Genomic DNA, 72089 nt, shown 5'->3' with positions numbered 1-72089 from the left:
AACCACACTTCTGGATTCTCTCAATTCTTGTAGCAAAAATAGTTTAGAGATGCAAAAATATTTTTCTTAAAGGCATTTTAGCCTTTTTACTGAATAATTCAACAAAGTGCAATGGAACTCATACCGTCAACTCCTACGTTTCTCCTGTTTGGGGGAAACTTACATAGTTGACCTTTGAATAACACAGGGGTTAGGGGCCCCAACCCCATGTGAAGTTGAAAATAACTTTTGAGTCCCCCAAAACCTTACTAACAGCCTACTGTTGCCTGGAAGCCTTATGTGTAACAAAAAGTCAATTAACACATATTTTATATGTTATATATATTATATACTGTTTTTTTGTTTTTTTTTTGAGACAGAGTTTTGCTCTTGTTGCCCAGGCTGGAGTGCAATGGTGTGATCTTGGATCACTGCAACTTCTACCTCCTAGATTCAAGCAATTCTCCTGCCTCAGCCTCCCAAGTAGCTGGGATTAGAGGCATGCGCCACCAAGCCCAGCTAATCTTGTATTTTTAGTAGAGACAGGGTTTCTCCATGTTGGTCAGGCTGGTCTCGAACTCCCGACCTCAGGTGATCCGCCTGCCTCGGCCTCCCAAAGTGCTGGGATTATAGGTGTGAGCCACCGTGCCCCGCCTGTGTACCGTATTCTTACAACAAAGCAAGCTAGAGAAAAAAAAATGCTTTAAAGAAAATTATAAGGAAAAGAAAATATATTTACTCTTCTTCTTCTTCTTTTTTTTTTTTTTTTTTGAGACAGGGCCTTTTTCTGTCACCCAGGCTGGAGTGCAGTGGCGCAATCTCAGCTCACTGCAACCTTTCCCTCCCAGGTTCAAGCTATTCTTGTGCCTCAGCCTCCTATGTAGCTGGGATTACAGGCGACAGCCACCAAAGCCTAATTTTTGTATTTTTTAGTAGAGACAGGGTTTCTCCATGTTGCCCAGGCTGGTCTCGAACTCCTGGGTTCAAAGCGATCCACTTGCCTTGGCCTCCCAAAGTGCTGGGATTATAGGCGTGAGCCACTGCACCCAGCCTATTTACTCTTCATTAAGTGGTAGTGGATCATCATAAAGGTCTTCATCCTTATCGTCTTCACATTAAGGAGGTGGAGGAGGAGGAAGAAGAGGGATTAGTCTTGCTGTCTCAGGGATGGCAGAGGTGAAAGAAAATCTGAGTATAAGTGGACTCACAAAATTCACACCCATGTTGTTCAAGGGTCAACTGTCTCTAAAATAAAGTGTCTGTACCTAGTGGATACGCAAGACAATCTTTTGGAGCACAGTAAGAAAACATTTAAACTTAGATTTATTTTGATTTAAAATATGACAAAAGTTGGCCAGGCACGGTGGCTCATGCCTGTAATCCCAGCACTTTGGGAAGCCAAGGTGGGTGAATCACCTGAGGTTGGGAGTTTGAGACCAGCCTGGGCAACATGGTGAAACCCATGTCTACTAAAAATACAAAAAATTAGCTGGGCGTGGTGGCAGGCACCTGTAATCTCAGCTACTTAGGAGGCTGAGGCAGGAGAATTGCTTGAACCCAGGAAGCAGGGGTTGCAGTGAGCCGAGATCATGCCATTGCACTCCAGCCTGGGCCACAAAAGCAAAACTCTGTCTCAAAAAAATAAATAAATAAATGAAATAAATATGACAGAAGTTAAGCTTTACTAATAGTTAATCAATGGATTGGCACTGGTCTCCTCTCTCAGCCCAATGTCAGAAGGTTGAGTGTTCTGGATGATGAAGAAAGAAGCCTGAGGGCATCCCATGATTTGGCTGGAATAATAGCATCACTCTAATTTGATTGTTTTTAGTGTAGTGGGACACAGTGCATTTATGTATGGCAGGTTACATAGATTTATAGCTTTCATAATTTAGTTTTAATAAAGCTAAACTTGACAAAAATAGGTCAGTGACATGAAAATATTTTTTTCTAATGGAATCAGAGAGTAAAGCTAAGAACAAAGTGCCAGCATAAGTAAAACCACAAGAATATGGCACAGCAGACACCGCCTTTATTTGTCACATGAGGTAAAAATAAGGACAATCTAGTTCAGTCACATGGTCTCAACTAAAAATATTAGTGAGGGCAGAGTTATGGTTATTTTATTTTTATCTTATCCTTTTGAAAGTTCTATTTTTGTAAATATTTTTAACATACATAATATGTTAAAATGGCTTTATATGTACATAACTTTATAAAGAGATAAACATTTCATGAACAAGTGTTCTGAAACTTTTTTATTACTGGTGGCATGTGCAGTCAAAACAGTTCAGAGACCACTGTGAAAGAGAAGCAAACTAAATAAAGCAAAAGAATATTCAACTGGCTGGGTGCAGTGGCTCACACCTGTGATCGCAGCACTTCGGGAGAGCACGGTGGGAAGATTGCGGTGCAGAGTCTTGGGGTGGTGGTTTGGCAAAGAAGATCAAGTTCAAGACCAGCCTGGGCAACACAGGGAGACCCCGTCTCTACAAAAAACTTAAAAATTAGCTGGGCATGATGGTACGTGCCTGTAGTCCAAGCTACTTGGGAGGTGGAGGTAGGAGGATCACTTGAGGCTGGGAGGTCAGAGGCTGCAGTGAGCTGTGATCATGCCACTGCACTCTAGCCTAGGCAACCAAGCAAGACCCTATCTCAAAAAAAAAATTAATTATTTCTCCAAATTCACAAAGCAAATGAGTGAGAGCCAGATATAAGTTCTGGCTTGCTAGAGTCCTAACCACAGCCAGCTCCTACCTCTCAGGGGCTCTTTGATCTCCAAACTCCCACCTTCTTAAAATATTTTTTCTAATATTACACAGTGTGTGAATTAAACCCAAGATGTAGTAAAATAATGCTGTGGAAAGAATGAAAGTTCTGGGGTCAGCTGTAGGAATGTTGTCCAGGCCCTGCAATTTATCAGCCCTGTAACTCCAGGGGTTTCATTTACTCCTCTGTCAAATGCAGGTGAATGACCTCATAGAGTTGCTGTGAGGATTAAATGAATTAATAAATACAAAGTTTCCATCCTCCCCAGCCCTTGTGGCTATTATATTTTAATTCTAATTCATGAAATTTAACTCTAGAAAGTGAGTTTGGCCCAAATACTTCCATGAGTCAGGAGTCCTGTGGAAATGAATCATTTCCTCCATCCCCAACATACTCACATAGACACCACCACCTCCACATCAACCTGAGACCTGAGACACTTTCACTTCAGTTCTCCCCAGCCTATGACATCTGCACTGCAGTGCTCCCAGCACTCAACACTGAGCCCCTCTAGGATGCTTCACTCTGCCAAAGAGAATGTTCAGTTTCTTTTTTTTTTCTAGATGTAGTCTCGCTCTGTCGCCCAGGCTAGAGCACAGTGGTGGGATCTACAGTGGTGGGATCTCGGCTCACTGCAACCTCTGCCTCCCAGGTTCAAGTGATTCTCCTGCCTCAGCCTCCCGAGTAACTGGGATTACAGACACCCGCCACCACACCTAGCTAATTTTTGTATTTTTAGTAGAGAAGGAGTTTCACCATGTTGGCCAGGCTGGTCTTGAACTCCTGATCTCGTGATCCGCCTGCCTCGGTCCCCCAGAGTGCTGGGATTACAGGCGTGAGCCACTATGCCCAGCCTCAAGAATGTCCAGTTTCTATAACTCTCTTGGCAATACTAATGTACCATGTCACTAGGAGGCTAGATATGGAAGCCATGTTCCCTAGGGAGTCATATCAGAGTCTTGGGGTGGTGGTTTGGCAAAAAAGATCAATATAAAGGTGTAATTTTATTTTTATTTTTATTTATTTTTTTCATTTGTTTCTTTTTCTCTCTTTCTTTTTTTTGAGACAGAGTCTTGCTCTGTTGCCAGGCTTGAGTGCAGTGGCACGATCTGGGCTCACTGCAACCTCCAACTCCCTGGTTCAAGCGAGTCTCCTGCCGAGTAGCTAGGATTACAGGTACGTACCACCACACCCAACTAATTTTTGTATTTTCAGTAGAGACGGGGTTTCACCATGTTGGCCAGAATGGTCTCGATTTCTTGACCTCGTGATCTGCCCACCTTGGCCTCCCAAGTGTGCTGGGATTACAGGCGTGAGCCACTGCGCCCAGCCTCATTTGTTGTATTTTTTTTTAACTCAGAATCTAAAAGGGTATAATTTTATACTTAGAAAAAAGGCTTGCATAATACAAACTACAAAAAGTAAAACTCAATAGGCCATGTTAACTGGTGAGGATATCCAGAAGAACCTGTGACTGTAATGGTGGGAGGTGGGAGGGAGTAGAGTTAGGGGAGCTCCTAAAGGAGGGAATTTCAGAAACGGGTGAGTGTGACAGTTTTATGTCTATAAAATGGGGACAAGGCTTAAAAACTAATGAGCAAGAGGACAGACAAAGATTTAAAGAGACACTTCACCAAAGAAGACATTCAGGTGGAAAAAAAGCATATAAACGGATGCTCAACATCATTGGTCATTAGGGACATACACATTAAAATCATGAGGAGGTATCATGGCACACCTTTTACAATGGCTTAAGAAAGAAGAACAAACTGAAAATACCAAGTGCTGGAGAGGATGATACCTTATACTTCGCTGGTGCGGATTCAAAATGGTCCAGTCATTTTGGAAAACAGTATACCTAGCATACAACCCAGCAACCCCACTCCGAGGTATTTACCATGTGAACTGGAAACTTAGGTTTTCACAAAACCTATACATGGATGTTTATATTAGCTTAACTCATAATCAACCTAAACTGGAAACAGCCTAGATGTCCTTCAACTGGTGAATGGATAAACCATATCCATACAATGAAATACTGCTCAGCAATAAAAAAGAAAAAACGATTGATCTATACAACAACATAGATGAATCCAGAACCAAAGGGCTACATATTGTATGATTCCATTTATATTACATTATCAAAAATGCAAAAACTATAAGGACAGTTGCTGGGGGGTGAGGAGAGGAGAGAAATTGCCTACAAAGGACATAAAGGAATTTTGGGGGTGATGGAACTCTCCTGCATGTTACTATGATGGTGGATATACAACTTAATGCATTTGTCAAAAATCCATAGAACGATACAGGCCAAAGAATGAATTTTACTCTATGGAAATTAAAAAATATATAAACCAGGTTGTCAGAGGCCTAAGATGGAATGCATGCTGTGGCAAATGAATCCAGTGGTATCACAGATGAATGACACAGCATGCTGAAGGGAGTGGGAGAAGAAAGGAGCCAACCTGAGGAACTTTGGAAAACAGCGGGTTTTTGGGTTTTGTTTTGTTTTTTTTGAGGCAGAGCCTCACTCTGTCTCCCAAGCTGGAGTGCAGTGGCACGATCTTGGCTCACTGCAACCACTGCATCCCAGGTTCAAGCAATTCTCCTGCCTCAGCCTCCTGAATATCTGGGATTACAGGTGCTCAACACCATGCCCGGCTAATTTTTTATATTTTTAGTAGAGGCGGGGTTTCACCATGTTGGCCAGGCTAGTGTTGAACTCCTGACCTCAGGTAATCTGCTTGCCTTGGCCTCCCAAGGTGCTGGGATTACAGGCGTGAGCCACTGTGCCTGGCCTCAAAACGGAGTTTTGAGTGGACACTGTAGGGCTAAAGACAAAAAAGAACTGGACACAAACACTATATTCTAGTGAGTAAATTTGTCTCTCACAGAGTATGAAGTAGCAATTTTGAAACGATCTGTATACTAGAGTTGAACAAGTAAGGAACTGTATTGTAGATATTGTTAGCCAGGTTTCTTACTGGAGAAAGAAGTTACAAAAAAGCGAAGGAAGAATGCTAGACTAAAGCACCCTGTTGAGCTGGGTTGGGTGCGAGTTATCAGTATGAATTCATATGTATTTTGTGTGTTTTTAATAAATATACAGATAGATTAGGGCTTTTCAACTTTGGCACCACTATGGATATTTGGGCTGGATTCTTCTTTGCTGGTAGGGCCTCTCCTCTGCATTGTAGGATGGTTAGCAGCATCCCTGGCCTCTACACAGTAGATGCTACTAGTATCTTCCCTTTGAGTTGTGATGCCCCAAAATGTCTCCATAGATTGCCCAATATCCCCTGGGGGGTGGGCAAAATTGCCCCAGGTTAGGAACTACTGAGGTAGAGATATGCAGAAGTAAATACAGATGTGCCTGTATGCCTGGGTTAGTATACAAACAATATTTCCTAGCTCTGTTCCCTGAAAGGACCTAGAAATGGTGACACTCCAGTACCAATGAGTCACCTCCCACCCAGATCTTGGTTTCTAAATACCATTCTCCAATAAAAGGAAGTAGGGCTCCTTAAAAAAGTGGTTGATTCCAGGACAGGAAAAATACAAAATAAGCCTGAAGCATCTTGTGGTACAATAAAAATAAGGAAGCTCAAAAAAACAGGATGAGGGCTTGTTGAAACCTAAGAGAACTTGGACTAACCAAAGCTGGAACAATTTGAGCAACAATATCCATGAGTCTATAGTGACGTAAATGAATAAATGGAAGAGAAGGACAATTGTTCCTTCCAGAAGAATTCAAATTACTCAATGTAGAAGAAACAAAGGAGGCTGGGAGCGGTGGCTCCCAGCACTTTGGGAGGCCGAGGCAGGTGGATCAAGAGGTCAGGAGATTGATACCATCCTGGCTAACATGGTGAAACCCCGTCTCTACTAAAAATACAAAAAATTAGCTGGACGTGGTGGCGGGTGCCTATAGTCCCAGCTACTCAGGAGGCTGAGGCAGGAGAATGGCGTGAACCCGGGAGGCGGAGCTTGCAGTGAGCTGAGACTGCGCCAGTGCACTCCAGCCTGGGCAAGAGAGAAAGACTGCACCTCAAAAAAAAAAAAAAAAAAAAAAAGGAAATCATTAAAACTATTAGAACACCACGGTAATCATTGCAACAGACAAGAACCACTTAAGAATGTTAAACAGGTGGGTGAGAGTTTAAGAAGAAACAGGATGTTAGGGAAACCTGGCAGATATCACCTTAATCAAATAATCACTGTTAACATCACTGGTAATAAGACCTACTGATATGTATCCCCTGGTACAATCCCCTGAGAAGGGACCCTACCTGTGGTATTCTTCCCCCAAGTCTATAGCCCCAAACTAATCAGGAGAATATATCAAACAAACCCAAATTGAGGGACATTCTCCAACATCCTTGATTTGTTAGTCTTCAAAACTGTCAAGGTCACAAAATACAAGAAAAGACCAAGAAACTGTAACAGACTAAGAGACTAAGGAGACATGCCAGCTAATTACAATGTGGGTGCTGGAACAGAAAAGAGATTAGCAGGCGGGGCGTGGTGACTCACGCCTATAATCCCAGCACTTTGGGAGGCCAAGGCGGGTGGATCACCTGAGGTCAGGAGTTCAAGACCAGCCTGGCCAACATGGTGAAACTCCATCTCTACTAAAAACAAAAAAAATTAGCTGGGTGTGGTGATGTGTGCCTGTAGTCCCAGCTACTTGGCAGGCTGAAGCAGGAGAATTGCTTGAATGGGAGGCAGAGGTTGCAGTGAACTGACATTGCGCCATTGCACTCCAGCCTGGACAACAGAGTGAGATTCTGTCTAAAAAAAAAAAAAAAGGAAATTAGAGAAAAAAATTGGGAAAACCTAATTAGAGTCCATAGTTTAGTTAACAATATTGAATCAATGTTAATTTCTTAATTTTGCTAATTGCATCACGGTTATACAGGACGGTAACATTTGGGGAAACTGGGTGAAGACTATATGGGAACTCTCTGGACTATTTTTGCAACTTTTTTGTAAGTCTAAAATTATACAAAAGTAAATAGTTTTTAAAAAGATAAGAAACATGGAAGTGTTTCTCTGCATAACAGCCTCAGTCCAATCACAACATAAAGTACATTCCAAATGCTAGACACTAACCCCCAAAATTCGTAAATTTTCTAGAAATTGCTACCAAAGGTCCATGGAGGTAATTAAGCAACACAAAGAATTCCTGTCTACTGTGTATTCTTTAGTGTATTTTTAGTAGTGACAGGGTTTCATCATGTTGGCCAGGCTGGTCTTGAACTCCTGACCTCAGGTGATCCGCCTGCCTCGGCCCCCCAAAGTGCTGGGATTACAGGCCTGAGCCACCGTGCCTGGCCTGTCATTTTTTAAATCATTGCATCTCCAGTGCCTGCCTGTTAGTAGGGACTCAAATATTTGATGACTGAATGAATGAATGGTACCTTCCTTGTAACTGTCGTGGAGATTAAAATTAGACGATGCATATGAAATGCTGGTTAGCACTCAATATTGAAGGGTAAGAGAACTGAGACTGCAGATATAGTTTGATTCTGGCTGAATTTGGGATAAGACAACTAGAAATTATAGGGAGATTCTTACCTATTGGCATGTAACTGTAAAAAATAGATAACAATTTCAAAGATCATTATTATGAAATTCTAGAAAAATCACGATGGCACATAAAGAGGAATGGTGACACTACAAAGACTAGGCATTTAACAATATGAAAACAGATCAAAAATGTCTTTTTTTCCCCAGTTCACACACCTTCTATAAGCAAACACTCTCTAAATTATGCCATGTTTTCATTTTCTTGGTGGCAGCGCCAGACATTCCTTATGTCTTGTGTGTTTGGAAGGTGCTGCATGAGACCAATTTTGTTTTTAAGAGGTGAGAACTAAACTCTGATTTTTTTTTTCTTGCCCAAATTCCTATCTAAGGGGTCTGGGGAGTCATGCCCTACAAATCGTAAGTTCTCATCAATGGGTTTTATTTAACTCACCCTGATTCTGGCAAAACATTACGAGACAAGGAAGAAAATAAAAATATTTTACCCCAAAACATGTTTCTTTGCCATATTTTGAAATGGCCCTGCAAAGCCGTCCATTGTGGAGGAATACTTGAATCTGTAAAGAATCTCTATTAACATAGCCAGATCTTTTACTTCCAGGCCCTCCCAATCCTTAAGAGGTTAAGATCTGAATAGGAAACATTTGTCATCTATTGTCTCTAAAGGCAGCCACTATAAGACTTCAAAAGAACTTTGGTCTCCACAATCTGCTATCTTAACCTGAACATTCCCTTTCTATCAATCCCAGGTCCTTAGACAAACTCAACCAATTGTCAACCAGAAAATGTTTAAACTTACCTGTAGCCTGGAAGCTCCCCAACCACCTCCCTTTTGAGTTGTGCTGTCTGTCTGGACCAAACCAATGTATTTCTTTCTTTTTTTTTTTTGAGACAGTCTCGCTCTGTCGCCCAGGCTGGAGTGCAGTGGCGCCATCTCGGCTCACTGCAAGCTCTGCTTCCCGGGTTCAAGCAATTCTCCTGCCTCAGCCTCCCAAGTAGCAGGTGCCCGCTATTATGCCCGCCTAATTTTTGTGTTTTTAGTAGAGATGGGGTTTCACCATGTTGGTCAGGCTGGTCTCGAACTCCCGACCTCAGGTGATCCACCCGCCTCGGCCTCCCAAAGTGCTGGGATTACAGGCGTAAGCCACTGCGCCTGGCCAATGTATTTCTGAAATGTATTTGATTGATTACTTGATTGATGTCTCATGCCTCCCTAAAATGTATAAAACTAAGCCGTGCCTAGGCCACCTTGGGCACATGTCAGGACCTCCTGAGGGCTGTGTCACGGGCCACGGTCGCTCATATTTGGCTCAGAATGAATCTCTTCTGGCCGGGCCCGGTGGCTCATTCCTGTAATCTCAGCACTTTGGGAGGCTGAGGTGGGTGGATCACGAGGTCAGCAGTTCAAGACCAGCCTGACCAACATGGTTAAACCCTGTCACTACTAAAAATACAAAAATTAGCCCAGGCGTGGTGACACATGCCTGTAATCCCAGCTACTCAGGAGGCTGAGGCAGGAGAATCACTTGAACCCGGGAGGTGGAGGTTGCAGTGAGCTGAGACTACGCCACTGCACTCCAGCCTGGGCAACAGAGCAAGACTCTGTCTCAAAAAAAAAAAAGAATAAATCTTTTCAAATATTTTTCAGAAATTGACTCTTTTTGTCGACCAAGGTATTTAAAATACAACCCTGACATCAACAGAGGACCTAAGATAGCACATCATTGCTCTCCTACCCCCAGTCTTTTCATTAAAAAAATCTTCAATCTTTTGTGTTCCTTAATAATCCATCCTCATGCATGTAATCACAACACTTTGGGAGGCTGAGGCAGGCGGATCGCTTGAGCTCAGCAGTTTAAGACCAGCCTGGGCAACATGTTGAAACCCCCATCTCTATAAAAAATACAAAAATTAGCCAGGCATGGTGCATGTAATCTCAGCTACTCAGGAGGCTGAGGCGGGAGGATTGCTTGAGCTTAGGAGGCAGAGGTTGCTGTGAGCCAAGATTGTGCCACTGCTCTCCAGCCCAGGAGACAGAGTGAGACTCTGTCTCAAATAATAATAATAATAATAATAATCCATCTTAGATTATCTTCCCAAACCATGGAACAGACCACATTCCTAAACCTACAAGGAACACCACTGCCTATCAAGTGGCCCAGAAACTCCTTGTACTTCCATTCCAGGCCACCATCTGGCTCCAAGTGTCTTTCTGATCTCAAACAAGGTCCCTCTGGTTTCTAGATATAGTGTATCATTCACAGTTTGCCACTCCCTAAACATTTATCCATATTCGGCAACTGTGTACTTATTCCTTAACCTGAAACTCCTCTCTCCACCATTCACACCACCATCAAAATTCTGCTCAATGCTTGGTTCAAACACATATTCTTGTGACTTCCCTTTTCAATGCAAAGCTTTCCTGTCCCCTACCCCTGCCCTTGGCTGTTTCTTTCATTGCACCCACTTCATCTTGCCATATTTTAGGTGGTGTTTTGTGTTTATGTCTTCTTCTACAACCACGGTTCTAGAGGGCAGAGACTGTCTGATTCCTTTTGGGAAATCTTCAGGGCTTTGCACAAAGTTGGTGACTCACGGAGGTCTGACAGACACATGTTCTCTTTGCAGCTCAGCTCAGCCTCTGTGGTTTAATATTTATGGAGAGTCCACTGTGAGGCAGATCCTGGACAGAGCTCGGCAGCATCTTCTCTGCCACTCACATCTTCACTGAGATGTGTAACCAGGCAAATCCTGTGGACTTGGTTTTTATTTCTTATCATCAAAAATCTTAATTTTTAAATGAAAATATAATGCTGAGTTTGGTGGTTTACACCCGTAATCCCAGCACTTTAGGAGCCCAAAGTGGGAGGATGGCTTGAACCCAGGAGTTCAAGACCAGCCTGGGCAGCATAGTGAAACCCTGTCTCCACCAAACACACACACACACACACACACACACACACACACACACACACAGACACACACACACACAATTTAGCCAAGTACAGTAGCATGTTCCTGTAGTCTCAGCTACTCGGGAGGCTGAGGTGGGAGGATTACCTGACCTTGGGGAGGCTGAGGCTGCAGTGAGCCATGATTGTGCCACTGCATTCTAGCCTAGCCTGGATGACAGAGTGAGGACCCCCATCTCAAAGAGAGAAAGAGAGAAAGAAAAAGAGAGAGAGGGAGAGAGAGAGAGAGGAAGGAAGGAAGGGAGGAAGGAAGGAAGGGAAAGGGAAGGGAAGGAAGGAAGGAAAGGAGGAAGGAAGCAAGCAAGAAAGCAAGAGAAAGAAAGAAAGCAGGAAGGAAAGAAAGAGAAAGAAAGAAAGAAAGAGAAAGAGAGAAAGAGAGAAAAGGGAGGGAAGGAAGGAAGGCAAGAAGGCAGGCAATATAGGTAAAGTGTAGCAGCTAGGCTGGGAAAGAAAGTAGACCAAAATATCAGGCAAACCCACAGGTAATAAATGGTGTGTAAACCTTTAATATCTTTTGATTTTGTGACATTTTAAACCTGATATTCATCCCCTCATTTGGTACAGTAGTTACTTAACTGGTACACAATCAAGTGTTATGTTCATAATAGGATTGAGATATGGTGGCACATTTATATAACTGAGCTTAAAGCGGGGGATGGAGAGAATGTTAAGAAAGTTACCTAATAGTAATAGAAGGTTATTTATAAAAATAAAGAAAACAACCTAAATGTTCATCAGTTGGGCACTCACTAAATAAATCGGTGCATATCCATACCTGTAACACATTGTACCATCACGGGAAAATAAGCATAATATGTAGTTTATTTGGTGAGAAAAGCAAGTTATGAAACAACGCATTTGGTATGATATAATTTGTGTTGAAAAAAACTTTCTATATAAGTGCACATACATGTAAATTAAAAATACAAATTGTCTACATATACATATATAGTATATATGTGTAAAAAAATATAATATATATTAATATAGATATATATTATGATATATAATATATCATAATATATATAAACAAATATTTACTATATAAGTATTTATATAAAAATACACTACATATTTTCTTCTGGAAGAATTCGTACATTATATTTATTTTATTATTATTATTTTTTTGAGACAGAGTTTCACTCTTGTTGCCCAGGCTGGAGTGCAATGGTGCTGTCTCAGCTCCCTGCAACCTCCACCTCCTGGGTTCAAGTGATTCTCCTGCCTCAGCCTCCTTAGTAGCTGGGATTACAGGTGCCTGCCACCACACCCAGCTAATTTTTTTGTATTTCTAGTAGAGATGGGGTTTCACTATATTGGCAAGGCTGGTCTCGAGCTCCCAACCTCAAGCGATCCACCTGCCTCAGTCTCCCAAAGTGCTGGGATTACAGGTGTGAGCCACTGCGCCCGGCTTGAATTTGTACATTATAGTTACCTACAAAGAAAGGAATTGGAGGGGAAGCACAAAGTGTGGGAAAGGGAGAAATAATGTTCAGTTTTTACTTATATTTCTGTGTTATTTGAATTTGTTTTAATAAATGCATATTATTTTTGCAATTAAAAACAACAATAACAGCAAAATCACTAAAAGAAAGAGGAAGTTCCCTGGGCAGAAGTCTGTCAGGATTGCAGTAAACGTACAGGGGGCCTCCAAAACCCAAAGAGGAGCTGTCAGTGGGCCACAGAGAGCTGGAGCCACTGTCCTCTTTGGGGACCTGCCCCCTACTGATGTGAATATGAGTTTGCCAAAACGGACCCCACATTAACAGAGCCTCAGGAAGGACCAGCCACCTGCCTGGTCATCATTGCTCTTTGATAGGGGACAAATGGTTTTCCCTCCTGTGAGAAACATCTTCAGGGAAGGATTCAAGAGTCACCTGGCAGTGTAGGCTGGAATTGGTGGCCACCTATAATCCAGGCCTCCCTGGCCGGGCGTGTGCCCTACTCACATTTGAACCTCTATAAGGACACCTAGTCAGGACTTTTTCTAAATAAGTATTGATAATAAGTTTTGCAGGGTATCCTTAAGTTTTTCCTTGGCATTCTGTCTTTTAGGTAGAGTCATCTCAGTTCATCTTTCCTCCCGGTACGTATGTATTGATTCGCAAATCGTTTCTGCTCAAAGCAATATTGCGTTGGTTGTTTTTCATGCAAGGTTGGTACAGGAGACAGAGCTGGCTTTGTCCTGAACCTTCTATTTCCTTCTCGGTGCTTCAGTGTCCTTATCTGTAAAACTAAAGGGTTGCACCAGATGATCTCCAGGGTCTTTATACACACTTAACATTCATATTCCTGTTCATGAAACTTTGAATGGATACAGGCTCTCTACCAAGAGCTGTGTGGGGGCATTGTGAGGCCCCCAAATTTATAGTTTAAGTGAGTATGAAATCCTTTCTCTTTTTATTGGTCCTTTGTCCTTTTTCCAAGGCAAAAAACTAACCCCTGTTGGTGTTATAACCTGATACAGAATCTGACAAAGGGGCAAGCACAGAAAACAGCAGAAACTACATTAAGGGTGCCCATTCTGCCATGTTCAAGGAGGGAGGCCCATTGGCAGGCACTGCATCCAACACTAAAAAGGTGCTCAATATAAGTTCTTTGAAGAGGTAAATGATTGAATAAACAATGCCACCAGCTGAGAGGAAGGCTAACTTGTTCAGAGAAAAGCTTGAGTCGCCTGAAATGGACCTTGAGGGCCAGTTTGAAGGTTCCCGAAGGCCCACAGCAACTTCTGTCGGCCATGAATTGCCTTCTCTTCTGTGGAGATCTCCTCGATGGCTAAGAGTTTCTCAAGGTGCAGTGAATGAGGAGAACAACATGGCACCCTGAGACTGGCCATCCCCACCCACAGAATGTTCTTAGACAGAAGTAGTTTTAATCTGTCAACAAATAGAACCCTTTATTTTTCAATTAAGTTCGAAGGTAAACTAACCACTAGTGAAAAGAAGCAAATAAAGGTTTTTTCCTGGGTCTGTTTTAGCAAGTAGATGCTACCCATTTAAAGGAAGTGTTTTTTTAAAAAGCCTAAATAATGCTTGAGAGTTATTTTGTTGTCTTAAGTAGGTTAATTTGTCTATATTTTTGTTTATTTTATTTTATTTTATTTTTGAGACAGTCTCACTCTGTTGCCCAGGCTGGAGTGCAGAAGCATGATTTCAACTCACTGCAACCTCTGCCTCCCAGGTTAAAGCAATTCTCCTGCCTCAGCCTCCTGAGTAGCTGGGATTACAGGTGTGTGCCACCACAACCAGCTAATTTTTGTATTTTTAGTAGATACGGGGTTTCACCATGCTGGCCAGGCTGGTCTTGAACTCCTGACCTCAGGAGATCTGCCTGCCTTGGCCTCCCAAAGTGCTGGGATTACAGGAGTGAGTCACTGCACCCAGCCTTGTTTATTCTTTTTTTTTTTTTTTTTTTTTTTTTTGAGATGGAGTCTCACTCTGTTGTCCAGGCTAGAGCACAGTGGCACGATCTCGGCTCACTGGAGCCTCTGCTTCCTGGGTTCAAGCAATTCTCTTGCCTCAGCCTCCCGAGTAGCTGGGACTACAGGCACACACCACCACGCCTGGCTATTTTTAGAGAGACGAGGTTTCAACATGTTAGCCAGGATGGTCTCGATCTCCTGACCTCACGATCCGTCTGCCTCAGCCTCCCAAAGTGCTGGGATTACAGGCATGAGCCACCACACCTGGCCTGCTTTGTTTATTCTTTAATGGTTTAACAAGTTCTTCGAAGATAACACAAAGAGAAACTTTAGCCAACTTTAATTATTTGCAGATGCCCAAATTCAATTATTCATATTAATTTATAATAGGAAAATTATATGTTAAAGTACACATTAGACACTTACAAAGGCTTCTACCTACTTCTTGTGGTGCCAGTCTTTGTCAAACTTATATTTTGCTGTATCTTTCTGATCTCTATTAATAATTCTTTTATTTTTCTGCTGGTCCTTTGTTCCTGCTAGGTTTTCTAGTTTCAACTTCTCATGACGTCATACAACAAAATGGCACCAAGCTTCACTGTTTCCAGTATCTTTAAAAGGTTGCATTTAAAATGCTTAAAATGTTGTATGTGCTATCAGCAAATCAACATACATGAAGAAGATCCAAATGTGGTGTGTCTCTTTTTATTGTCTCTTTTTTTTTCTCAGCAAAGTAGTATGGAATTGGTCATTGTCAAAGTAAGAAAGAAGCAGTCAATGCAACAGTGTGGCCTAGGACGGAAGAAGGCTTAACAATGGTCAGCAGACCAGGTCTGTGATTTTGGCCTAGGATTGGAGAAAGCTTAACAATGGTCAGCAGACCAGGCCTGTGATTTAGGGACCATAAGTTTGCCTTTCTGGGCCTCGGTTTCCCATTGGCAAAAAGAAGCCATTGAAGCTGACTGAGCTCGGTGTTTGCAGTCCTGACTTTCCACTGTATTGTGAGAGGCAGTATTTGGGAGGAGTTGGTATGATTTCTAACCCATTTTAGATCAATCAGAAAGGAATAATGTAGATCTTGAGAAATACGACTATTGGGATGCCCCTGAGAAACAGGTAGTCACCTCTCTTCCTGGCGAGATGAGGAAATTGTGGTTTAAAAACAAAAAGCCCTAAGTTGCATCCTTCACTCACTGATTAGGAAAAAAAAGTTAAATCAGTATTTTTCTTAACAAAACAAAACTATAAACAGAAGGTTTTGAGGTAAAAGGAAAGTAAATGAGAATAAAAATAAGTTTATTAAGTATTTTAAATTGTAAGCCACCCAATTGTTCCAAAACACAAAAGCCTTCCCTGTTTTTGTTACTCAGTGGCCCTGTGATTTAAAGCTGCTGACAACACCAGTCACTCACAATGACACTGTCCCCCTTTCTTCCGCGCACAGCACACAGTCCTAGCAGACACTCATTTGTATGTATGGTTTCAGCCTGTCTGCCGTGTCTGGCCAAAGGGACAGATACTAATGGCATATGTTAATTACTATCCAACAACTTCCTTTCATTAGAGTGTTTATTAACATTCTCACTTCTGCCCATTGAACCAGCTGGCACGAGGGTCTGCTGGCAGCCCTGAGTTCACGTGCTGTTTTCGCTCTGGGCTCACAAGATATAATAGATTTTTCCTTTTGAATAATGAAACTCTGTTTCTAGCTCAGCCGAGAGCTTTCTGAGATGTCCAAAAGATGACACCAAAATAATAACTTTGAAACAAATGCTTTGCCATTGCAGCCATCATCAGAATTGGTCTAGATATATTTTGCTACTATAACAGGATAGGCATCCATCTATCTGTTTAGACATCTCTTCTTTATCACTAGCTGGTACCAAATAACCCTTATTCTAACTGTACATACTCAGAAGCTATGAGATAATATATGTATTAGCGAGAATATAAACGATTTTAGAAGGAACACAAGCCTTCTCTAAATACATCTCCAGGCCAGGTGTGGTGGCTCATGCCTGTAATCCCAGCACTTTGGAAGGCTGAGGCAGGTGGATTAGTTGAGATCAGGAGTTCAAGACCAGCCTGACCAACATGGTGAAACCCCATCTCTACTAAAAATACAAAATCAGCCGGGTATGGTGGTAGGAGCCTGTAATCCCAGCTACTCAGGAGACTGAGGCAGGAGAATTGCTTGAACCTGGGAGGCAGAGGTTGCAGTGAGCCGAGATTGGGTTACTGCACTCCAGCCTGGATGACGGCGAAACTACGGCTAAAAAAAACCCAAACCATTTCCAGACTAGATTTCTCAATAGCATGACAATACACAGTTTACTAAAATTTAAGAGGGTGGGGATTGGGAAACAGGGAGAAAGTAAAATATTGGGGGAAAGGTCTAAAAAGCCAAAACTGTGGACAGCATGATAAACTATCAACTGACATCTATAGCACTCATATTTCACAACAACAGCACCATTAACCATAAAAGACTCTTTAGATCTGCCTATTTCATTGACTGCACATGTGCCTTTAAAGTGCTGTGAGGAGGGTGATGGACAAGCCACCACCAGAATGACAAAGCAGGAATGACATGGTAAACAAGTGTTCTTCAGCGACCTCCCCCAGTGACAATGTCCCTCAGCCATCACTTGTGGCAGAATATTAAATGCAGTAGAGAGTTAGTGCAGAATGCTAAAGAAGGCAGTTCTTAGACAGTTGCTTTGTTGGGGAATCATAGTAGATGCCACTTTAAAGGGGACCAGAAGTTTTGTTCTCATCTGATCAAGCTCCCTTGCCACAAATATTAGATGAATGGTTTTTTTTTGTTTTTGTTTTTGTTTTTTTTCTTTCAAATTAGAACACAACAAAGAAAACTAATTTTCCCAAAGGATTCCATAGTTGCAAAAGACATGGGGTTTTAGTACCTTCTTTTTAAATTAAAGCGAAAGCAGGTCTAGGCATTATATTCTTAGCCCTGTGAGGAGGCCACACTCCTTTCCTTTCTTTCTTTCTTTCTTTCTTTTTTTATTTTTATTTTTTTGAGATGCAGTTTCACCTTGTTGTCCAGGCTGGAGTGCAGTGGCGTGATCTCGGCTCACTGCAACCTCCACCTCCCGGGTTCAAGCGATTCTCCTGCCTCAGCCTCCCAAGTAGCTGGGATTACAGGCATCCAGCACCATGCCTGGCTAATTTTTTGTATTTTTAGTAGAGATTGGGTTTCACCATGTTGGCCAGGCTGATCTTGAACTCCTGGCCTCAGATGATCCACCTGCCTCAGCCTCCCAAAGTGCTGGGATTACAGGCTTGAGCCACCGCCCCCGGCCCGGCCCACACTCCTTTTCTTCTCGCTCCTCAGGTCCCAGCCACCAGAACCACCAGCTCCCCAGGATATGTGATGTGAAGCTAAGACCATACTTAGTCACATTCTCTCATGGGTCAAGGAGCCCTGGGCAGGAAAGTCTTTGGCATTTTGTGGGAAGGCAGGAGGAGTGCCACCAGCCATAAGAAGGATGCTTTAGTCGGGAGTACTCATCGAATCAACAAATATGTGTTACCTACAAACAGCTGATATTCAGCTGTCATGCACCAGTATGGCTGTATCTACTAATTTCTAAAATATCAAACTACTTCTGTGCTGATTGGCAAAACTTCTCTACCTTGAACCTCGCCAGTGCCTTCCTCTGCTGCAGACATAGCAGTCTCTTCCCCAGGACCCCCTGAATTCCGTAAGACCAGCATTAGCACCTGGCTCTATGGTGGCCTCCAGGACTCTGCTCCAGCGCTGGGGCTGGCATTGTACAGAAACAGCCGTGCTGCTGACATGGATGTATATATTCAGACTATCATCCTTGCCTATGGTGTCTTGGAATTAGGGTGGCATTGGTGATGCACAGAAGAATCAAACACTGACCAGCATCTTCCAGGAGCTCCCAATTTGGTGGATCATGAAAAATGCTCTGTGCTAAGCCCCAGGAATTTTGAAATGGTGCCACTTTGGTGAAACTAATCTGCAGGCTTGGAAACTGGACTGTATCAACCTGCTAGAGTGACTCAGGTTCTCAGGGACAGATCCACATCACTCAAGCTCTCAGGAAGAGGCTCTCTAAACCAAAATGACAATTTATTAATTTGCAACAAGAAATAAGAACTTCTAAGCTGAGTGGATATTTGTGTCACCTTGACTAACATGTTCTTTCCCAGTAGAAAACTAAAAGGAAGCCAAATGGTAATGAGAATGCCGCTTGAGCACAGGCTGAGCAGGGGATATTAGAAGGATGGTTTAATGTCAAAGGGTGTCTTTTTTTTTTTTTGTCTTTTTAGACGAAGTCTCACTCTGGCACTCAGGCTGGATCTGGAGTGAAATGGCACGATCTTGGCTCACTGCAACCTCCACCTCTCAGGTTCGTGCAATTCTTCTGCCTCAGTCTCCTGAGTAGCTGGGATTACAGGTGCCTGTCGCCATGCCTGGCTTATTTTTTGTATCTTTAGTAGTGATAGGGTTTCATCATGTTGGCCAGGCTGGTCTTGAACTCCTGACCTCAAAAATGATCCACCCTCCTCAGCCTCCCTAAGTGCTGTGATTACAGGCGTGAGCCACCATGCCCAGCCAGGTGTCAAATTTTCTTAAGCTTGTCCCTTCATCTCTTCTTTGGGGACAGACCTGCCAAACAGATAGGACTGGATGTTCCCAGGAGGTCACCCATGCACTGCCCCCTTGGCTAGACCTTCCTCTCTGACTCCCACTTTCCTTGTTCCATGCAGACATCCTGCTTTGGTTGACATGTTCTATCTTTAGATTTGCTAATACAACCAACCAGCCTCCTGCCAAACTCTGTTGATTTCTTATTCCTGGCTTGGAAGGTAGGTCCCCTTCCCCAACCTCCTCAACCACCACACACCGAGATCCTACTGTTTGAACTAGACTGTTATCATTTAACTCATTGGTTCCCAATTTGGCTGAACTTTTGAAGTATCTGAGAAATTTTTAAAAATACTGGTGCCTGGTTCCCATCTCCAGAAATTCTGATTTAATTGATATGGGGTACAGTCTGAACAGTGGGCTTTTTTAAAGCTCCCCAAAATATGTGACCAGAATGTTGGGGTCCTAAAGAGTTAAAATTCAAAGGAAAGAGTTTTTTGTATTTGAGCAAAGTTTAGGAATCACTGATTTAGCTCTCAGAGTTGGCAGATGCTTCCACCTGCACCAGCTCTTAGCAAATGCCAGTATTCCAGCCTGACATGCTGAATTATTTGGTCTGGGGTAGGAGCCAGGCATTAGGCATTTTTGCAGAGCTCCCCAGATGAGTTCAATGTGTAGCCAAGGTTGAAGTGCACTGGTCTAAATACCAGCTTGTCCGACTGTTCTGTGTCAGTTTCTTCTTGGACATGCATTGCACAGAGCAGAACACAAAAGAGCCACCTGGAGCAAGGTCTGTAAATGTGAGCAGCAGGGGCCTGTGTGTGTGACCCCATGGCAAACACAGGAAGAGCATGTGGGCACAATGTGGCAGAGGAGCTCAAAGCATGTTTGATTCTCTACTTCCATACCAAATTTATGATATTTCCCTGGCATGGACATGGGCTGGGCTATAGAATCCTGGGGCCATTTTCTACCATAGCTTTGGGCAACTTCTTTTTTTTTTTTTTTGAGACGGAGTCTTGCTCTGTTGCCCAGGCTGGAGTGCAGTGGCACCATCTTGGCTCACTGCAACCTCCACCTCCCGAGTTCAAGCGATTCTCCTGCCTCACCCTCCCAAGTAGCTGGGATTACAGGCACTTGCCATCATGTCTGGCTAATTTTTGTATTTTAGTAGAGACAGGGTTTCACCATGTTGGCCAGGCTAGTCTCGAACTCCTAACCTAAGGTGATCCGCCCGCCTCAGCCTCCCAAAGTGCTGGGATTACAGGCATGAGCCACCGCACAGCTTTGGGCAACTTTAATAGAAGTCGATGCGTCTGGGTGTGCTTGAGAAAGTGTGCTCTGCTGCATGCTTTTCCACAAGGACTCTGACTTCCTTGTCTTCTGTGGGTGTTCTTTGGCTGCTCCCTTGCCTCTCCAGCAGTGACCCTGGCTTTCCGAGGCCGCCATCTTGAAAGAGGCTGTCCTGCATTTTTGTGCTATTCTCTTTAGCAGTAGCTATGCTTGGCAGAGAAGCAAGAGACTGGAGAATTCCAATCTGTCATCTTCCTAAATTGCCTAAGGATTTTCCATTTTCCTCCCAATTCCCTAATTTCCTGTTGTCATTTTGAACCTTTCCAGCATGCATGAGAATTCATTTGTGTTTTCCCAGTGTGCGCAGTCTTGCTGATGGCAGGGCATCTGGGAAAGCCATCAGCTCTGCTCTGTAAGCAACTTTCTAAAATAAAATGCATTCCTAGGAGAGGAAAAGGCAGTGGGCAGGGCAGAGGACTGCTCCAGCACCTCCACCCTTCCTTTTCCTGGGACTACCAGTCATGGGACTTGGAACTAAATTTTGAGAGTAGTGACAAGGGGGACAGAGGAGGGCCACCATGTATGGTTCGGCAGGTGACACACAGCACAGTTCTAGGGACATCATTGACAGCATTCTATGGTCACAGAGCCCTACAGCCACTGCCCCCACTGCCACATCCGGCAGTCCTGGCAGAAGCACTGTTTTTTTGAATTCCAGCTCTTCAGCGGCCTCAGATTCTGGTTGCATTGTGCTTCTGAGAAAAGTAGCACCAGAGAAGTCACTTGTTTGCTCTGGGATTCACTTTGTTCATCTAGAAATTAGTAGGTGCATAGTTCTAAAAGTCACGTTCTTTTAGAAATTATGCCAAGACTTGGCATAATTTCTAAAAGTCACTTACTGCAGGCCTGCGGGAGCCCAGCTGTTGCCATGACTGAAACCATTTGCATATAATCTCTGATAAAATAAAGAGAACATTAATTTGAATCTGCTAGCAGACATCTTAGAGATCATTTGTCTGACACCTGCACCAAATTTCTCCACATGAGGAAAGCAGAGGTATAAAGTCACACAGTAAGCTTGTGGCAGGTAACTCCCAGGTCCTCTTGATTATATTATCCCTGAGCATCCCCACTCCCTGCCCTGTCATTGCTAGAGCAATAAACCAAATTTCACTAGTTCGTGCCCACACCAGCTCAGCCAGGACCTCTTCAGTCCTCTGCAATGTGTCTTCCCGTGTTATTTCTACAAGTCTCTGTATACTCATGGATAAATTAACTCCTGCTACGCACTCATCATTCTACTGATCACCAACAGGGATCACTGTGCTCACTAGGCCTCTTTTTCCCCCCAGATACCTGCTGGTGCTGCTGTCTCATACCACAGCAGTGGAAAGCAGTAGGGCTCCCAGGATACTAAAGTTACCCTGTCTCCCCACTCTGTTTGTTTTAGTGTATAAACCCTAAGGTAAGCTACATTTTTGCAAGCTCTGACCTTCTCTTTGCAGAACTTGCAAAGATGACAGGGGCAAGCTGTTCATGTGAAGCTCCTGCTCCCTTAGGGTGAGTTCTTTCCCAGAAGGCTTCTCTGTTCTTCATGCAAATAATGTCTTATAGGCCAACCCCAGCAGTTTATGATTTATGTCCAGAGTGGAATCCCAACTTAGATGCAAGGTGGCGTTCCCTTTATACTCAACATTTCCTTCTTTTATGTCCGTGGTGATAATTGGATATTGAAGGATCTAGTTGGCTTGAGGGGAGGAGGTGCGATTTGACGTTTGTTATGAATGTGGTCTAAAATAAGACTGACTTTGTGTCTCTCGATTTTTTCATCTATGAAAGCCCCCATTCCATCCCCATCAGTCTGCACATTCAATTACTGCAAACTCTAGCAGAATAGGACAGTGCCCAAGAAGCAACTGTCGTCTGCCCACTGTACCTCAAGGTAGACAGATGCAGATCCAGGCTTTGCAAGGCCTGAGGCTTGTATAATTTTTGGCACCATCTTTGTTTGTTTGTTTGTTTGTTTTGAGATGCAGTCTCTCCCTATTGCCCAGGCTGGAGTGCAGTGGCATGATCTTGGCTCACTGCAACCTTCACCTCCTGGGTTTGAGTGATTCTCCTGCCTCAGCCTCCCAAGTAGCTGGGACTGCAGGTGCCTGTCACCACACTCAGCTAATGTTTGTATATTTAGCAGAGACAGGGTTTTACCATGTTGGCCAGGAGGTCTCGAACTCCTGACCTCAAGTGATCTGCCCGCCTCGGCCTCCCAAAGTGCTAGGATTACAGGCATGAGCCACTGTGCCTGGCCTTTGGCACCATCTTAAATAAAAAAGAATACACGAAGAAGAAAAAAAAAAGAGTACAAAATGCCTAATACAAAGTCAGGTACAAAAGTGATTTCTTTAGAATTAGAAAAGAAATCACAACAAATTAAAAAATATAAAAAGCTGATCAATAACAGAAACACTACAAAACCTAGAAAAATATTATCATAATTTATTTTTTTTTGAGACAGAGTCTTGCCCTATTGCCCAGGCTGGAGTGCAATGGTGCGATCTCGGCTCACTGCAACCTCCGACTCCTGAGTTCAAGCAATTCTCCTGCCTCAGCCTCCTGAGTAGCTGGGATTACAGGCATGTGCCACCATGCCCAGCTAATTTTTTTATTTTTAGTAGAGATGGGGTTTCACCATGTTGGTCAGGCTGGTCTCAAAGTCCTAACCTCAGGTGATCCGCCTGTCTCAACCTCCCAAAGTGCTGGGATTACAGGCGTGAGCCACCATGCCCAGCTATTGTCATAATTTTTATTGCTAAACTGCCAGGCACATCTTCCTAAATGCCTTTTCATTACATTTTTGGGGGCGGCACACTTATTTACATTACCATGATTTTGTATTATCATTGTCTATAGCGATCATAAATAATTCAGTCTTCCCTCTAGCATGATTGAGGGGAAATTGTCTTTTATTACTATTGATAATTAGAAAAGTTTTCTTGGGGCTTCACAACATGTTATTGGTCATATGTAAACTTTTAGGATCGGGAGAACCTCTATCAAATTTCTTTCATATATAAGCCATAAGATTCCAGGGCATTCAAGTGTTTGCACAGTAGCTAATCTTCAATGCTTTTTGGATTGGTGATACTTATTAACTGAGTTTGTGGGAGGGATTCTAAAACTTAAGCTGCATTGACCTCCTGGAAACCTGCCTCCTTGACTTCCCACCCAACTTCTCTGGAAAATGAGTAGGAAATGCCCAACAAACCTCTTTCTCGTCCCCACTGCTACCTGCCAGTGTGCTGGGGTGGCTACAACCATTGCCATTGCTCAGATCTAGCTTAGAATGAACGTGTGCATAGATGGCAGCTGCGGCCGAGATACTGAAACTAGAATCAGGGTCCCAAGCTGACTTCCTTCTGGTGCTTAAAGCACTTCCACTTAGTAAGTGGATACATTTAAGTTGGATCAAGTCACTAAGAAAACGTTGGGCATGAATTATTGTTCTTGTGTATTACACGCGCTGTGTCTTCTTTGTTTGATTGAGTGGTTTTCAAATGTGCTGCCCAGACCCCTGGGTTTCCTTGGAGGTTTCTCAGGGACCACTTAGATGAGTGTGAGAGAAGGTGGTGACTTGATCAGGGGATGGGGAGCACAGTGGTTGGGGGCTCTTGGTCCACTGTCAATCATACTTCATCAGATTCAACGGGATTAAATGCAAATGTTTTGCTTGAAAATGTTTGAAAAATTTTCCAATCAGCTCATTTTGATCAGGAACAAGCATTATGCTTCCTAGATCTGTCCTCTCTGCCATTTAAAAATCTTATCAATTTATTTGCCAACAATGAAGAGTCAAAGTACTTGCATGAATGCAATTAAATGATTATCCTGCTTCTGTGTTTTGCTACTACACATTCATAGAATATGTATGTCAGTTTGTTTCAGGATTACAATCTTTTTGCTTTACTTTGTTTTCAGTCTTCTGTTCAAAATGCAGTTGTTTGAATGAAAAACATTTTGTTTCAGTTCCTTAACACAGATGCCCTGAGAACACCAACATTTCTTGGTACAGCAGGGACACATCTACCGGTTGGCATTTAATAAGTTTTTTTTTTTTTTAACTTTCCTTTTTAGCTCTCAGTGCTATTCCTGTATTCACTTGAGGTTTGCCCTAGTATTTCTTCTCTGGCTTTCTTTACCAAGCTCTACTTTTTGCCAACTCTTCCATTTAGGTGTCTGCTTTTGTAAGATAATTTGCGAATGAGGCATGATTAGCATTTTTTCAGATGTTGTCAGTTTTATGTTCTATCCAATTCTCTCTCTCTCTTTTAAAGGTCATGGTACATGTATTACCATTCTCTCTTCTTTCTTATCTTCAGGAGCTAGTCAGGAATTACATACCTTAGGCGACTAGTAAGTCAACTTATACTTGGATAGGTAGCTACTTGAATGACTTGGTACTTCTGATTCCAAGTCTTCCTTCCTGTTTTTTTCCCTCTTCTGTGGGCTGTTTAGGAGATGACTTTGGCTCCATCTCTGATTCCACATGCTCCACCTGAGAAATCCTACCTACCACCATTGCTCCAGTACCACATGTGCAACAATGACACCCATTTGTCTCTGAAGCTGAGTCTGCTTTCCTGAGTTCCAGACCCACATTTTTAATGACTAACAAGCTCTCACTAGGAAGTCCCCCAGTCCCTCAAACACAATGTGTCCAATATTAAATTATACCTTGCAATAAATGATTAATTTGCCTCTACATCATGTGATAAACCACTGTGTTTGCTCTCTAATGCTATTTGCTTTTGAGAGAAGTATAATGTGAATTCAATAAATCCCTTTTCAAGATCGGCCATATTCAAAATGGAAAGAACAAGTTCAAAAGAAAATAGCTATTTTTAGAAGTAATCTGTTATACTTTCATGTGAGGTAGTCAAAACAAGCCATTGCTCATTGTGATAAAGGTTCACCAACCTTCTGGGACTCTAACACTCAGTCCTCTGGTGGGGGAGGCACATGCCCAAGCTGGTTCATGACCCATAGCTATAAGACTATAAAATATGGAACATTTTCCATTAAAAATCTTAATTTTGAAAAATTTTAAAAACCTGTGAAAACATACCTTTTTTGACTGAAATTTGGAACAAAACATCTTTTCCCAGGAGAGATACTTGCAAGTATCTAAAAGTCTAAATCATTTAATCCTTTTACAGCCATTCATCATCCCACCAAATATTTGCTAAGTGCTTTCTTGTCCCAGGCACATTTCTAGATGCTGGGGGACTGTGGAGAACAAGGCAGACAGTGCAGTTCACCTTCAGGAATCCAGTAAACAAGTAAACAAACACAAAACACCAAAACAGCCTGACTTGAAAGAGTGGTAAGTAAGGTGGGGAGAGGAAGCAGATGGAGGGAAGGAGCGTGACAGATGAATGGGGGTGCTGCTGTGGACAGGTGGTGAGGGAAGGCACCCTTTGGATAGAAGCTTGAGCAAGATAAGAATAAGCTATGCAGAGATCTAGACAGAGAGTATTCCAAGTGAGGGAATAGCAAGTCTAAAGGTCCAGAGGTGGAAATGAGCTTGGTATGTTAAGCAGAGGGTCTTAACTTGGGGTCCATGGATAAAATCAGGAGGTCCCTGAACTTAAATGGGGAAGAAAATTACTTCTCTATTCTCACTAACTGCTAACTGAAGTTTAGTTTTTCCTTCAGTAAATCACTGGAGGCAAACATGCTGCAGTAATATTAGCAGCATCTGTGACTCTGACACCAATAAAAATCACAGATACTCTCCCATCACATTACAGTTGTTACAGGTATCTGGAAGTATCTTTCGTGCTTATCACAACTTCCAAATTACGATAGTTATTAGAGCTGCTGCTAGATCCTGTTCTTTCACATGTTGATAAAGAAGCACATTCATTACTGTAACACAAATGTGTTTTTAATATTTAAATATTTACAATTTCATTGTAACTTTTTCATTGTATACATCATATGTATACATATTTCATTGTAAATTTAATATACTGTAACCATATTTCATCCTTTGTCATCTTATGCATTTTATTTTATGCATTTAAAAACCTTCTGATGGCAGGTGCAGTGGCTCATGCCTGTAATCCCAGAACTTTGGGAGGCCAAGGCAAATGGATCACTTGAGGCCGGGAGTTCGAGACCAGCCTGGCCAACATGGTGAAACCCCACCTCTACTAAGAATACAAAAATTAGCCAGGTGTGATGGTGTGTGCCTGTAATCCCAGCTACTCAGGAGGATGAGGCAGGAGAAGCCCTTGAGCCCGGGAGGCGGGGGCTGCAGTGAGCCAAGGTTGTGCCACTGCACTCCAACATGGGTGACAGAGGGAGATTCCGTCTCAAAAAACAAACAAACAAACCTTTTGAGAGGGGCCTGGGTGTGGTGGCTTATGCCTGTAATCCCAGCACTTTGGGTGGCTGAGACGGGTGGATCTCTTGAGGTCAGGAGTTTGAGACCAGCCTGGCCAACATGGCGAAACCCCGTCTCTACTAAAAATGCAGAAACGAGCCAGGCGTGGTGGCACATGACTGTAGTCCCAACTACTGGGGAGGCTGAGGCAGGAGAATCGCTAGAACCCATGAGGCAGAGGTTGCAGTGAGCCAAGATCGTGCCACTGTACTCCAGCCTGGGTAACAGAGTGAGACTCCGGCTCAAAAAATAAAAAAATAAAAACTTTCTGAGAGGAGATCTATAGGGCTTACCAGACTGCTGAAGGGGCCCATGGCACAGGAGAGGCTAGGAACCCCCACGGGAGAGGAAAGCAAGAAGGCAAGTGTGACTGGAGGGAAGTGGAGATGTCACAGTTGAGCTACCCACTAGGGGAAAGGAGATCACTAGGGCTGGAGACGCCATAATATTGAGGTTTTATGCTGAGGGCTATGGGAAGTTATTGGAGGCTTTTGAGTAGGGAAGTAACATGATCTAAGTATTTGGCCACCCTGGCTATGGTATGGGGGAATGATTGCTAAGGTCATGAGTGCTCTTCTGGAGACCATAAAAAGGTCAGCCCAGTTGGAAGGTGACAGGAATTTGGGCTAGGGTGGTAGAGGTGGAGGCGGTGAAAGAGGTCACGATGATGAATGTATTTTGAAGGTAGAACTGACAGAATTTCATGACAGACTGAATGTGGGTGTGTGAGGAAAAAGAACACTCAGGCAAGACTTTTAGATTTGTAGCAAGTGGGTGAGTCGTGGTGCCACTTATCAAGAGGGAGAAGATTGGGGAGGAGTAGGTTTGAGAGTGGGGAATGAAGCAGCTATGGAACCAAGAGTTCTTTTTGGAACATGTTAACTTTGAAGGGCCTATGAGCCATGCACATGGAACTACGGAGTAGAAAGTTGGGTGTAAGTCTGGAGTTTGGAAAGGAAATAAGGACTGGAGAGCTAAATTTGGGGATCCTGGATATACAATAGGCATAAGCTATGGTTTGGATGTTTGTCACCTCTGAACCTCATGTTGAAGTTTGATCACCAAGGTTGAAGGCAGGGCCTAATGAGAGGTGTTTGGGTCATGGGAGTAGATCCCTCATGAATAGATTAATGCCCTCTCCCAGAGGTGAGTGAGTTTTCACTCCATTAGTTCCCACAAGAGTTGTTAAGAAGAGCCTGGCACTGCCCTACTCTTTCTTTCCTCCTCTCCCCCAAGTCATTGCTACACACAACAGCTCCCCTTCACCTTCCTCCATGAGTAGACAAAGCCTGAGGTTCTCACCAGATGTGGATGCCAATTCTCGAACTCTCCAACCCCCAGAATCATAGGCCAAATGAATCTTTTTCTATATACACATTACCCAGCCTTAGGTGTTCCTTCCTAGCAACACAAAATGGACCAAGAGAATTTATAAAGTCATGAGACAGGATGAGATCTTCTAGGGAGAGAATATAGCTAGTGCTCTGAATGGCCAACACTCAGAGGCTTGGAAGAGAAGGAGGAGCTGGCAAAGCTGACTGAAAGTGGCAGCCAGTGAGACAGGAAGATAGGATGGACGTTTAACCCATTTCCTGTTTAGAAAAACAAAGTGCAGGTTGCTGCCAGTATAGTACTCTCAGGGCAATCGGGACATAGGTTAAAGAAAGAAAAAAATAATTTGAATTATAAGACATGCCTTAGCTCAGATGCTACAAAATACTATAAAACCCTAATTTTGCAACACAAACAGTAACAGTGGAACAGAGTATATTACAACTTTTGGATTACACTGGAAACCGTGGCTTATTCATGGATAGGATCCTAGATTGAAGAACTTGATATCTGTGAATCCTAGACCATGGTTGGCTTTTAGCATTTTCTGTTCTTGGGCAAGCTGTTTTGCCACTTTGATTTTCTTTTTTTTTTCCTTTTCTTCTGTCTATAAATTGAGATCCATACAGCTAACCTATTTTGTAGGAAGATAGTGAAAAATTTCACGTATCCACAAGAGAAGATGGACCACAATGCGTGTTACAATATCAAGGAGTTAAACATCCAGGAGGAATTCTGTGTTCAGCACGGCTCTTATTTGGACCCTGAGATCACCAGTCTGAGTCTCCATTATATGACTCTAATAGGGCCTGCACTAGACCAAAATGTGAGAGGAAAATTTGTCATTGGCTGCTCCGAGTCTTATTCAGGCACTTCCATCCTTACTATGTCAGGCCTCAAATGGAGCCCCTGAGTCTGGCTTCTTCAAGGGTCTCCCATGCTGACAATCTTTCCCCGGTCTGTCCCTCACCATGCAGCATGGCTTCCATTTCCCAGCCCCTCGGGGCTGCACCTTAGGAATGCATGCTGCTGACTCCCTTCCCCACCTTCCTCAGCAGTAGGTGCAGAGCCTTGCTGGAGGTGTGGGAACAATCTGGTCCTCAATAGGTGAAAGTGGGGGTTCTAACTTTGTTTCCCATTCTTCCCACTGTCTGTAACTCAGCATCTGCCTCCTGTGTCTCCTCTTTCCCTGTTGTATGGCTAACACCAGATCCCAGTCTCTTCAGTGGCACTCAACTTTTTCGAGTCACAAGATGGAAGTGCTTTGGAAGAGGAGTAAAGGACCTGGACTCTGATTCCATGCCACTGCAAACTTGGGCAGGCACTTCAAAGCAGAGAGTCTCATTTTCCACTTCTGAAAAACACATGGTCTAGATGAGCTCTAAGTCCTTTGCACTCAACGATTTCACAGTCTTTTTTATTATTAATATTATTTTCAATTGAAAAATCATAATTGTATATTTATGGGATACAATGTGATGTTTTGATACATGTATACAATAAGGAATGATTAAATCAAGATAATTAACATATCCATCATCTCACTTGCCTATCATTTTTTATGGTGAGACATTTGAAATTTATTCTTAGTTATTTTGAAATATACATACATTATTATTGACTATGTCACCCTGCTAGGCAATAGATCTCAAAACCTATTTTTCCTGTCTACAAAGAAACTTTGTGCTCTTAAATCAACAACTCTCCATTCTCGCCCTCCCCACACACCATCCCCAGCCTCCGGTAACCACCATTCTACTCTCTACTTCTATGAGTTCATCCTTGTTAGATTCTGCATATAAGTGAGATTATGTGGTATTTGTCTTTCTGTGCTTGGCTTATTTCACTAAGCATAATGTCCTTCAGATTCCTCCATGTTGTTCCAAATGACAGGATTTCTCCCATTTGGGGGCTGAATAATATTCCATTGTGTTTATATATCACAATTTCTTTATCCATTCATCCACTGATAGACATTTAGGTTGACTCCATATTTTAACTAACAATGCCACAATCTTTTTTTTTTTTTTGAGATGGAGTCTCACTCTGTCACCCAGGCTGGAGTGCAACGACGTCATCTTGGCTCACTGCAGCCTCCGCCTGCCGGGTTCAGGTAATTCTCCTGCCTCATCCTCCTAAGTAGCTGGTAGTACAGGTGCCCACCACCATGCACAGCTAATTTTTGTATTTTTAGTAGAGACAGGGTTTCACCATGTTGGCTGGTCTTGAACTCCTGACCTTAAGTGATCCACCCACCTTGGTTTCCCAAAGTGCTGGGATTAGAGGCATGAGCCACCGTGCCCAGCCACCACAATCTTATATAAGCGATTAAGATAATAGGAAGTCATCACCAGATAGCATAACAGTCCTCCTGGAGAGCAGGAAGAATTCTCAGGGTGCTGCTAAATTCAGAAGCACAGACTAACTTTTTGGATTCAGCCTGCCTCAGTGTCATGATGGTAAGGGTGGAAACATCAAAAGCAAGGATTTGGAAAATGCCACCATTGTCTTTCTTTCTGCATCTGCAAGATGACCCTGGCTCCACATGGGCACAGACTGACTCCACGTGGCACAGATTTACTTTTTTTTTTTTTGAGATGGAGTCTCGCTCTGTTGCCAAGCTGGAGTGCAGTGGTGTGATCTTGGCTCACTGCAACCTCCAACTCCCTGGTTCAAGTGATTCTCCTGCCTCAGCCTCCTGAGTAGCTGGGATTACAGGCACGCGCCACCATGCCCAGCTAATTTTTGTATTTTTAGTAGAGTCGGGGTTTCACTATGTTGGCCAGGATGGTCTTGATCTCTTGACCTCATGATCCACCCTCTTCGGCCTCCCAAAGTGTTGGGATTACAGGCCTGCGCCACCGTGCCCAGCCCAGATTTGCCTTTTTAAGGCTAGATTTTGATGTCATTCCCAAATGTGCCAAAGATCTAGAAGAAGCCACATAAAAGAGAATGGAGAGGAAAATACTACCCAATCCTCATTTCTCAAGGTCTGGAAAAGGAGTAGTAAATGGAATTGTGGAACACTGAGTAGTCTCCTTGGGGAGAAAAAAGACATCCACTATCTGGCTGGCTTTGGATTGTGTTGGGGAGAGTCCAAAATCAGACAAAGCATGCCTGAGAAATAAGATATAGCCCTTAAGTATTCTGTTTTCCAAAATGTCTGCAATTTAATTAAACAACAGGGTTGATCTACCTCTTGAGGAGCTATTTTTAATTAAACTTTGCATTTGCATTTCTCCTCTCTGCTCTGTGGGGGCATTCCAGGGTAGCAGAGGGAGCAGTCATCTGGCCACACAGCATAGTCTGGGAAAGTCCCATTTCTGAGTTAACAGAATTCTTAAATGTGACTCCTATTGACTCTTCATTTTCACCAATGTTCTCAGTAGTGTTAGTAAAACTTGTGTTATGTTATTTATTCTTTTGTGACCTGTCTGCAAAAACCTCTCGTATATAGAACTCGAACATTGACTAAATTTCTGGTCAAGTTTCAGTTCTTCCATCTATAAAATAGTGCCACAAATCTCACTCTTAATACAGAGTTGTTTTTATGCTTTGGGTTAGGACCAAAAAGCTCATGACAATATGTGTGGCATGATATCTCAGGCATGGTAGCAAAATTTGCAAAAAGTCAAGATACCAGTCACCCTGTGTGTTAGTCTGTTTTCCCTCTGCTGATAAAGACATACCCGAGACTGGGCAATTTACAAAAGGAAGAGGTTTATTTGACTTACTGCTCCACATGGCTGGGGAGACCTCACAATCATGGTGGAAGGCAAGGAAGAGTAAGTCACATCTTACATGGATGGCAGCAGGCAAAGAGAGAGCTTGTGCAGAGAAACTCCCATTTTTGAAACCATCAGATCTCATAAGACCCATTCACTATCATGAGAACAGCACGGGAAAGACCCACCACCTGATTCAATTATCTCCCACAGGGTCCCTCCCACAACACGTGGGAATTATGGGAGTTACAAGATGAGATTTGAGTGGGGACACAGAGCCAAACCATACCACCCTGCAATGAAGAGAAGAAACTACCACTGGGGACATTGCTTGAGTATGACATATTTTTAATCCTTAGTGTGGAGAGAACCCCATTTAGGATAATGAGGACATCAAACTACTATGTAGACATTATTCTCACAAACTACTCACGTTCTAACTTAAAGAGACTTCTAGGCAATGAAAAAATAAATGGGCAAACTGATTGACCAGGAAGGTCAAGGTGGATAAGGAAAGATGGGTGTGTATTAACGAAGTAGTAATTGTCTTTCTATAACACTGACTGTAATAATTTGAAACTGTGTGGCCATTTTGTGTTTTGGAGAAACATACAGCACAAAAACCATGTTCCTGCTGAATCCTTTACGCAGATATACACAATCCAAATGCTCCATGTAAACTCTTGGAAATGGTGAGTCAGAACAGCATAATTTCAGATTGAAAACAAAATATGCCAAAGCAGTTCAGCTTTTTTTTTTTTTTTTTAAGACAGGGTCATATATTTTTTGTTTTCCTTTTTGTGACTTCAGTAGTACTAATGTGACTTCAATAATACTAATACAGCTGGGTGCGGTGGCTCATGCCTGTAATCCCAGCACTTTGGGAGGCCAGGGCAGGTGGATCATCTGAGGTCAGGAGTTCAACACCAGCCTGATCAACAAGGTAAAACCCCGATTCTATTAAAAAATACAAAAATTAGTTGGGCGTGGTGGCAGGCACCTGTAGTCCCAGCTACTCAGGAGGCTGAGACAGGAGAATTGCTTGAACCTGGGAGGCGGAAGTTGCAGTGAGCTTAGATCCTGCCACTGTACTCCAGCCTGGGCCACAGTGTGAGACTCCGTCTCAAAACAAACAAACAAATAATAATAATAATAATATCTATTCACCTAAGAATACTTTTTCAAGACAATATTAACATTTTCAGACTGGTTTTCTAGTTCAATAAAATTTCACTTCATACATAAGCAAAACAGTCAGTAAGAAATCCATGAATGTCAAATTTTAGAAGTAGTTTAGTAAAACAGTCTTGTATTTTTGAAGATAAAGTTAACATCACGATGCAATTGAAATGTGCATTACATGGATAGCAAATCTAATCACTGCTTGAATAAGAAACAGAAAAATGCTTTATTGTAGATTTACCATTATGCTTGCTGCTAATGAATTTTTGCAAGTCGCTACAGATAATGACGGGCTCTGCTTACATGAGGAATATGCACCAACTGCAGTGGAGCAGATTCTTTTGAATGTAAAACTTTGACCATGGGATTAGTGAATGAACTCTCTCAGCACTTTCCTCTTTTCAAACTCCTGCAAAATGTTTGCCCGTATAGCATCCTCTTTGAAGTACAAGTATTGTGTGGATGTACTCAGGGTTCCATGTGATTCTAATAATATTAATTCTTTTTTAAGATTATCACTGAAATTAAAATATAATATTACCTGCCCCCCACAAAAAAAAGAAGACTCCAGGCCCCTGAGAAAACATGCAGCCCACAGCTTGAGAAATATCACCGTATAGAATGTTGCTCTATCAGGCCACCTCCCATTGGATGGAACAGCAGCAACACAGGGTTGGGATGGAGAGGCCATCTCCAAGCCCCAAGAACAGGCTTCTTTCCATTCTTTTCTTCCTCACCACTTGTCATCACATGTCCTCATCAGTGGATGGACCAAGCCATTGCCAATCGGCTCCTGCCTGGCTGCAGAGGGGCCATCATCCACCTTTACCAGATGGTGGTGATGAAGACAAGGCTAAGGAACTCTGGGCATTGCATCTTTCACTTTGCTGTGCACACAGTTCCCTGCAGCTGGTGCCCAAATGCACATTCTGACTCTGTAGGCCTGAAGTGGGGCCCGAGACTCCATTTTTTAAACAAGCTCCCAGGTGACCTATCCAATGCTACTGACTCAGGGCTCACATTTCAAGAAGCAAGAATCTAAGGCCTGCTGGGTTTCCTTCTAGAAATAGCCTTAGAGGAGGCCAATTTTCCATCTTTTGCCCCAAGTTATTAGAAAATTGCCTTAACCTTGTGTTTTACTTGAGACTGAGGCATTTTGGCTTTTATGAAATAGAGCAGGGAATTATTAAGTAGATTAAACAGATCACAAGATTATTTCAATCTGAGAGAAAGCAAAGTTTCACTAGACTCAGAGGGTATTTATATTACAGGAATTTTTCATACCACTAGTTGGCATGAAGTTTCAATAAGAGTAACAGCCCAAGAATCAATATATCAAACTCTAGAAACTCTAAATTAATTATAAATATACTTGGGGAAAAAATCAATAAATCAAACAATTTAGAAGCAAATGAAATGATTTTGTTTTCCTTTTGTGGTTGGATTTCAGTGACTGCCAAAAGCTTTAAGGTGCCTTTATATCAGCCTATTTCTGTACTGATATTAATGGCTAGGAAATATTTTGATTTTTAATTAAATGCTACATATTTTTGGCAAAAACTAATGACAAAGCTATTTCCTTCATGTGAAGCCTATGAAAATCTTGAATCGTTGTAAATGGAAATCCAAGTCACCGTGGTTTTAGCAGATGGCGGGTTATTTTCCTTACATAGCAAAATGTCTGGAGATAGACAACCTAGAACCAGCCGGTTGGTGATGTCCTGGTCACTGTCTTGGCAATTCTCCAGGCCTTCTTCTCATCATCACACAATGGCTGTCTCTGTTTTAGATGTCAAGTTTGCATTTAAGGCAGGAAGAAGGGGGTTGAGGACAGCATCAGCCTTATCCATCCATTTAACCAGGAGAGCCAGACGTTTCCCAGAAGTCCCCAGCAGACTCCCGCTGATATGTCATTGGCCAAAACTATCAAAGGACCACCCTGCAACCTTCCATTAAGGAAGGCAAGGGAAAAGTTTGGAAATAGATCATGGATTAACTCTCTATTTTTGTGTCTCAAACTTCTGTTTAACTGAAAAGCAGAATATTGTTTATTTCTTTTTTATACTACCTCTTCTTGACAGAAATTGTGGTAGTTTTAAAAAGTATGGGATGCCGGGTGCAGTGATTCATGCCTGGAATCCCAGCACTTTGGGAGGCTGAGGTGGGAGGACCGCTTGAGCCCAGGAGTTTGAGACCAGCCTGGGTGATATAGTGAGACCTCATCTCTATTAATTAAAAAAAATAGTAGGGGAGACACATGACATTCTTGAAAGGAACCTTGGGGGTCTAGAAATTTCTGGTTATGGAAAGTGAAAAATATATCCAAAGCTTCCTCCTAAGAACATGTGAAGTTGTCCTAAAGTGAAAAGATCACATGGTCGTCAACAAAGGTCATCAAGGCATTCTTGATGGTTTCATCTCCCTAAATCCTCCTCTCAGACTCCAGAATTTAGCAGGGAAGCTTATCTTTCTTGTATTTAGAGTCAATTCAGAGCTTTTACAAGGAGAGCTTCCAAAAATACAGCGTTATGCAATACCACAGAGTTCCCTCTCCTAGGCCCCTGGTCCTTCCCTGGTCTCATCTCTGCAGGCCGCTATTCCCAGTGGGTTTACATGCTGTGGGGGCCTCAATGCAGCAGAATTTCACCTTTCTGCAAGCACCAGGTAAGACCACCTCATTAAGGAACTCAGAGAGAATGTTGCAAAGATTACAGCGCTTGTTCACTCTTTGATTCCTCGACTTCCTCCTTATTTTGATGTTCTGATATCATACAGTAGTTCTTAGCATTAAACTTTGCATATTTGATATATTTTGAACTCGACATGGATTCTTGGCTTTAACTACCTTAAATTTTAAATTTTAATTCTTTTTTTTTTTTGAGATAGAGTCACCCAGGCTGGAGTGCAGTGGCACGATCTCGGCTCACTGCAACCTCTGCCTTCCAGGTTCAAGCGATCCTCCTGCCTCAGCCTCCCGAGTAGCTGAGATTACAGGCATGTGCCACCACGCCTGGCTAATTTTTTGTATTTTTAGTAGAGACGGGGTTTCACTATTTTAGCCAGGATGGTCTTGATCTCCTGACCTCGTGACCCTCCCACCTCGGCCTCCCAAAGTGCTGGGATTACAGGCGTGAACCACCGCGCCCAGCCAATTTTAATTCTTTTAATAAACATTAGTGTTCTGAGTGACTAGTTCTAAAGAAGGGTTCATTTGACTCCTATGCAATTGTCTGTGTGAAGAGTATTCTGTTTTCTAGATTTACTAGGAGTTCTGCATTTCTTATCTTCTTACAGAACTGTGAAGTGGGATGGCTGCTTTTATGATGTTAGGCTAACCTATTAATATATTTCTTAGTGTACTTGATCTTTAGACAGTGCTAGAAAGGATGCCGGGGTTCTAGGTCACAATTCATGCCTGGTGCCTGCCACTCGCAGATGTCACCCTCAAACATGATAGAAAATATTTAACCATATGTCAAGCCTTCTTTTCATTGTGTCTAGGACCTACATCACAGAGGAAGTACTGGGTTATAATCACACAAAATTGTAATTTCAGTAGGAGAAAGTCTTTTAATACATATTTAAATCTATAACAGCATCTTTTTTTTTTTTGAGACTGGTTCTCCCTCTGTAACCATGGTGGCAGTGCAGTGGCACAACCACAGCTCACTGTGCCTCGACCTCCTGGGCTCAAGGGATCCTTCCACCTCAGCCTGCTGAGTAGCTGAGACTACAGGCATGTGCCACCATACCTGGCTAATTTTTTTTAATGTATATTTTTGTAGAGATGGGGTCTCCCTATGTTGCCCAGGCTGGTCTCGAACTTCTGTGCTCAGGTGGTCCTCCCACCTTGGCCTCCCAAAGTGCTGGGATTACACACATGAGCCACTGCACCTGACCTATAACAGCATCTTTTGGAGACCTATTTTAATGAGTTATTCTTCCAGAAGTATGTATATTTTAAAGAAGATGGGGAAAGAATTCAGAGATATAACTCTCAATGGAAAGAGTTCAGGTCTTGGGACACCTGCATGAAGAAAAGAATTTTAAGCAGGAAGTCCTGTCTGAGCCCTTTAAATCATGTTGCGTTGATAGGGTCAAGTGTGCCTACTTCATCAATTATTATAAGAATTGGGCCCACCCACACAGTATGATCATAAAGGTCTTACCATGAGGGAAGCTACCCCAGAATAGCTTGAGGTAAACGTCTGGGGTAGGGGCGGTGGCTGAATTGCAAGGAAACAGCATGGAAGGAGGAAGGGAGAAGCTCTGAAGAGAAATTGAACCTTCTCCACAGTTCTCCTTGGAGGAGCCCCCATGGTTCCTTCTATTAAAGACTTTCAGGCTGGGCACAGTGGCTCACACCTGTCATGCCAGCACTTTGGGAGGCCGAGGTGGGCGGGTCACCTGAGGTTGGGAGTTCAAGACCAGCGTGACCAACATGGAGAAACCCCGTCTCTACTACAAATACAAAATTAGCCAGGCGTGGTGGCACATGCCTGTAATCCCAGCTACTCTGGAGGCTGAGGCAGGAGAATGGCTTGAATGCAGGAGGCAGAGGCTGCAGCGAGCCAAGATTGCACCATTGCAGTCCAGCCTAGGCAACAAGAATGAAACTCCGTCTCAAAAAAAAAAAAAAAAAAAAACTTTCAGAGAGTAGAGAACTATAATTTCTGTGGAAAGAAATTGTGAATGAAAAATCAGATTTCAGAGCCAGGCATCGTGACTCACACCTATAATCCCAGCACTTTGCGAAGCTGAGGTGGGAGGATCACTTGAGCCTAGGAGTTTGAGACCAGCCTGGGCAATATAGGGAGACCCCATTTCTACAAAAAACATAAAAATTAACCAAGCATGATGGCACATGCCTGTAGTCTCAGCTACTTGGGTGACTGAAGCAGAAGGATCACCTGAGCTCAAGAGGTGGAGGTTGCAGTGAACTGTGATGGCACCACTACACTCCAGTCTAGGCGACAGAGTGAGAGCCTGTCTCAAAAAAGATTTCATCTTAACTGTCTCATACAGTGAACAAAAAAAGAGTAGATTTGGGGAGGGGACTCAACTTTCCTGATTTACTTTGACAAAACAAAATGTCTCCATTTCATACATGCTCGTGATAGTGAAATCCAAGCACTTCTTTCTAAACAAAAAGCATTTCATTAGCAAAGAATATGAATTGCAAAGAATATGACCCAGATATTTAAAGATGAAAAAAACTTAGAAAGGGTAGTATCAAGATATTTGGAGCTGGGCCCAGTGGTTCACGCCTGTAATCCCCGCACATTGAGAGGCTGAGGTGGGCGGATCACTAGAGGCCAGAAGTCCAAGACCAGCCTGGCCAACAGGGCAGAAACCCAGGTCTCTACTAAAAACACAAAAATTAGCTGGGTATGGTGGTGCACACTTGTAGTCCCAGCTACTTGGGAGGCTGAGGCAGGAGAATCGCTTGAACCCGGGAGCCAGAGGTTGCAGTGAGCCGAGATCACACCATTGAACTCCAGCCTGGGTGACAGAGAGAGACTCCATCTCAAAAACAAAACAAAACAAACGATATTTGGAAATGACAAAAATTGGATGACTACTTAAATACATACAGTGGCAAAAATATACCCTTGCTGTTTGGAGCAACAAAGTTGTGTCAGCTTATGGAACAAGGAAATGATGGGTCCCTAACATACTCCTTTGATGAGCTACAGCTAGTGGCTCTGTTCTGGTTGTGGCATTTCAGAGTGTTTTTATGGGCGCTCTTCTGCTAACATGCCAAGAATTGTATGTACACCAACTGCTGGGGCTTGGGTGGGTTTTTTTCCCCCAAACCAACTGTGGCCCTCTGATCTCCTAGGAGTCACGAAATCACAATCTTTGCATTGAAAAGGACTTGAAAATTTCTCTAGTGAGATGGTTTCTAACCTTTTTGATCATGAAGATCCCTTTAACCTTAAAAGAACAGAGGCTGCAAGTCTTCCACGTGATAGTAGTTGCATTTTTAATATCTGAGCTTTGAGAAAATCCAAAATGGGAAAAGACTTTTATAAATTCAGTGACATCCATAATTAATTTGTACTTTATTAATCATAATAGCATTTACATAATTTCAAAAGGAACAGTATACACACTTGCCAGACACATTTTTCATTCCCTCTAAAGCAACACCACTTGTGCACATGAATTCACAAACCCCTTCTAAAAGCTCTACCCCTGGAGATCTTTTATTCACAAATTGGGAGACCCTGCCCCAGATAAATTACCCTTTATATATGCTACAACAATCCTGCCAAGCTGTTGTCTAGCTTGTACTTGAAATCCTTCAGTGACAGAGAAGTCACTACTCAAAAACATGTCTCAGTTTTGAATCATTTTACTCATATTAAATTATTGAGTTCAATATTTGAACTCAATCTTGAACTCAAGTTACTATTACTTACTTAACTTGCTCCTATTTCCTTAGGTTATATAGACAAACACAAACCTTCTTCAAATCTCTGGACAACATTGATACCCTCTCTGCGCCATCTCTTATGCAAGCAAAACTTTCCAGATTCCATGGAGTATTTCTGAGTTAGCGCTTTCTTCAAATTTTTAAATTTTAATATTTGAAGATCCTGTGATGATATTGCTTCTGAATCCAATCCTCCTCCCTTTTTTCACTGTCTTCTTTGATCCTTTTAATTTCACCCAATTGTAATAGAGCACTTGTTGTCTAGACTGTTGGGCACTACACCAGAAAGGGAACATTTCAAGTATTGCCACGTAAGGGTAGAAAAATAGATAAGATTTTGGCTGGATGCGGTGGCTCATGCCTGTAATCACAGCGCTTTGGGAGGGTGAGGCGGGTGGATCACTTGAGGACAGGAGTTCCAGACTAACCTGGCCAACGTGGTGAAACCCTGTCTCTACTAAAAATACAAAAATTACCCAGGTGTGGTGGCGGGCACCTGTAATGCCAGCTACTGAGGAGGCTGAGGCAGGAGAATCGCTTGAACCCAGGAGGCAGAGGTTGCAGTGAGCCAACATGGCGCCACTGTACTCTAGCCTGGATGATAGATTGTGACCCTGTCTCAAAAAAAAAAAAAAAAGAAAGAAAGAAAACGAAAACAGATTTTGTTTCTCTGTGTCTCAGAACAAGAATTTTTTATTTATTTATTTTTATTTTATTTTTTGTTTTTTGAGACGGATCCTAGCTCTGTCACCAGGCTGGAGTGCAGTGGTGTGATCTCAGCTCACTGCAACCTCTGCCTTACAGGTTCAAGCGATTCTCCTGCCTCAGCCTCTCGAGTAGCTGGGAATACAGGCAAGCACTACCATGCCTGGCTATTGTTTTGTATTTTAGTAGAGATGGGGTTTCACCATGTTGGCCAGGATGGTCTGGATCTCCTGACCTTGTGATCTGCCTGCCTCAGCCTCCCAAAGTGCTGGTTTTACAGGCGTGAGCCACCGCACCAAGCCCAGAACAAGAATTTAAAGGGAGAAGGTTTTGTTTTCCTCCTTATCACTTCCATTTCCAATCTCATTTACTCAGTGCTGCGCTGTGCAGAGGCGGGCCGTCAGCTTCACCCTTCATTCTTTCCAGAGCTAATCCCCCTCCCTGGGATTTTGATCCTTGATTTATGACTCTTCTCTCCTCTTTCCTCTCTCTTCTCACTGGCATGTCTCTGACTTATATACATGCTTAATGATATGATTTGGCTGTGTTCTCACCCAAATCTCATCTTGAATTGTAGCTCACATAATTCCCACATGTCATGGGAGGGACCTGGCAGGAAGTAATTAAATCATGGGGCAGGCCTTTCCCATGCTGTTCTTGTGACAGTGATTAAGTCTCACAAGACCTGATGGTTTTATAAAGGGAAGCTTCCCTACACACGCTCTCTCTTGCCTGCTGCCATGTAAGATGTGACTTTGCTCCTCCTTTGCCTTCCACCATGATTGTGAGGTCTCCCTAGCCAAGTGGAACTGTGAATCTATTAAACCTCTTTCCTTTTTAAATTACCCAGTTTGGGGTATGTCTTTATTAGCAGCACGAGAACAGACTAATACACTTAATTCCTATATTCCCTAAATAAAACACACGACCTTTTCATGGTCACAATCCAACTTGCTCCCCTGCCCGTCATTGCTCTTGGTCAGACCTGGGGCCCCAAGTTGCTGGGAGACAGCTGCTGCCCTTGCCTCAACATCTCTCAATTTGTTAAAGTCCTGGAGGCTGGGCTCTTGCTCCTTGGTTCTGATCAGTCCCCTTCTTCACATCACAATCTCCTGCAGAACACCAACCCTTTCTTGCTCCTGGGCTGGTGGCTGGGAGCTCAAGAGCCCTGTGGTCTTGTTTGTCTCAGGCTTGACTTTCTTCCTAGACCTGATGGACCTGCTACCTGAGGACAGACATCTCTGACCCAAGGCAGAATGTTATGGAGGAAAGAATCAGGGCTTTGAGGTTCCACAAATGTGGGTTCAAATTCTGCCCTGTCAGTTGGATTCAGGCGGTTCCTTGGCTCTCTGAGCCTCACTTTCCTCAATTTTAAATTATACCTTGCAAAGTTGTTCTGAAGCTCAAACAAGATAATGAAGGTGAAGCCCCCCCTCAAAAAAAAAGCCTCTAAGAAATGGCAGCTCTTGTTAGAGCTAAGCTCTCTGGACTACAGAAAACTGACTCCCGCACTCCCTGCCAGCATAGCCTCTATCCCACCTCTCCACCGGTCAACTGTTTCCAGAGCTGAAACTGCACCATGGCGTGCACATCTTCCCCAGGCAATATGGCTGGTGTGTGTGACCATGCTTAAGTCAGCAAGCTCTTCACCTTGCACCTCTCCTTTTCACGCACCTCGACTCAATCTGCTGGGTCTATTTGCACAGTTTCTGTTTTGTCTAAGTAAGTGGACCACCCCACCCTCAGCTTCACGACACATAATATCTCAAATCTTGGCCATAGATCATAACTTTTTCCTTAGAACCTAACTTGCTCTCTCAAAGGCCAGAGTTCATTCTCTGAATTGCTCAGCCTGGTTCGTACCTCTCTGTATCATGTCAGTCTGCAGACTGGCTTTTAAAATCTCTCCCATTGCCGTGACTGATTTCGCTCTGACTCCTTTCTTGCTCTGCCTGTCCTCATGCCCACTCCCTCTGTCTTTTTATACTTTCTTGTATGAGCAATTTCATGCACTTCAACAAACTCCAGCCATGTCTATATGCTGGTAGCTTCCAAATCACTGGTCTAGGCCCTTCCTAACTCCATGCTTATGTTTCTAGCAGCCTCTCACACGTGTCCAGAGGGCCTTCAAACCGTACCTCCAACAGCATCTCATTCCTTCCTTTCTCTTGAGTTCTCTAACTCAGTGAATGGAACCACCACCCACCCACCTACGCTCAAAGCAGAAACTTCACTTACCCCTGACCTGCTCTTTACCTATTGCCCCAATCCCATCGCATCTATCTCTATTTTTACTTGTTTCCCATCATTTCACAATGCTTGGTTCAAACTCAGTCAAACTGGTCTCCCTTCTGGCCGCTGGGGCCAGAGATTTCCTTTTAAAATGGAGAACTCACATTGTCACCTTGCCTAAATGTCTGTGGGAAGTGTTTTTTTGCCAAAATCATCACTAAGGCATTCCATGCCCCTCACAATTGGGCTCCAATTTGTCCTTTCATGCTCACCCCTTGCTGAAAGTCCCTTGGACCCAGGCTGAGTGGTATGTGGCCTCTGTTTAGCTTGCAATTTCAGTTCATTAACCGATCATTTTCATTCACAGGCTCTCTCCTCTGCCAAATAACCCAGTTCTGCTTGAATTGTTTAGCATATGTAGGTGATTCAATCAGAGAAAATTTCTTCTCGTGGATATTTTTAGTCATCAAATGACATAAACACTCTATACAATAATCATAGAGTTTATAAAAATCTTGGAGAAAACCTATAACTATCTGATGGCATCTCAGAAATATTTGAAAGAATTATGGCATAATGACATTACCAGAGTGAGTCTCAAAACTTTTTCCAGTTAGCATTGAACTTTTATTTATCCAAGCTAAAAGGAGGAAATGGCATAGATAATTCACAGCATTAAAGGCAGAAATACACACATTTTGTTGTATAGTACACTATATGACTGTTTTCCATCTTGCAGAGTGACTTTTCTAATGAAACTTTCATTAGGTTGATAAAAATTAATTGCTAATCCCAGACATCAGCAGTTAATGCTAAATTGGGGAGTGACCCAAAAGCATGGGCATTTTAGGCACCAGGCTGCCTGGGAGACCACATTTGCTACAGATAATATGAATTTACAATTATAATTTGGACTGAGAGTGTGTTTTTCTGTCTTCACTTGGCTGTTGATTTGCTTATGTTTTATGCAACCATGTCTTCTGTCTTAGCTAAAAACTGTCATTAATGCTACAACCTGCTGCCTGATAGACACTCTGTACTGCTAGGCATACAGAAGGCTGATTATTTTTGGTTTCTTCATCATTATGTATGGGTCAGATATAAAGCAAATTCATACACCAGAGTCTACAAAATACAGTCATTGTGGAAATGAGAGGTCATTCTATTTTTACTCACTTTCACTTTAATTGCAAATTGTTAGTGCAGGAATTTCCACAAAAGGGTTATGCAAGCATGCCCAAATTGCTTGAAATATTTTCCACTTCTCTGACTTCCCATGGGAAAAGCCACTAGGTTGCATTTGTGGCATCTCAGTTGGTTCGAGCAGCCTAATTGGGATTTAGAAGCTTTAAACTGCTCAGGTTTACAGATGGACATCCATGGACATCCAGGAACTCTTGTCTCCTCTCCCACAGAATCTGGAAATGTGTGAATTACTCATGTAAAATACAGTCTGGATGATGGCAGCTAACATCCAACTTTTATTTATTTGTTCAATATTCCATTTTTATATTTATTTATTAAAATAATTTTTTAAAAAAAGATTTGAACTGTTAGCCAGGAATTTCATCAGGAAGGAAGGTATACTGTGCTCTTAAAAAAAAAAAAAAAAAAAAAAAAAGAGGAGCCCTTGTATGTGAGAAATATACTCTTGGGCACAGGTAACTATCCCGCCTCTTGGGCAGAAGTGCCTTATCACCCTGCCCCATCTGTGAGAGCCATCTAATTGCAAACACAGGCCCTTCACAATGCAGTGTACTAATGCAAACCAATTAATTAAAGCTCAGAGGAAAAGAGCTGTTTAAGATATACACTCGACTCAAGAAGTAAAACTCTTGCTGTGATCTTGCTTTAATTCCCTCTAGTGGTCTTTCTTACACGTCCCCCTCCATGCACCCACGCAAATTTCATTTGTCCTAGTTTTCCATTTCTGTTATCTAACTTTCAAAGTAATTTAAACTAGACAGGGAAAAAAGCCAGCGTAGGCAATTCTTTGTCTCTTAAACTTTAGAGTGCATCTAAGTCACTGGAGGATCTTGTTGGAGTACAGATTCTCATTCAGTAGGTCTGTGACAGAGACTGGGAAGCTCTGTTTCTATTGAGTTCCTGAGTATTCTGATGCTCCTGGTCATGGGCCACAATTTGAGTAGCAGGGGTCTAAACTATAGATACCCTCCCTGATGTGAATTTGGACTTCATTTTTTCGGGATCCCTATGTGGATGTGTCACCATCTTACTTGCCTAGTGACTGATATAATTGGTATTCTACAGATGTATCTTGCCTGCTTCACCTCTTCTCAAATCCATTTTTTTCTTCTTGGCCTTGCTATTCCCTCTGGAATCCTTGAGGAAATATATCAGTGTCTAGGACTTTGATATATCACATAGGAATATGTTCAAGGCTGAGCACGGTGGCTCATGCCTGTAATCTTAGAACTTTGGGAGGCTGGGGCAGGAGGATCACTTGAGACCAGGGGTTCAAGACCAGTCTGGGCAACACAGTGAGACCTTGTTTCTACAAAAATATAAAAGTTAGCCAGGCATGGTGGCACACCTGTAGTTGCAGCTATGGGAGAGACTAAGGCAGGAGGAATGCTATAGCCCTGAAGTTGAAAGTTGCGGTGAGCTATGATTGCATCACTGCACTGCAGCCTGGGCGAGACCTTTTTTTTTTTTAGAGATAGGGTCTGGCTCTGTCTCCCAGGCTGGAGTGCAGTGGCGCGATCTCTGCTCACTGCAGCCTTGACCTCCCAGGCTCAAGCAATCTGCCCACCTCGGCCTCCCAAAGTGCTGGTATTACAGGCATGAGCCACCCCAACTTTCATATATATATATATATATATATATATATATATATTTTTTTTTTTTTTTTTTTTTTTGAGATGGAGTCTCGCTCTGTTGCCCAGGCTGGAGTGCAGTGGCATGATCCTGGCTCACTGCAACCTCCACCTCCCAGGTTCAAGCAATTCCCATGCCTCAGCCTCCCAAGTATCTGGGATTACAGGCATGTGCCAACATGCCCGGCAAATTTTTTGTATTTTAGTAGAGACAGGGTTTTACCATGTTGCCCAGGCTGGTCTCAAACTCCTGAGCTCAGTTAATTCACCTGCCTTGGCCTCCCAAAGTGCTAGGATTACAGGTGTGAGCCACCGCACCCAGCAAATTTTTTTTATGGGCCATGTTTGAGACATAGACCCTTCTGACAATTTTTAAAACGAAATGACACATTTATTCTTTCCATTTTAACTGAACTATTGTGTAGCAGGGCAGTGTTTGGAAAAATGCACTGGGCAGGGAGGAACTTATGAGTCTGAAGCCAATGTGCCTCAGTTTCCTTCCCAGTAAACGACAAGGCAGAAGTTATTTAAGTGTGAATATGAATCCTCCAGTGATTTATATGCACATTAAAGTTTGAGAGGCAAACAAAGAATTGCTCACTTTGATAAGGCAGAATGTCGTTATATCTAAAGCCTCTTCTGGCAGGGTGCAGTGGCTCATCTCTGTAATTCCAACGCTTTGGGAGGCCAAGGCAGGAGAATCACTTGTGCCCTGGAGTTCAAGATCAGCCAGGACAACACAGTGAGACCCTGTCTCAAAAAATTTTTTAAAAAAATTGTTAAGCCCCTTCCTACTCTAATCTTTTGAAATTAAATTCTGAATTGGTCATTTATTCATCTGGATGTATTCCTATGGGCTTGAGCCAATATATGCTCCTTTAGAAAGATAGTTCTGTTCATGTTGAACCCTGCTGAACTCATCAGGTTCCACTCCCACGACTATGCTCCCAAGAGCAGATTGCTTAGCCTATAAGAATAGTGAGATGGCATTACATCTTCATTAGTTCAAACCCATCTGTCATACAGCTGGACTCTGAATGTCTGGACCTGGACTGTTTGGGGAAAAGAAGGCAGCCAGTAAGGCTTGTGTCTGGTTGCCAAGATTATAGGGCTTGGCTGGACTAGGCAAGACTTTACCTAAAGCACGTGAAATCAGCCCAACCCAAGATAGGAAGTAGAAATTAAATCTAAGAAGTGAAGCCAGAGATGAGAGCTGGAGGACTGAACTATCGAGGGAGTGAGGTGGAACCATAGTCAAGAAAACAAGATGTGTGGGCCGGGTGCAGTGGGTCATGCCTGTAATCCCATCACTTTGGGAGGTCGAGGCAGGCCAATCGTTGGAAGCCAGGAGTTCATGACCAGCCTGGTTGTGCCACTGCACTCCAGCCTGGGCAACAGAGAAAGAGTCTGTCTCAAAAAAACAAAAACAAAACAAAAAACACGAAAAACAAAAACAAAAAAAATAAAACAAGATATGAACAGAAACCATGTTCTTGGGAGCACCTATGCATATTTGCACAGTTTTGAATATGATGTCAAGAGGCTCAGGAATCCCCTAATCCCCATGCAGACCCCTAAAGTTGATGGAAGCCAAGCCTGGAACTTCTGCTGGAGAAGAATGAAGGTTTTATGTAGCTAAAAGACCCTCCCCTTTTTCTCCTCTGGGACCCCTGCCCCCATCCCTGACACCTAACACTGGGACACAGAGGATCAGTCCATCAATACCCATTTTGAGATGGAAAACAGAAAACACCCAGGAGGCAAGGCACAGTATGTTTTTTGCCTTTGTCAACAATGGTCTTTGTCATGGGATTATGGAAAACAAGAAAGGATTGGCTGATGTGACCACTCTTGAAGCCTGGAAAAATAGGCAGGTGCTTTAGAAATTGCCAGCTGATGAAAGAGCACACAGAATTACCTTCCACTCAGCCCTATTAGCCCCTGGGGGCCTCTAATGATCCTTCAAGGAGATGTTAATAGCAAGGGCTGATTCTGAGCTTGAGAAGTCTTTTTTCTTTTTCTTTTCTTTCTTTCTTTCTTTCTTTCTTTCTTTCTTTCTTTCTTTCTTTCTTTCTTTCAAGATTCCTTTCTCGTTTTTCTGCTTCAAAATAGTGTGTAGATCTGATATATAAGCAAAGGTTGGTGGGAAAGACCGATTAGGTTCTCAAGGATAAAAATAAACATTCACCTGTCAAATGTTGATTGTAGTTTAATTTCCTGACAGCTTTATCCCATAAATAAGGGCTCCCAAGTTTCAATATCCTTTCCATATTTCAATATCCTTTGCAATTTCTAAAAAAGAAATTTCACTGATGCAAGTTGTCGTAGCATGACGGAAGAGATCTGGTGAGATCTCCTAATCCACTCACCTTTTAACACTCTTTTTCTTTCCACTGCTTTCACTGGGCAGTCTCCCTTCTTAAAGTGACAGATTCACAGGGATCCATCCAGCATTTGAAACAGGATTCTCAACCTCTTTGTAGGGTAGAAGTCATCTTGCTGGGCTCCACCTGTTCAGATCATGATTGACTTCTCAATATGTTGAGAGACAGAACGTTTGATAAGTAGCATGTTGATGCATTAAAAAATATGATCATTGATTACCAACTATATAGAATAATTGTGGTGTAGTAGACATCAATTTTGACTTAACATCACCAGAATACGTGTAATTATGGGGCAGGGATGGCATGTTCATATTTCATCTGATTAACTTGTGAAAAAAACAATCACTTTGCAGCAGCCTTCACCTTCAGTTAGTTCAAAATGAGAGGGAAATAAGTTGAGGCCAGAATACAGGTTATTAGGAAATGTACAGAGGTGAAGACCCTGCAGTTGAGAGGAATATGGATGTTAAATTAATCCAAGCATCATCTGATAACAGTTATACAGAAGGTGTCTGTGCATACAAAGCAGTGGAGTTCTGTAAGCCTATTCCTACAAATTTGTTCGATAATTACTGCTCTTATTTGTAATCCCTTATACAAATAAGTTATATGATTCACACCATTCTTTTTTTTTTTTTTTTTTTTGAGACAGAGTCTCCCTCTGTCACCAGGCTGGAGTGCAGTGACACGATCTCGGCTCACTGCAATCACCGCCTCCTGGGTTCAAGTGAATCCCATGCCTCAGCCTCTCAGCCTCCCACGTAGCTGGGACTACAGGCGTGTGCCACCGTGCCTGGCAAATATTTTGTATTTTTTAGTAGAGATGGGGTTTCACCATGTTGGCCAGGATGGTCTCAATCTCTTGACCTCGTGATCCACCTGCCTCGGCCTTCCAAAGTGCTGGGATTACAGGCGTGAGCCACCGCGCCCGGCCGATTCACACCATTCTTAAGCAAATAAATGTAATTTTGTACAAAAAAGAAGGGATGGTTTGCTTTAAGATATGACTTATCTCAGTTACCCGTGGATAAGGAAGAAACCACAAAGGTCCAACATCTCAAACTCAAGGTCCAGCATCTCAACTCCCACAGCAGTAAGCAAACATCACACACAAAATGCCATCAAATTAATGTCACCACACTAATTGTTCTCTTTAGCAATAAAAGATAAGACATAATATAGATAGGAATTGAAGTGAATCTATTTGGAGGGTTTTTTTTGACAAGCTTGTTGCTACTTAACTGTGTGGGCTTAGACAGGCACTTTGCATGTCTAGATCCTATTTGCTCATTTGTGAAATAAGAGGATTATATTTACAAGACTTAGCATTTATTGCACATTTTAACGGTGTCAAGCACTGTGCCTGGCATTTTAATGTATTGCCTTTAATCCTTAAAACAACTTTCTGAAGTAGATATTATTATCTCCACATTACAGAAGGGAAAGTTGAGGCCCAAAGAAGTGAATTAACTTGCCAGAAGAGACGTAAGAAACCAATGATGCATCTGCAATTGGAATCCTACTCTTTGGGGATCCAAGATATGGTCCTTGTCCTTAAGGTGCTTGTATGCATTTGGGAGGACTGCTGTAATAATGTACCTCAAACGGAATGGCTTTTACAACAGCAAGTGATTGTCTCTCAGTCCTGGAAGCCAAGATTAAGGTGTTGGCAGGGTAGGGTCGTTCTGAGGCCGTGAGGGAGAATCTGTTGAATGCTCCTCTCCTTTCTTCTGGTGGTTTGCTGGTAATCTTTGATGTTTCTCGGCTTGTGGCAGCATAACTCCAATCTTCACATGGGGTTCCTTCTGTGTGCATGTCTGTGCCCAGGTTCTCATTTTTATGATACAGATTAGGGACCTACCCTGCTCCAGTATGATGTCATCTTAACTAATTTCATCTGCAATGATGTTATTTCCAAATAAGATCACATTCTGAGGTACTGGGCATTAGGACTTCAACATATGAAGGTTTTGGGGGAGAGGAGAGTGAGGGGGTACACAATTCAATCCATAATAATGCGTATAAACTTGTTAAGGCTTCGAGATCAAAGTGCACAGAGTTAATTAATAGACTAAGCAACAGTTCCAGATGACACTATATGTCAGAGGGCATGAATGTTTGCTTCAGGCGGTAATCAGTGCTAGTTCTTTAGAAGCCTGAGATAATACATTTGGCTGAGATGATCGGAGAATGCCCCACACTGTGATGGGGTTTGAACAAAGTATCATACAGAGACAAACAAGGGGTGTTCTGCGTGTGCAAGACAGCTACATTTGTTAGAAGTTATGAGATACGTAAAGAAGTGGGAAAGTTGTCCTTGCCATCAAGGAGCTCACAGTCTAGCTCAACAGACAGAAATCAAACTTGAGAAAAGTGAACCATCAAGGCAAAGGCTTGAAACATGACTAAGCCACATGCATGTGGGTGACCATGCATTAAGGTGAACCACAGTGGACGTGAGTGACAGAGGCCAAGGTGAGCCCCAGTGCTTTGTGCGATGTTTGAGGTGAATAGTGACGTGGCCTGGACTTTTCAAAGGGTGGGCTTTGGATAGGAGAAGAGCAGGGAGAGGGGTTTCCAGAGAAAGAACGTGCTGTACACAAAGGGAGTAAAACTCCAGGCCTAACTGAAAGCCATTGGATGTGGTCATCGGGTGGAAGCACCAGGTCCTCATGGGGAAATGCTCCAGGGTTAAGAGTGGAAAAGCTGCCTGGCTGCCTCCATCTTTCCAGAATCCTGTTCTTAAGCCGCTGTCCTAGGAAGGCATTCACCAAAGTATGTAGTCAAAACTTTTGGTCTGTAGGACATTGTAGGGTGTTCCTCAATTAAAAAGAAAAAGGTTACAGGCTTAATAAGTGCAGGAAATAATAGATTAATCAATGATACAATTTAATTCAGGTCCTGGTGCGACTCAGATGGCGTACTCAAAGTGAGCAATTTTAGGGCAGTTTAGTAAATGACTGTGCAGGGTTTGAAGAAACCACAAAGGAGAGTACAGTGGCATTGGACTGTTACCAGCCAGGAGCTGTTAACCACCCAAATGGCTGAGGGACGAGGGAGAGAAAGATTACCTCAGAGAGATGCCCAACAGGACCTGTGTGCTTGACTTGAGGGGCACAGGCAGCCCAAGATGACTGGACAGGGCAGGGCTGGAAAATAACGTGCCCGCCTCATTCTCCTCCCTCCCTCTGACCTCCCATTGCCACTCGATGGCCAAATGCCCCTGCCTTTGGGCCACTTGGGACCCAAAGGAAGGAGGACCCATGGATAGAGAGCATCATGGCAGCCTCCAGGGCACAGAACAGGGTGGGAACAATGCACAATGGGTGTGGAGGGATGAGATGAACAGATGTCTCAGCACAAAGTTCCTTCACGGGAGGACTTCTTAGTACAAACCATCCAAAAAGGGGCAATGGAAGGCAGTATTCCTAAACTAGTTTTAGCATAAAACTCCTTTTTTGAAGGAGGACCAGCGATCAAAGGAAACCACCTTGGGAAGCTTTGATCTGTGGGATGAAATCCAAGCCTCTCATATCAGGCAAGCTGCTTTCAGTTGAAAGTGTCAGAAACCGATCTCAAACTAACTGAAACAGAGAGAATGTGTTGGTTTACACGTAACTGACGAGCCCAGGAGAGGAGCATTGATTCTGGCATGAGTGGAAGCGGGAGCTCCGGCAATGATCAGAACTGTCTGTCCCTCCAGCTTTGTACACTGCCCACCTCAGCAACGTGTCATCCTGTATGTTAGCTCTCACCACAAGCTGGGCAATACCATCATGACTGCCCCACACCAACATCCTCCGGCTCAGGAACCCCAGTGAGGAAGGCACCTCCCTCTCCCATGTCTACACACAGACCCCTTGATGATTCTGAGTGCTCCTGCTTGGCTGAAGGCTTCATGTCGGAACAGTAACTGCCATTAGTTATGCCCAACCCTCTGGAAGTGAGGAGGGTGACTGACCCGGTTTTCACAGACCCACCAGGATCATTTGAGGTGAGAAAGGACTACTCCAAAGAAACAGAAAAAAAGGGTCATGAGAAAACACACAGACTTTAGTGGAAACTAAAACTATAGCTACCATGATCTACCATATTTCTTTGCAGGACATTCATGATTTCCCCTCCAGTTTGGCCACAAACTGTAAATTCCAGTACTCGCTGCTCTCTTGTAAGACCTCCCTGCTCCCCCGTAAGACCTCCCTGCTCCATCCAGCTGGGCTGGTCTGCTTACTATTCCTTGAATACACCATAAATTTCCATATTTGTTCCTTAGGCCCTCTTTTGATTTGAATTCTGCTTCATCCAAATCAAGTCTCGAGGCTGCAACAGGCTAGGCACTATGGCTCATGCCTTTAATCCCAGCACTTTGGGAGGCCAAGACAGGAGGATCACTAGAGGCCAGGAGTTCGCGATTAGCCTGGACAACATAGTGAGACTATGTATCTACGAAAAATTTTAAAAATTAGCCAGACATGGTGGTATGCACCTGTAGTCCCAGCTACCTGGGAGGCTGAGGTGGGAAGATCACTTGAGCACAAGAGGTTGAGGTTACAATGAGCTATTATATGATCGTGCCACTGCACTCCAGCCTAGGTGACAGAGTGAGACTGTCTTTAAAAAATAAAATAAGACTGCAACAGAATCTGTCCACTGAGTGTACATTCCTCTACTCCAAACTGCAGTTCTTGTTTTCCCTCCTTGTAACTCCTATTGTATAAAAACTTCTGCACCATCCATTTGATATTTATTATAATCACCTTTTTTTGTTGCTGTGTGTGTGTGTGTGTGTGTGTGTGTCTGTCCTGTACCTCTACGGACATAACAAGATTGTAGCCTCCTTGAGCTCCACAATCATCATCTTTATACTCTTTGTATCTTTCTTGCTTGGCACATTGTACATGCTAATCTAATGTGCTTGGTTGTATTTCAAAATTTTAAGGCTAGCCTCCCACCTTTTCCTGCTTGCCTGCATATTTGTCTATTCTTTATGTCCTCTGCTGACTGATAGAGTGGCTTTGAAAAACATTCTTACCTTAGTTGGGTCCCAGTTTCCCAACAAGTGAGTGAGCAATGCTGATATTGTGGAAAAGAATAGCCCATTCATTCATTGTTTCATTCATTTACTCACACATTCAGCACCTACTGAGCACCTTCTACGAACAACATACTATGTTAGCAAAAAAAATGAAAAACAGATGTGTCCTAAGGATATTCAAAACCCTGTATGAAATATAAAATAAAGAATAAAATTTTTAAAAGACAAGGTAGAAATGTCAAGACATTTTACCAACCTCCAATAGAATGGAATTTGGGAACATCCAACAAAACTACATATAAGTTGACCTCTTGACCCAGCACTGCCACTTCTAAGAATTTACCATGAAAAGAGGCCTCCAAATATATGAAACAACATACTTACAAGAGTTTTTATTTTAACAATTTTGTAATAGAAAAATTAGGAAACAACCTAAATGACTATCCTTAAAAGACTATAGACTATCCTTAAAGACTGGTAGAATAAATCATGAAACATGATTCTTTATTATGTAATAATTATAAATTATTTTAAATGTTAATTAATTATATAATTATATTAATCATAAATTATTATGATTTATTCTACATGATGGAATACTATGCAACCCTAAAAAATACTGAGGAAAACTGTTATGGGTTAAGTGGATTAATTTCCAATATATACAGTTGGGAGAAAAAAGAAGCAAGGTACAAAAGTGCATATAATGTGCTACCTAGGAAGTATTTGTGTTAAAAATGTGAATCTAATCCTGAGTAAACAATCAGATGAATCAGAATATGGTACATTCTACAAGACAACTGTTGTGGGTTCTAAAATATAAAAGAGACAAAAATAAAAATAAAATAAAAGATGTCATTTAAAAAATTAAAATTAAGGGTATATTCTAAATAAAAGAGACAGAACAACTAAATTCAAAGCATGAAACTTGATTGGCTCTTATGTTAAAAAAATAATAAAATTAAAAGGCAGATTGAATACAATTAAGAAAAATTAAATATGGACCACTATTAGATATTATTAAATTGATCTTAATTTTCTTGTGTAATAACATTGTTGAGGTTGTGTCATAGCAAAACAAAACATGAAGATAGATGATACGTAGAGATACAAATAGGTAGGTAAGTAGAGATAATGTTAGTGTGTCAAATTATCAATAATTGGTGAAGTTAGGTGAGGAGTATACAGATGTTCATTTTCTTTCTTCTCTTTCTTTCTTTCTTTTTCTCTTTCTCTCTCTTTTTTTTTTTTTTTCAAGATCTTGCTCTGTCACCCAGGCTGGAGTGCAGTGGTGTGGTCATAGCTCTCTGCAGCCTCAACCTACCAGGCTTAAGCAATCCTCCCATCTCAGCCTCCCAAGTAGCTGGGACTACAGGTATGTACCAACACACCCAGCTAATTTTTGTATTTTTAGTAGAGACAGCGTTTTGTCATATTGTCCAGGCTGCTTACTTTTTGTGGGGTTTGAAAGCATTAAAAATAAATAATTGGGGAAGAAAAACATATCAAAAATTGTATTCATTAGTCAGAACACTTTCAATTCCAAGTAGAAACCAAACTCAAATAGACTTAAGCAAAAAAGAGAATGTATTAGGTACTCAGATGATGTCATATTTCTCTTTCTGTCAGGTGGCTTTCTTCTAACTTAGGCTCATTGCTGCCCGGTATCAAGATAATAAGCAGCTTACATCCTACCAGTTAGAAACCTCCATAGAAAGACTTCTTGACCAATCATTCCAGCAAATGTCCCAGGCTGTCCCTTTTTGACAAACTTCAGGCTTGTTCTTGAACCAATTCTGGTCCCAGGAAGATACTGAGTTCTGATTGGCCAGGACTAAATGTCTTGCCAGTGTCTGGATATAGCCACCCACAAGCATGTACCTCCACCCCTAAAGTGAGGGAAGGATGGCTCTGCAAAAGAAAATCCAGATGCTATTGCCAAAAGGAAGGCAAATGGGTGCATGCCAGACAAAAGGAATGGTTCTCCACTGCAAAGAACATTGAAAAATTGAACATAAACATTAAAGCAAATCAAGCACTTATAAGCATTCAATCATATTAACCCATAAGAGAAAACATATTAGCCATTCAAAAATCCTGGTCATTTATTTCATGACTTTAGTATGGCAGAAGAAAATTGTCACTCTTCCTTTACATCTCTTAAACAAATTCAACATGAGGGGCAAGCTGAAGAGGAAATAACTACCTTGGATCTGACCTTATTTCTCTCAAATAATAGTTTGAAGAAGCTGTTCACTGCATCTGTACCTGAAGCTAGAAAGACCTCTTTCGATATAGACTTTGACAAATGAATGGAATACAAATCTCAATCTGATTGCTAGTTATGGGATCTGTACTATGGTCAGGGGACCACTGAGGGCAGCCTCAGTTCAACTGAAATATTTTGTTACTGGTTGGGTGGATTGTTATTTTAAATAGCATATTGATGTTTTCAGATAAACTTCTTAATGGTTCTATTTTTCCCTCTCAACATTGAGAAATAGCCCTTTTTATTCTATCCATGTGCAAATCATTACTTTCATGTTTAGTGTTTTATCATATTGAATATTTATTGAGTCTACTATGAATCAGGGAGTTTGTAAATACTGTCACAAGAAAATAAATTCATAAACTACCGTTATCATAAAGATTCCTGGAGCCTTCTGCCGTGTCGAGGACCTATCTCATTAGTCACTTAGGAAAGTTATATATGAGATTTACAGTCCCTGCAACTGGAGCTTTAGAGGTTTTCATATGTGATTGAAGTGCCCATCCATTATTACTGTTACCCAGTAAGTGCACAGATGGTGCTGCGAGCTGAGCAGCAAGGTGGGTGGGGATTCAAAGGCACTCCCCTGGTGCTTACAGAGGCCAGTGTGTGGGCTGGCAACAGAGTAGAAGGCGATGCAGCCAAATTCCATGTCTGACACCCTCAATCACAGGTACTGCTGTTCGAGGGACAAGTTAGGCAATGCAGTTTCTACAAGGTTTCCAAAAGGCCTGTGTCCCAAGGAGCACTGTGACCACAGCCCCCACAATTGATCACACCCTTTGGGTGAAGTGTTCTAAGGTCGGCTGTAGTCAAGGCGAGTCATCTACACAGGGCCCTTCTTTTATTTATTTATTTATTTATTTATTTAGAGACAGAGTCTCGCTCTGTCCCCCAGGCTGGAGTGCAGTGGCACAGTCTCGGCTCACTGCAAGCTCTGCCTCCCGGGTTCACGCCATTCTCCCGCCTCAGCCTCCTGAGTAGCTGGGACTACAGGCGCCCGCCACGACGCCCGGCTAATTTTTTATATTTTTAGTAGAGACAGGGTTTCACCGTGTTAGCCAAGATGGTCTCGATCTCCTGACCTCGTGATCCACCCGCCTCGGCCTCCCAAAGTGCTGGGATTAAAGGCGTGAGCCACCGCGCCCGGCCGAGCCCTTCTATTAATAGATCTTTCCCACAGTGCCTTGGGCTTTATGTCTGTGGAGCTGTTTCCTTCCTGAGAAATGCAGACTGGGATGGAGCCTGCATTTGTGCCTGGATCCTGGCTAAGGAAGTCCCAGCCTCTACTTCCTGTGCATTTCATCCTTCATAACCCATAGCTCTCTGAGACAAGTTGTGCATTCTTCTTTTTCTTTTTTTGAGACGGAGTCTCGCTCTGTTGCCCAGGCTGGAGTGCAGTGGCGCAATCTCGGCTCACTGCAAGCTCCACCTTCCGGGTTCATGCCATTCTCCTGCCTCTACCTCCCGAGTAGCTGGGACTACAGGCGCCCGCTACCACGCCCGGCTAATTTTTTGTATTTTTAGTAGAGACAGGGTTTCACCGTGTTAGCCAGGATGGTCTGGATCCACCTGTGATCCAGGTGGGTGATCCACCAGCCTCGGCCTCCCAAAGTGCTGGAATTACAGGCAGAGCCACCGCGCCCGGCCTGCATTCCTCTTGCTTTCAGATTGCAACTGATGTTCGGTATGTCAATCTAATCTTTAAAGTATATCTTATTTAAAGGCTCTGGAGATGTTTTCTATTTAAACAAAGCAAGGGGCAAATCTTAGAAAAGTGTGAGTAGGCTGGGCTCGGTGGCTCATGCCTCTAATCCCAGCACTTTGGGAGGCTGAGGCGGGTTGACCACGAGGTTAGGAGTTTGAGACAAGCCTGATCAACATGGTGAAACCCTGTCTCTACCAAAAATATAAAAATTAGCCGGGCGTGGTGACGTGTGCCTGTAATCCCAGCTACTAAGGAGGCTAAGGCAGAAGAATCGCTTGAAGCCTGGAGGCAGAGATTGCTGTGAGCCGAGATGGTGCTATTGCACTCCAGCCTGGGCAACATGAGCGAAACTCTGTCTCAAAAAAAAGAAAGAAAGAAATGAAAAGTGTGAGTAATTACTCCATATTGATTTATTCTATAAACTTGCATCTTATTTCACTAAAATTTAAATATTGGAGGCTTGGGCGAGTTGGTCCACAACTGTAATCCCAGTGCTTTGGGAAGCTGAGGTAGGAGGATTGCTTGAGCCCAGGAGTTCAAGACAAGCCTGGGAAACATAGAAAGACCCTGTGTCTACAAAAAATACAAAAAAAAAAAAACAAACCCAAAAACCAAAAACAAAAAAAACAGCCAGGTGTGGTGGCACACACCTGTAGTCCCAGCTACTTGGGAGGCTAAGGTGGGAGGATAGCTGGAGCCCGGGAGGTAAGGCTGCAGTGAGCTGTGATCATGCCACTGCACTCTAGTCTGTGTAATTGAGGGAGATCTTGTCTCCAATACATATATATAAGATATACTTTAAAGATTAGATTGACATATATATATATATACACATATATATGTATATATATATATGTACATATATATATGGTGGTTAGTTTACTCTTTCCAAGGGGCCAAGTTGGTGATCATATCATAGTGACTCTGGCCAGAGAGCTGAACTTTCTCCTTGCTGTCCTCTGTTGCCAGGGTATCTTCTCCTTTGGGCTTGGGGCAACCATCCTCAGCTTCTTTATCTTTTCCCCCTTACTGTACAACACAGTGACTGAGCAACCCCAAGGACTCATTTTGGAGGAGTTGAAGGAGTTCGCATGGGGCGCTGTATTTGTGATTCATTTCCGTTAGCCTTACAGAGATGATGGATGGCACTGAATAGCACATCTAGCATTTGAGGCTTGATATTAGCTAATGATAGAGCCAGGCCCCTTTGGCTCTCACTGAATGGGAAACTTAGCTATTAACTAAAATTAAGTGACTCGTTTTGAGGTCAAACCGTAAGTCAGGGATAGAATGAGAATTGAAATCACAGCTCCAAAGAGCTGCAAACACAAAGACTTGAAGATGGGAAAAAAAGGATACAATTTAGGAAGATTAGTTACCCTTTCTCCTGCTTCACTGACAGCCAACCCTGGCTATGGACTATTCTCAGAGATTAATAATTCATTTTGAACCTTAATAATGAATTAGAGTGTTTATGTACACAGCATCTTTGTGTGACAGTTCTGTGCTCTCCTCTTGAAGAAAAATGAAGCAGGTTTAAATGGTTTACAGATCTCTGACCACTCATCTACAACGTTGATGCAGTTCAACTTAATTCAGCAAGAATTTACTTAGCACACATTGCGTGCCAAGCATTGGGCTAATCCTCTAAAATCAATACTGGGGTGCAGTGACTCCTGTCTGTAATCCCAGCACTTTGGGAGGCCAACGTGGGTGGATTACCCAAGGTCAGGAGTTCGAGACCAACCTGGCCAACATGGCGAAACCTCATCTCTACTAAAAATACAAAAATTAGCCGGGCATGGTGGCAGGTGCCTATAATCCCAGCTACTTGGGAGGCTGAGGCAAGAGAATTGCTTGGAACTGGGAGGCAGAGGTTGCAGTGAACCGAGATCGTGCCATTGCACTCCAGCCTGGGTTACTGAGCAAGACTCCATCTCAATAACAATAATAATAATGTTTAAAAATTAAAAAAATAAAATGAATACTAGAAATTTAAATAAGACCAAATCCCTGCCCACAATGAACTTGGAATCTAGTCCTCTGTTCATTTATTACCTTAAATTTTATTATTTGTACCATTCTCTTTTTGACTGGTATAATTACAAGAAGAACACAATTACATTTTGACTTAAAAGTATCAAGAACACACAGTGTTCTTGAGGACATGATGGTGATTTGTCATTTGGCCAGATGAACTGGCGAATGCCAACAGGCACACATTAACATCGGCTGCTGCCCTTCAGTTGTAGACTTGGAAAGCATATTCTAAATCCCCCAGTGAAATGTTTTGGCAGGCATTTTCATCCAGATATTATTAACAGTCAAACTAAAAAAATCCACACATCAATTCTGACTCTCAGGGAGGTCCTGGATGGAATTGTTAGGGACTAGAGAGCTTCAAGTGCTTTTGTCCAACCAAATCACATTTCCCAATCAGTCATAATCTTTTAAGTAGCTTTTCTGTTTGGGGTAAATAAGGTAGCACAGGCATTTCCTTGTCCAGCCACTTTTTGCGTTTTTCATTACTGTCACATTTTTGGAGGTTATGACTGATCCAAGACTTAACTATATAAGAATCCTCTCAACAGTAAAAAGACCTTTGGGGAAAAGCATCACACAAGTATACAACCAGTTGGAGAGCATGATCTGTGCAGTCCATTCATTCAACAATGACTTATCAAGCACTCTGCTAGACCTTGTACATCTTAGACCAATGACTCAATCTTTGACCCTCAGCTTTCCTCCTCTGTGAAATGGGAATAATATACCTACCTCACAGGGTGGTGATGGACATGAACTCAGCAGCTATGTGAAAGTTCTCATCCCAGGGCCCACACATCCCAGGGGAGCTGTTCAGTCAACATGAATTTCCTTCACTGCTAGGGGAAAAGGGTCACACCTATCAGTGAAATGTTTTGTTTTGTTTTTTCCCTCGCTTTTTTCAGATTGCCTTCCCCACTTCAGCCCTCTTCAGCTTTACAGATGCACTCTTGGAAATTCCTTCACGCTTCTGTCCTCTGACCTCGTAGTCTATCCTCATTCTTACCTACTGGGTCTCAGAACATCAGCCATCCTTCCTGCTAGCCAAAACCATTCCTCCTGTGCTTGGGAGCCTACCTTCCTGATTCCTAAGAACATCCTGCCATCCAAAACATCATTCTCTTCCTGTCTTCAGGTACCATATTACTTTCTGCCTATAAAGAAGCTTGACTTTCCTCCTGGGCTCTTGAGCACCCCATCTGACCGACCACAACCTTCTCACTCTGTTTTACTTCCAAGCCAGGCTCTGGAAGGAGTGGAGACTGTCTACTCTCACCCTACACAAGCCACTGTCCTCTGGCTTCCAGCTTCCCCACGCCACTGAGGCAGCCCTTGCCAAGATCATCATTCATTTCCAGACCTACTGGATGTTATTTCGCCTTCTTGTTCTCCTCAGTTCTTCATAATTTTGGAGACTGTTTTCTTTTTGAAACTGCCACTTCCTTGGCTCTGTGTTGCTGCCATTTGAGTCCTCCCCTTCCTGGCTACTCTGGAGCTCCTCATCCGTTCCACCTGATGATAGTGACGAACCTGCACTCTGGCCTTAATTTGTGCAGGTGGTTTTCTAAGCACTTTACATATATTAGCTCATTTTAATCTACACAACAAATTTTTTTTTTTTTTTTTTTAAGAGGCAGGGTCTCGCTCTGTCACCCAGGCTGGCATGATCATAACTCACTGTAACCTCAAACTCCTGGGCTAAAGCAATCCTCCTGCCTCAGCCTACCAAGTAGCTAGGACTACAGGCATGCACCACCATACCTGAATACATTTTTATCTTTTGTAGAGATAGGGTTCTCCCTATGCTGCCCAGACTGGTCTCAAACTCCTGGTCCCAAGCCATCCTCCTGCCTCAGCCTCCCAAATTGCTGAGATTACAAGCATGAGCCACCATGCCCACCCAAATCTTTATTGAGTACTATTATTTCCCCCATTTCCTATACAAAGAAAGCAATGCTGGGAAAGGCTAAGCAATCTGCTAAGAGTGACACAGCTCAGAAGAGGTGGGACCTGCCTCAAACCCACATGGTCTAGCCCCAGAAAACCCTTATCACTACCTACATGTGAGTTCTTCTCCTCAACCTTTTTATTAATTTTAACATTTCAACATTTTTGTTTTCATTCTGTATGTTCTCCCAGGGATGTCCGATTTGCTCCCATTCTTTTAATTATTAGCTACCTGCATATCAATGACTTCTGTGTCAGTTCAGTCTCTCCAAGAAGCAGACACCAAAAGGGAATGAGAGATACCAGGCATTACTGGGAGAAATGCCTGCAAGGGATAAAGAAGAGAGGGAGCAAAAGAAGGCAGGGCCAGCCTTCAGACCATTGTACCAATCAGATATCTGTGAAAGGAAAAGGGGCAGGAAAGAGGATTGGGTAGGAAGGAAGAGCCCCAGATTGGAGTAAAGGAGAAGAAAGTCTGCCAGCTACACTCCTAGTAGCAGGTTCTCCCATCAGGATATCCCAGCAGCCCACCTCCATGGTCACCAGAAAGCCCAAATCTACATTTCCAGTCCTAACCTCTGTTTCAGCTCCAGTCTTATACCCAACCACTTCCCATACGCATACAAGACCCACAGAACCTCAACGTCAGTATGGCCAACAATGACTCATTATCTTCTTCTGGCCTCACTGCTTGAAGCTCCACATTCTCTATATTCCTTAGCTCCCTATGTGATACTACCATCCACCCATCACTTAAGCTTATCCCTCCGGTCTGCCCATACAATCAATAGCCAAGGTCTATGGACTTTATGTCTAAAATTTCTGTTGAATTTGTTGGTCATCTCCTCTCCATGCATACTACTGCTGCCTTTGTACCCTCGTCATTTTACTCTGTTGTAAGAACTCTGTATCTCTGTTCTTTGTCTCTGCTCTCTTCCCACTGCGCTGTCAACGGTGATTCCTCTCCCCTCTGTGCCCCGCTTCCATAATGACCGCATGAACAGAAAATCTTGATATAGTGAAGGCTTACAGGCAAGCCAGAGTGCTGCAAGACTTCAGATAGGGGACCCTCAGCCCCTGACAGAAGTGCAAGGAGGGCTTTCTAGAGGAAGACACCCAGAAAAAGCACAAAGCAGATGACCAGGCCCTATTCAAATAAATAATTATTCACTCGGCCATGGTTTTTCGTGGCCAAGAAAGGTTTAGTCATAAGAAAATTTCATGCTGCTATTAAAAGAGTTGATTGCTAAAGGCGAGTAGGAAGGTGCTTCAGTTTTTCCACAACTTTGAGGACCTTTAGTGGGGCTTCTCTTTTAACCACAGCCAACATTGACACCTAACTGTCGGATGGGTTTCAAGTTCAGCCGCTGACTTTGCCACAGTGCTCCCTGACCTCACCTCACACTTCCCACCTCCTTTTAACTTGAGAGACAAACTCATTCTCACCACTCTGCAGGGAGGTATTGTTTATTGTCTCTTGGAAGAGAAACTTGAGAAGGCAAACTGTGTGGGCCTCTCCTGCAGGTACAATGAATTCTTGATGGGTCTGAGAAACAACTGCTGATCAGAGTCTATTTCAGTTTACAAAAATATATCAAAGATCTGTAGAAAATCACCCAGGTTTTGAGTCTTTTGAGTTTAATTTCAGAACATGTCAATAGAGTTATGACTGTAAGATATTCTGGAGGACACAGGATATTTTGCTCAGTGAACTGAATTGTGAAAGTTTAATCAGCTCACTTACCCTCCCCTATCTCCACCCATCCAGGATACAGAAATGAACACTTCCCTCCTTTCAGAAGTAATTTATCCTACATTCTCTATGAGATAGTGGGTGGAAACTATAATAGATCAGATAAACTGATACACATGAAGATGTTATAACTATAAATATTCCCAAAAATATGCCTTTTAATTACAGTGTCTAAACATGATTTCCTTAGAGAATTTCATTTTAGTAACACATAATTTATAAACTTGCTTTATATTCATGTTTCTTTTCTAAAGGAAATAATTGCATTATCTTCCTTTGACTGTAGGGGGACAGACAGCAGGAGAAACAACTGAAAGGAAAAGTCATGGGTATCGATTTGATTGTTCAGGCAGATGATTAACTGCCTCTGCAGAGGCAGCCCCAAGGGCCATGAAAGCCATTGCTCAATTTAAGACTTTCCAAGTTTCCCTCTTTATTATCGAAATCTGCTCTTTGTTTCTTAGCTTGAAAACTTCATTTTGTTGACTGTAGTTTTTCCTCCATGCTCAAGACTAGCAAAGTAGATACCAGCTCTATGCAGAATGGTGCCTCTCTGTGCTGGTGTTTGTCTTTACATGCCAAGGTGCAAAGCAACCAGGGCTATGAGAAGATGCCCAGAGAGGTCAGGCTTGGCATCTGGGAGAGGAGGCAGTGACTACCACCTTTTGTGGCCACTCATTCTCTTTGGAATCAGATGGACCACAGTACAAAGTGGCACTTCCCTGGTGGACCAAACGACTGGTTTTCTATAGTCCAGGTAGATGCTGCACACACCTTGCTAATCACCAAGCTATAGAGTGTTTATTAGTAGCTACCATTATTATTATTAAATAAATGTGAGCAGATTAGTGGCGCTTAAAAGAACATGTTTCTTGGCCGGGCACGGTGGCTCACACCTGTAATGCCAGCACTTTGGGAAGCCGAGGTGAGTGGATCACCTGAGTTCAGGAGTTTGAGGCTAGCCTGGACAACATGGTGAAACCCTGTATCTACTAAAAATACAAAAATTAGCCAGACATGGTGGTGGGCACCTGTAATCCCAGCTACTTGGGAGGCTGAGGCAGGAGAATCACTTGAACCTGGGAGGTGGAGGTTGCAGTGAGCTGAGATTGTACCACTGTACTCCAGCCTGGGCGGCAGAGTGAGACTTGGTCTCTAAATAAATAAATAACATCTCTGTCACTCAGGTCTATTCCATGAGCTTCCTGGGCATGAGACTGAGGAGTGGTTTGTGCCTAAGATCCTCACCTGTGTTGGGTGTCATGACAAGACTAAGGTTGTGAAACTCTGGTCCAAGAATAATCTCTCAGGGGGGATCTCTGGGCCCCTAAGCTGGTGTAGGACCATACTTATGTACATGACCATATTTTTTTCCCTCTTCCTTCTCAGTTTGCTGCCTGACCACAGGTACTAACACAACACAATGTTCAGTTGGCTCTTAACTTCAGATACTCTCCCTCTGAAATCTCCTTTTGCTGAGTTGTCTAGAACCAAGCTGCTGCCTCCAACCTCTTCTGCAGCTCTGCCCTCATACCTTTAAATATCAAAGGAACAAGGAAATAGAATCAATCGGCCTGGGCAACATGGCAAAACCCTGTTTCTACAAAAAAAATACAAAAAATTAGTCAGGCATGGTGGTGTGCACCTGTTGTCCCAGCTACTCAGGAGGCTGAGGTGGGAGGATTGCTTCAGCAGGGGAAGCAGAGGTTGCAGTGAGCTGAGGTCACACTACTGCACTCCAGCCTGTGTGACAGAGTAGGACCCTGTCTCAAAAAAAAAAAAGCAAAATAGGATCAATAACCCAGCTGTTCCAGGACATTGTGCATTTAGTGTGTCAGGACAATCGGCTGTGTTTTCCCTATTTCAAGCAATAAGTATTCAAACCCCAACTCCGCCATTTAATGACTGTGTGATCTTGGGTAAGTTTCCTAACCTCTCAAAGACTCAGTTTCCTTATCTGAAAAATGGGAGTACAATAGGGTTGTTGTGAGTGTTGAGTGAGATAATATTGTTGGGAAAAAAGCTTTTCCTCTTCCAACTTGGGTTCAGCGGCTAGGGGCTTACAAATTTAACTGACTATAGACAGATTAACAGAGAGAAGACAAAGTTTATTATGTGGGTAGGAGCCTTTAGATTAAATAGTTCCTCAAGGCTGGATACAGTGGCTCACACCTGTAATCCCAAGCACTTTGGGATTGGGTGGGAGGATTATTTGAGCCCGGGCAACATAGCAAGACCACATGTCTACAAAAAAATAAAAATAAAAATTAGTTGGGTGTGGTGGTGCACGCCTGTGGTCCTACCTGTTTGGGATGCTGAGGTGGGAGGATGAATAGAGTCCAGTAGTTTGAGGCTGCAGTGAGCTATGAAGGTGCCACTGCATTCCAGCCTAGGTGACAGAGTGAGAAACTATCTCAAAAAAAAAAAAAAGAAAAAGAAAAAGAAATGGCTCCTCAAGTAGCTAGAGATAGGAGTTTATACCAACTACATAGAGTAAAAGGAGGCAGGAGAAAGGGCTTCCATGGAAGAACAAATGAAAGGTATGACAGTTTCAGATAATTTGTTTAAGCAATTGCTCATCCCAGTACTAATGGTTAGTCTCCTTTCTGGCTATAAACCCCCTGGAGAGGGAATTTATGGCAGCTATAATTTTTGGAAGATCCTGCTTAAGTCAGCAAAATGAAGTTTAGAAAACGTTTCTTTTTTCACGGCTGCTACTTCTTTAGATGCTTTTAGCTTGAATTTTTTTTTTTTTTTTTTTGAAACAGACTTCCACTCTTGTCGCCCAGGCTGGAGTGCAATGGCACAATCTCAGCTCACTGCAACCTCCGCCTCCCAGGTTCAAACGATTATCATGCCTCAGCCTCCCAAGTAGCTGGGATTATAGGTGCCCAGCACCATACCCAGCTACTTTTTGTATTTTTAGTAGAGACAGCGTTTCACCATGTTGGCCAGGCTGGTCTCGAACTCCCGACCACAGGCGATCCACCCAACTCAGCCTCCCAAAGTGCTGGGATTACAGGCGGGAGCCACTGCGCCCGGCTGCTTGAAATAATTTTTATGCTACTGAGGTGCATTTCAGATCCCTTCATTTTAAAATGCATAGTGCTATCTATGTGTTAGTTTGTTGTTTTGTTACTATAGTGTTGTTGTCATTGTTGTTGTTACAAGATAGGTAAATCTTTCATAGAGGCATTACCAAAAAAGTGGCACCTTACCCTTAGGACCAATGGCTCCCCTTCGGGAGCTGAAGAGTGGGATGTTTCATAGAAGTTATGGCAGCAAAGGCAGCCATGAGGGGAAATACTCCGCTTGTCCCAAGAGGAGAAAAGAAATTTCCATTCCCCCTTCTTTTACCATAAGCACAAATGAAGAGTTTCTGTAACAAAAGGCCTCTTCTTTGAGCCCCAGCACAGAAAAAAAAATAAAGCCGAATAAAAATCATTTTATTTATGAAGTTTTTGTTCCAGGTGTCTGTAGAGATACCCAGAATGAGGTAAGACACATGGCAGAGGGATTCCAGCGTTGAGGAAGAATTAATCACCTAACAAGGTCTAGATGAAAACTCACACCCAAGGTTGTATATTTTTAAATCCTGGGTCACAAAAAGACTTGCTTAAAGTGAATACTTTTATGTAAAGGTGTTTTCTGGTTTCAAGATATTTTAAACACTTATTAGAAAAAAAATCATTAAAATAAGAGAGAAATCTCTGTTTTGCTCATTAGAGAAAAAAATGGCAGAATGATCCATATTGCATAGATTTTCATGTTTTAATTTATTTTTCAGGAAATCACACTCATTCTATTTGTGGTACAGAGTGTGTAGTTTGGGGTGAAGTCACATTAGAAAAAAATCCTTGTATTATGTAATAATGTCTAACAGAGTTATTATAACAAAACAGACTGACTCCTAAAGGAAAATTTACTTTAATTTTATCATTTATCATTTTAAGGATTTATTAACTGCATGCAGTGTAAAGGACATTGCTTCAAATCTATTAATGTTTTTCTATACTTGTGCAAATGATTTTAAAAATGGATAAATCTAAAGTTTATTTATTTATTTATTTATTTATTGAGATAGAGTCTTGCTCTGTCACCCAGGCTGGAGTGCAGTGGCACAATCTCAGCTCACTGCAACTTCTGCCTCCCAGGTTCAAGCAATTCTCGTGCCTCAGCTTCCTGAGTAACTGGGACTACAGGTGTGTGTCACCACGCTTTGCTAATTTTTGTATTTTAGTAGAGATGGGGTTTCACTATGTTGGCCAGGCTGGTCTTGAACTCCTGACCTCAGGTGATCCACCCACCTCGGCCTCCCAAAGTGCTGGGATTACAGGCGTGAGCCACCACGCCCAGCAAACCTGAAATTTCAATAGGGCAAGGAAGATGATTTAACAAATCTTGTATTCAGGAAGGTGGACTCCCCACCTCTTCCTGGCTAAATGGTAATTAAATAAGAAGAGAGGAGAGTAAGGTACATTAGTGATTGGAAAATGAAGTTTGCTTGCTTGTTTGTTTTAACATAAACACACTGCCCAGCATTTTTTGGAGTAACCTAGTGATGCCAATGATAATTAGTCGAGTTATAGAGTTGTGCGCGTTAAGAACATGGAGCATATATTAACAAATAGGCATTTTTTGAATCATTTAAGAAGTGGCATTTTTCTTACTCCAAGAGGTCCCCCATGTTTCCCCACTTTTCCTTCCTCATGGGCACTTCCTTATGACAAGTAAATAACAGAGCTGCTTAACTGATCTATTCACATTTTTAAAAAATCTTATTCTCTGCATGTTGCTAGCATTTTTATCTGCATAATTAATTCTTTTGGATTATAAATCCTTCAAGCAGTAGCCTTCAGCTCTGATGTCATGAGCTATTGGTATGTCATTATCTGTACAAGAGAAAGGAAAAGAGCCGTAATTTGTGGGGTGGGATGTGGGTGGGATTGAGTATAACTCATGGCCTAGGCCCATAAAACATTTACGAAGCCCTGGGAGCTGGTGCCCCAGGCAAATGTCTTCCAGCAGGTGTGTCCCTGCAGAACAAGGTTGAGACCCAGAGCCTGTATGGCTTGGGGTCATGTTGACCCAGATGATTCTGCCCAGCATAGAATACAGTGTCACTGCAAGTGGGCATCTCAAGAAGGTTGCCGGCTGGTGATGGTGGCAATCACGGTGACAATGAAGGTGGTAGTGGTCATCATAACATACCTTTGCTCTCAAGCAATTCTTAATTTCCTCTATTTCACCATCTCTTAGCCTAGACCTAGAAAAACTGGACGATGAGTACTTAAAGCCAAAGACTCCTTCCTCAGAGGAAGGCCAATGAAAGAAATGTACGAGGTAGGTTGTGTCAACTCTTCTCCTCTGCTTGTCACACTCGTAGTCACGGATAAAGATCAGAGCTGCTTTCCCATGTCTGGGGCCCTTCCAGAGCCCCATCCATATGAGGTCCAAGTTCAGCTCCACTAGAAAAGATTAACAGGTCTTGCTTTTTGTAGCAGACACCGTTCATTGCGTACTCAACAGCTGGTTTCAACTCACCCATTCTGGCTTTCGCTCTGCAGCCATGAGCTAAAGGAAGGCATTCATTGTCAAAGGCAATCACAGCAGTGTCCTTCTCTTTGCCAGCGACTGATGTAGGCTTTGGCACCATGACCCGATCCTTATTTGAGGGTAAGATACTGGAGCTGCTTCTGAGGAGGCTTTTCCTCATCAATTAAAAACAAAAAGATGAGGCCAGGTGTGGTGGCTCATGCCTGTAATCCCAGCACTTTGGAAGGCTGAGGTGGGTGGATTGTTTGAGGTCAGGAGTTCAAGACCAACCTGACCAACATGCTGAAACCCTGTCTCTACTAAAAAAAAAAAAATACAAAAATTAGCCGGGCATGGTGGCAGGTGCCTGTAATCCCAGCTACTTGGGAGGCCGAGGCAGGAGAATCACTTGAAGCTAGGAGCCGGAGGTTGCAGTGAGCTGAGGTGGCACCACTGCACTCCAGCCTGGGTGACAGAGCGAGACTCCATGTCAAAAACAAAACAAAACAACAAAAACAAAAAGATCCTAGGTGTGGTGGCCCACACCTGTAATCCCAGCCCTTTGGGAGGCCAAGGAGGGTGTATAACCTGAGGCCAGGAGTTCAAGAGCAGCCTGGCCAACATGGTGAAACCTTGTCTCTACTAAAAATACAAAAATTAGCTGGGCGTGGTGGTGCGCACTTCGGGAGGCTGAGCAAGAGAATCACTTGAGCCCAGGAGGCGGAGGTTGCAGTGAGCCAAGATGGCACCACTGCACTCCAGCCTGGGTGATAGAGCAAGACCCTGCCTGAAAAAAAAAAAAGAAAAAAGAAAAGAAGAAGAAGAAGCCTGTTACTAGGCCAGACATGGTGGCTTACACCTGTAATCCCAGCACTTTGGGAGGCCGAGGCGGGTGGATCACCTGAGCCCAGGAAGTCGAGGCTGCAGTGAGCCCTGATTGTACTACTGCACTTCAGCCTGGGCCACAGAATGAGACCCTGTCTCCAAACACACACACAAAGAAGCCTGTTATGTTTAAAGCACTTTAGGATTGGCAAGTCTTCTGTGGCTCACAGGCAAAAGCTTTCCAACAGACACATCTTTTATAATATCCCAGGCGTGTGATAAGACGATCAGGGATGAGAGCCCCCCAGGAAAATATGTTGTCCCAGCCACCTGGATTCAGTTGCTCATTTAAATCACTAAAAAAATCACTGAAAACTATAGTTCCTTAGTCCCCTATATCCATTCATTCACTCATTAAGTGAATATTCAGTGAGCTCTTCCTATGGTTTTGCTATAAAGGACACCAAGAAACAGAGTATCTAGCAGTGACTCAGTACTTGAGCATCCCCCAAGAACTTCACATACACCTCATTTGATGCCCTGAAGAACCCAGTGAAACCAATATTATTATTATTCTCATTTTATCTAGAGAAATGTGAGGCTCAAAAAGATTGTCAAAATTTCCATAACCTGACTTTAAGTCCAGGGATTTTTTTCCACCAAACCCAAATTGCATGTTGCCCTCAGGAAGCTTAAGGTATAAAAGTAGGGATCTAGGGTATGCATATATTTAAAATTAAATAATAAACAAGATTTAGATAGCAATACAAATAGTTATTCAGAAATTTTACAGGGTAGTAAGTAGTTAAGGACCAAACTGGTAAGGGAGAGAATAAGCATTGTTCAAAAGGAACTTAGTACTGTTGATGGAGAAGCAGATTTTATGCTCATTGCAAATGGGAAAAATCTTTCCCATACAAGCACTAACGGCTCATGTTTGGAATCTGACATAATCATATAAAAACTATTGCTAACTTCAAACAAGTAAAAAATGCATAAACTAGACTCATATTTCTTATCAGATCTTTATCACCTACTTTTGCCACCTATAAATAGTTAATTCTATTTATAGAAAAGAATAGTTAAGCTTGAAAGAACTTCATAAAATAACTTCATTTGAAAAGCATTAATGTGTAGATATTAAGAATATTGGAAAAAAGGATTTAAGGTAATCTTGATTTGCCCCAATAATAACTGAAGTGAATGAAACACATTAACATTAGATTCTTATTTTTACTAACTTCATGGAATTAGTAATACTCAAGCACTCTACAACAGCATTGCCTGATTCATTAGCCAGTAGTCACTAGGTATATTTGGCTATTTAAATTTTAATAAAAGCTGGGCGCTGTTGTTCATGCCTGTAATCCCAGCATTTTGGGAGCCCAAGGCAGGTGGATCACTTGAGCTCAGGAGTTCAAGACCAGCCTGGGCAACATGGTGAAATCCCATCTCTACTAAAAATAAAAATTAAAAAAAAATTAGCCAAGCATGGTGGTGCTCACCTATAGTACCAGCTACTTGAGAGGCTGAGGCAGGAGGATCATTTGAATCATATGATTCTGGTGACAGAGGTTGAAGTGAGCTGAGATCGCACCATTGCACTCCAGCCTGGATGAGGAAAGTGAAACCTTGTCTCAAAAAAAAAAAAAAAAGTAAAGGGAGGCTGAGGCAGTAGGATAACTTGAGGCCAAGAGTTTAAGACCAACCTGGGTAGCACAGCAAGACTCCATCTGTACAAAAAATAAAATAAAATTTGCCACATGGATGGTGCATGCCTGTAGTCCCAGCTACTCAGAAGGTTGAGATGGGAGGATTGCTTGAGCCCAGGATATACAGGATACATGAGCTGTGATTGAGCCATTGCACCCCAGCCTGGGTGACAGAGTGAGACCCTGTCTTTAAAAATAAATACATAAAATGTAAAATTTCATTCCTCAGTTGCACTAGCCACATTTCATGTCCTCAATAGCCACATGTGGTTAGTAGTTATATGGGACCATGCAAATATAGAACATTATGATCTTTGCAGAAGTTCTAGTAGACAATGCTGCTCTAGATCCTGGCAAATGAGAGGCTATCATGAGGAATAGAAAATGATTTTTTAAAAGAAAATGGGTGGCTGGGCACGTTGGCTCACATCTGTAATCCCAGCACTTTGGGAGGTCGAGGTGGGTGGATCATCTGAGATTGGGAGTTCAAGACCAGCCTGACCAACATGGAGAAACCCCATCTCTACTAAAAATACGAAATTAGCCAGGCATGGTGGCACATGCCTGTATCCCAGCTACTCAGGAAGGCTGAGGCAGGAGAATCCCTTGAACCCAGGAGGTGGAGGTTGTGGTGAGCCGAGATCGTGCCACTGCACTCTAGCCTGGGCAACAAGAGCGAAACTCAGTCTCAAAAAAAAAAAAAAAAAAAAAAAATGAAAATGGGGAAAATATGGAGTCCTCCTTATAACACTTCTCATTGCTTTGTATAATTATTGCATCAAAGTTGCCTTATTCATTCATTATTTTAATACTCACTAGGCACTGTATTATATTAAAAGCTGTATAAATGTACTACTTAAGTTCTGCTAGGAATTGGCAGTTGTTTCTCCCAGAATCTAGCACCTAACACTGTTCAGGAAAACAGTTCTATTGAATAATTACTGATTGACTGAATGGCTCTGAGGAACACTGCAGACATTAAGACTTCTGCTGCTGTTAAACAGGTCAGGAGTGAGACTAGAAGCTCCGTTGCAGAAGACAAATTCTTTTACTTTTTTTTTGAGATGGAGTCTTGCTCTGTTGCCCAGGCTGGAGTGTAGTGGTGTGATCTTGGCTCACTGCAACTTCCACCTCCTGGGTTCAAGCAATTCTCCTGCCTCAGCCTCCCAAGTAGCTGGGAGTACAGGTTTGCACCACCACACTTGGCTAATTTTTTGTATTTTTGTAGAGACAGGTTTGTCCATGTTGATCAGGCTGGTCTCGAACTCCTGACCTCAGGTGATCTGCCCGCCTCAGCCTCCCAAAATGCTAGGATTACAGGCATGAGCCACTGTCCCCAGCCTGAGAAGGCAAGT

The 72089-nt window shown here is 42.7% G+C and overlaps 1 long non-coding RNA gene across 1 annotated transcript; it reads right to left on the bottom strand.

Moving 5' to 3' along the window:
- Nucleotides 1-13396: 13396 nt before the first annotated feature.
- Nucleotides 13397-70602, bottom strand: LOC112128578 (uncharacterized). Its single transcript, XR_002911079.2, has 4 exons — nucleotides 70528-70602; nucleotides 59695-59798; nucleotides 47890-48030; nucleotides 13397-13493 (listed from the first exon to the last, which is right to left on the bottom strand). It is a non-coding gene; the product is annotated as an uncharacterized LOC112128578 (long non-coding RNA).
- Between the last annotated feature and the right edge of the window lie 1487 nt (nucleotides 70603-72089).

This window comes from Pongo abelii, chromosome 14 (genome assembly GCF_028885655.2).
Source record: "Pongo abelii isolate AG06213 chromosome 14, NHGRI_mPonAbe1-v2.0_pri, whole genome shotgun sequence".
NCBI lineage: Eukaryota > Metazoa > Chordata > Mammalia > Primates > Hominidae > Pongo > Pongo abelii.
This window is presented reverse-complemented; position numbering and strand designations above follow the sequence as displayed.